Source organism: Macaca fascicularis, chromosome 4 (assembly GCF_037993035.2).
Source record: "Macaca fascicularis isolate 582-1 chromosome 4, T2T-MFA8v1.1".
Lineage (NCBI taxonomy): Eukaryota > Metazoa > Chordata > Mammalia > Primates > Cercopithecidae > Macaca > Macaca fascicularis.
This window is the reverse complement of record NC_088378.1, coordinates 139118463-139190551: the sequence shown is the minus strand read 5'-3', so window position 1 is coordinate 139190551 and position 72089 is coordinate 139118463. Positions and strand designations below refer to the sequence as shown.

The window sequence follows — 72089 nt, the reverse complement described above, 5'->3', positions numbered from 1 at the left end:
TGCAGAGAAATATCAGAGAGTTCCCACATCCCTTCTTCCCTAAAACAACCCTCTGCTCAATTTCTCCTATTACTAACATCCTGCATCAGTGTGGTACACTTGTTACCACTGATGAAGCAATACTGATACTTATTGTTAATTGAGGTCCATAGTTGAATTAGGGTTCATTCATATTACACAGTTCTATGGGTTTTGATAAATACATAACGTCATATATCCACCATTAAAGTAGAACTGACCCAAGAGTCCCATAGACAGTTTTTCTTTTAAATCTGCATTTAAATGGATACTTCTGGTCTTAAATTTGAAACTTATATTTGTTTTATCTAAGTTTCTTTCCAAAAAAGGATCCCCCAGGCCTCTCAAAAAGTATCAAAGAACGGGAACTCACCAGATCATCTCATCCAGACGAGACTCCAGGTTCCCCATTCATCATGATTGTTCCCTTACCCCTCCCTAGTTGCTGTTTTCCCATACATAGTTACATTTCTTCCCTGCTATATAAACCCCTAATTTTAGTCAGTCACAGAGATGGATTTGACACTGGTCTCCCATCTTCTCAGATTCAGCCCTAATTAAATATTAAAGCCTTCTTCGTTGGCAATACTCATTGTCATCTCAGTGATTGGCTTTCTGTGTGGTGAGCAGCAAGATCCAGATGAAGGCCCTTGTGTGCAAGACCTAGACTATACCCATGGTGTTTCAGTAACAAAAGTATCCGCGAAGTTGTTTTGCTGACCTAAAATTGTCCCAGGCTCCACCTACTCTTACATTCCTCTTCCTTCTGAACCCCTGGAAACCACTATTTACTGTCTCTGTATTTTTGCCTTTTCCAGAATGTTATATAGTTGTAATCATATGGGACATAGTTCTTTTTAGACTGGCTTCTTTCACTTAACAATGTGCATACAGATTTTCTCCATGTCTGTTCATAGCTTGATAGCTTATTTTTCTTTAATTTTAAATAATAACCCATGATATGGATATACCACAATTTGTTTATCCACTCACTTACTGGAGGACATCTTGGTTGCTTTGAATTTTGGGCAATTATGAATAAAGCTGCTATAAACATTCGTGTGCACTTGTTTGTGTGGACAGAATTTTCCACACATTTGGGTATTACTTAGGATTGCAATTGTTGAATTTTATGGTGGAGTATGTTTAGGTTTGTAATAAACAGCTGGAGTGTCTGTCAGGTGTGGTGGCTCATGCCTGTAATCCTAACACTTTAGGATGCCAAGTTGGGCAGACCACGAGGTCAAGAGATCGAGACAATCCAGGCCAACATGGTGAAACCCCATCTCTATAAAAATTAGCTGGGGGTGGTGGTGTGCGCCTGTAATCTCAACTACTTGGGAAATTGAGGCAGGAGAATCGCTTGAACGGGGGAGGTGGATGGTGCAGTGACCTGAGATCAGGGCACTGCACTCCAGCCTGGCAGCAGTGCAAGACTCCATCTCAAAAGGAGCTAGACAAATCCACGGTGTTTCAGTAACAAAAGCATCATACAAAGTAATTTCCCTAACTATGCCAGGGGCTCAACCTATTCACCCATCTCTCTTCCTCTTGAACCCCTGGATTACTTCCTCTCTGTATTTTTGCCTTTTCCACAGTGTCATATAGTTGTGATTTTACAGTATAGAGCTTTTTCAGGCTGGCTTTTTCCACTTAGCAATATGTTTATAAGTTTCCTCCATGTGTTTTCATGCTTGATAGCTTATTTCTCTTTACTGTTGAACAATACCCCATGGTATGGATATATCACAATTTCTTTATCCACTCACCTATTGAGGACATCTTGGGGGCTCCGAGTTTTTGGCAATTATGAATAAAACTGCTATAAACATCCATGTACAGATATTCGTGTGGACATAAGTTTTCCATTCATTTGCTCAGAGATGCCATTGCTGGATTGTATGGTAAGAGTATGATAGCTGTGTAACAAACAGCCAGAGAGTCTGTCAAAGTGACTGTACTGTGTTGCATTCCCACCAGCAATGACTCAGAGTCCTAATTTTTCTAAATCCTTGCCAGCATTTGGTCCTGTGAGAGTTTTGGATTTCGGCCAGAAAATAAAAAACGCTTTTTAAAAACGTTTTACTTTGAAATAATCATAGAGTCACAGGAAATTGCAAAGACAGAACAGAGAACATATGTGTACCCTTTCACCCAGATTTTCTGAATGTTTGTATTTTAAGTAGCTCTGGTGAGAGGTGAAGCTGGTTGGGCTTCTGGGTCAGGTGGAGTCCTGGGTAGAAGTTGTTAGTTGAGCTCATTTGGGGTTCCATTTGTAAGACCATCTGTAGCTTCATGGTCTCGATTTTAGAGGAAACAAATTTGACAAGGAGGTTAAAAATACAGGGCCTGAAGGCAAGTAATAGCAAGATGGCTGCCACGGGACCTAGAAAGGGGAGAAGCCATGTTGCCCAACTCCAGAGGTTGGTATAAGAGTTTGAAAGGCGTTGTCTGATTTTAGAAGCCTTTTCCTGTAGGAGGGCTTAAGGCTGGAGCTTGAGTTTGTTCCTTCCAATGCCCAGACTTCAGGGTTGATTCCCTCCTCATTCAGGGGACAATACATGGGTAAATTTTTCCCCATATTCATGCAGATAATAGCTCCAGCTTTGACTAATATGTCCCTCCCTAATAAGGATATGGGATTTTCAGGCATAACAAGAAAGTCATGTGAAAAGAGCAAAGTCTCCCAATTACAACTGAGGAAGTGGGAGAAATACCTAGTTACAGTCTGTCCCGGGATTCTTTGGATAGTAACAGACCTTGAGGATAGCTGTCCAGGACAGGAGATAAACACTGAGAAAGCTGCACCAGTGTCCAGAAGGAAGTCAATTTCCTGGCCCTCAATGGTTATACATACCCAGGGCTCAGTGAGAGTGATGACACGAGCTGGTGCTTGCCCCAGGCATCCTCAGCCCTGTTGTTGGATCATCTGGTTAGGGGCTTCTGACTCAGAGAACCTTTGCCCTCTGGGGCAGTGCACCTTCCAGTGATTGCCTCGGCATAGTGGACATGGGTGAGTGGGCAGCTTGTTTCTCATTGGACAGTCTTTTTTTAAAGTGTCCTTGTAAACCACACTGATAACAAGCCCTACCAGGTGATTGGCCTACTCCATTTTCTGTCCTCTCTGAACCACCAAGGTCTATTTGTCTGAGGGCCAGGAATAGATTTATTTAGGCCTGCTAGTTTGAGGAGGGATCCTAAAATTCCAGATAGTCCCCTCCTCGATGGGGCTTTGGGCAAAAATTATGTCTTTCTGATTGGTGAACCCAGATGCCTAAAGAAGGGAATAGAGTCCTGAAGTTTATACTAGAAATCATTCTTATAGGAGAAACTAGAAAAGCACCAGAGACAAGGAGTGGTTTTTACAAGCAGGACTAGCCTCGGAGAAGAGAGGTGAGAGGAAATTTGTATGACAGGCGTTAGGACCCAGGAGGCAAGGGTCAGGATAGATAGGACACATAGGCAAGTCTCGCTTGGGCGACATTACTTTGAGAGTACCACTCACGGCCGCTGGGTCAACCAACTTGTTGTTGGGACAGTGGAGCTGAATGGCTTTCCTCTTTGTCGACCTTCGGCTCAGCCCGGAAGTACAGGAAAAGTGGAAGCTGGTTCCAGGCAAACCAATGCTCCCAACCTCGAAAAGTTGGTTTGTTAAAGAGCCCTTTCCCAGAAAGCCTGACACCAGTGTCTTTAATCCAGCAGCTACACTAGTTGCTTTTAACTGGCTGACAGGTGCCCAGAATTTAGCCCCTGAATTCCAAGGAAAAATAGGACAGAATGGCAAGCAGAAGGGGTTTGATGGTATGATGGTACTCACCATTTGGTGATAGTTGATGATCCCATCTGGGTCGCCAAATGTGTCCCTTCATGGTTGTCAAAATGTGTCTGGAATTGGTTCCTTCTGGTGGGTTCTTGGTCTTGCTGACTTCAAGAATGAAGCTGTGGACCCTCATGGTGAGTATTACAGTTCCTAAAGATGGTGTGTCCAGAGTTTGTTCCTTCCCGATGTTTAGATGTGTCCAGGGTTTCTTCCTTCTGGTGGGTTCGTGGTCTCACTGACTTCAGGAGTGAAGCCACACACCTTCGCAGTGAGTGTTACAGTTCTTAAAGGTGGTGCATCCGGAGTTCTTTATTCCTCTTGGTGAGTTCGTGATCTCACTGACTTCAGGAATGAAGCCACAGACCCTTGTGGTGACGGTTACAGCTCACAAAGGTAATGTGGACCCAAAGTGTGAACAGCAGCAAGATTTATTGTGAAGAGCTAAAGAATAAAGCTTCCACACCATGGAAGGGGACCTGAGTGGGTTGCTGCTGCTGGCTTGGGTGGCTCGGGGTGGCCAGCTTTTATTCCCTTCTTTAAGCACCCAGATGCACCAATCAGCACTCTGTAAAAACACACCAATCAGCGCTCTGTGTCTAGCTAAAGATTTGCAAATGCAGCAATCAGCACTCTGTAAAAACGCACCAATCAGCACTTGGTGTCTAGCTAAATGTTTGTAAATACACCAATCAGCACTCTGTAAAAATGGACCAATCAGCACTCTATAAAATGGACCAATCAGTGCTCTGTAAAATGGACCAATCAGCAGGGTGTGGGTGGGGCCAAATAAGGGAATAAAATCTAGCTACCGAGTCAGCAGCGGCAACCCACTGGGGTCCCCTTCCACTCTGTGGGAGCTTTGTTCTTTCACTCTTCACAATAAATCTTGCTGCTGCTCACTCTTTGGGTCCGCACTACCTTTATGAGCTGTAACACTCACCGTGAGGGTCTGTAGCTTCATTCCTGAAGTCAGCGAGACCACAAACCCAGTGGGAAGAACAAACAACTCTGGACACGCCACCTTTAAGAGCTGTAACACTCACTGCAAAGGTCTGCGGCTTCACTCCTGAAGTCAGCAAGACCACGAATCCACCAGAAGGAAGAAACTCTGGACGTATCTGAACATTGGGAAGGAACAAACTCTGGACACACCATCTTTAAGAACTGTAACATTCACCGCGGCAGTCCGTGGCTTTATTTTTGAAGTCAGTGAAACCAAGAACCCACTGGGAGAAACCCATTCCAGACACACTAGCACAGTAGCAAAACCAGGAAACTGACTTTTGTATAATATGTGTACATAGTTCTATGCCTGTGTCTTATCATATTTGCAGATTTGTGTAACCACTACACAATCCAATGGAGAGCTATTCCATCCCACAGAAATCTCCCACCATGCTGCCCTTTAGGGTCACGCCCTACTCCTTACACATTATCACCCTGACAACTGACAACCACTAATCTCTTCTCCACCAATCTCTAGAATAGTGTCATTTTGAAAATGTTACATAAATAGAATCACAAAGTATGTGATTTTTGTGACTGGCATTTTCCCTTCAGCATAATGTCCTTGAGATGCATCCAAGCTGTTGCATGTATCAACAGTTTGCTCTTTTTTATTGCTAAGGTATACTTCATTAGATGGAGCCACTGCAGTTTAACTATTTGCCTTTTGAGGGACATTTTGGCTATTTCTAGTTTTGGGGCTATTATAAATAAAGCTGTTGTGAACATTTGTGTAAGATTGTTGTGTGAATATGTATTTTTATTTATCTGATATAAATGTCCCAGAATGTAGTTCCTGGCTCACATGGCAAATATATGTCTAGTTCTTCTTCAAGACACCACCAAACTATTTTCTAGAAAGACTGTGTTATTTTGCATTCTTACCATCAATGTATGTGAAATCCAGTTTTTCTGCATTCTCACTAGCATTTACTATTGTTGTTTTTTAAAAAAAATTTAGCTGTATTAAGAGGTGTACGGGCCGGGGGTGGTGGCTCACGCTTTAATCCCAGCACTTTGGGAGGCTGAGGCGGGCAGATCACAAGGTCAGAACATGGAGATCATCCTGACTAACACAGTGAAATCCCACCTCTATTAAAAATACAAAAAATCAACTGGGCGTGGTGGTGGGTGCCTGTAGTACGAGCTACTGGGGAGGCTGAGGCAGGAGAATGGCGTGAACCCAGGAGGCAGAGCTTGCAGTGGGCTAAGATCGTGTCACTGCACTCCAGCCTGGGCGACAGAGGGAGACTCTGTCTCAAAAAAAAAGGTGTGTAGCACTATTGCATCAAGTTCTTAATTTGCATTTCCCTGATGGCTAGTGATTTGCATGTCATTCATTGTGCTTATTTGCCATGTATATATATCTTCTGTGATAAAATGTGTCTTCATATCTTTTGCCCATTTTGTAATTAAATTTCATAGTCTGCACTCTATAGTTTTATAGTAGAACTTTTATAGTTGACTATATATTCTAGATAATATATTTTGGTAATATATGTGGTTTTAAATATTTTCTCCATATCTCTAGCTTACTTTTCATTTCTTAGCAGGGTACCTCACAGAACAACAGTTTTAAATTTTGGTAAAGCCCCATCTATTGATTTTGTTTGTTTTCTTTTGTGTTTGTGTTTTTTGTTTCCGAGACTAAGTCTTACTCTGTTGCCCAGGCTGGAATGCAGTGGCGTGATCTCGGCTCACTGCAAGCTCCGCCTCCCGGGTTCACACCTTTCTCCTGCCTCAGCCTCCAGAGTAGCTGGGACTACAGGCGCCTGCAACTACGCCTGGCTAATTTTTTGCACAGCCTGTGTTTTTGTTTTTTACACATAGCGCTTTTGGCGTCATGTCTACGAACTCAGAACTCAGACACCAGGCCCTAGCTCCTGACGATTTTCTCATGTTTTTTCTAAACCTTTAACATGTAGACATGATTTAATTGGGGTTAAATGTTCTCAGAAGATGTGAGAATTTGTTAAGTTTCTTTCTTGCATCTTTTGCCTTTTGCTTCCTTTTTTATTTTGTTTGGTTTTGTTTTTGTCTATGGATTTCCACTTTCTCCTGGACCGTATTTTGAAAAGACTATAGACTATATTACCTCCATTGAATTATTATCATTCTTTGTCAAAATGAGTTGGCATAGGTGTTTCCCTATGTTGGTCAGGTTGGTCTGGAACTCCCAACCTCAGGTGATCTGCCTGCCTTGACCTCCCAAAATGCTGGAATTACAGATGTGAGCCCCAGAGTTCTGCCCTCATATTCTTTTTTTTTTTTTCCTTCTTGCTTTAGGTTACTTTGGACTACTTTTTTAGATTCTTGAGGTGGGAACTGAGATTATTGATTTCTGACCTTTTTTTTCTGCGTGTACATTTTATACTATAAATAGTTTTTCAAAGCACTGCTTTAGCGATATACCAAAGATTTTGATGTGTTACATTTTCATTTTCACTTAGTTGAATATTTTTTTTTATTTTCCTTAAGACATCTTTTTTGATCCACAGGTAATTTAAAAGTATGTTATTTAGTTTCCATGTGTTTGGAGTTGTACTGATTTTCTTCACGTTATTGATTTCTGGTTCAACTCCATTGCTTCTAGATAACACAGTCTGTGTGATTTCAATTCTTTCACATTTGTTGAGGTTTTTTTTAATGGTCCAGGGTATGATCTACATTGGTAAATATTCCATGGACAGTAAAAAATGTGTATTCTTCTGTTTGGTGTGGTGGTCTGTAAATGTCTATTAGATCTTATTGGTGAATAGTTTTGTTGGGTTTCATTATCTGGCTGAGTTTTTGTACAGTTGTTTTATTAGTATTTCAGAGATGGTTTGTGAAGTCTCAAAGTTTAACTTTGTATTTGTCTATTTCTCCTTCCAGTTCTGACCATTTTTGCTCAACTTATTTGTAACTCAGTTTTTTGATGCACACACATTTCGAATTGCTATAACTTCGGTCTGAATTAACACTTTTATCTTTATTTAGGGTTTCTGTTTGTCTCTTAGAATATTCATTGCTCTGGGTATTTTATGGTATCTGATATTACAGTCATTTCTGCTTTCTTTGACGGATGTTTGTATGGTTTTTTTTTTTTTCATTCTTCTGTTTCAACCTTCCACTCTTGTAATATTTGCAGTAAGTTTCTAATAGTGAGAGGTGAAGCCAGCTTGACTTCTGGGTCTGGTGGGGACTTGAAGAACTTTTCTGTGGCCAGCTATAGGTTTGTAAAAACGCTCTGTAAAAACTCTGTAAAAACGCACCAATCAGTGCTCTGTGGCTAGCTAGAGGTTTATAAAATGGACCAATCATCAGGACATGGGCGGGGACAAGTAAGGGAATAAAAACTGGCCACCCCCCACCCCCCCCACCCCCGCCCCCAGCCAGCAACAGAAAGCTCTTGGGGTGCCTTCCCACACTGTAGAAGCATTGTTCTTTTGCTCTTCACAGTAAATCTCGCTGCTGCTCACTCTTTGGGTCTGTGCCAACTTTATGAGCTGTAACACTCGCCATGAAGGTCCGTGGCTTCATTCTTGAAGTCAGTGAGACCACAAACTCCATTGTTGAAGTCAGTGAGACCACGGACCACCAGAAGGAACAAACTGTGGACACAATAGGTAGTATATCTATGATTCATTATTTTTCACTCTGACATTTGCCTTTTCAGACAATTTAAATATAATGCAATTATTAATATGTGAGTTCTTATGACTGTCTTTTGCTTTTTGTTTTCTTTTTTGTTTCCTTTGGTTTTAGCTTCTCTGTTTGCTTTTCCTGTGTTTTGATGTGTTCCTTAAGCAATTTTTAGTATTCCCTTTTTTAATCAATCATTTTTTGGTGTATCTCATTGTATAGTTTTTGTGATTTATCTACTAACATAACTTATCATAGTCTACTGGTGCTGACATTTTGTCAATTTGACTAAAGTGTAGAAACTTTACCTCATTTATATCCCTTTCTATTCCTACATTTATAATATACATTTTTTATTTTCTCTACTTGCATCAAAAACCACGTCTGACCATGTTGTAATTTTTGCCTCAACCATCAAATTAATTTACAAAACTGAAGAAGAGAAGTCTGTTGTTTCAACCCATGTTTTTAATCATTCTATTGTTTATTTTTTTCCTGATCATCCAGGAGTTCTTCCATTATCATTTATATTCCAGTTCAAGCACTTCCTTTAGCTCTTGTTTTAGGATAAGTCTGCGAGCATCAAATTCTCTTGATTTTCCTTCCTCTAAGAATGCCATGGTCGGGCATGGTGGCTCACGCCTGTAATCCCAGCACTTTGAGAGGCCAAGGCATGTGGATACACTGAGCTCAGCAGTTTGAGACCAGCCTCGGCTACATGAGCAAACCCTGTCTCGCCTGAAAATACAAAAATTAGCCAGGCGTGGTGGTTCATGTCTGTAATCCCAGCTACTCAGGAGGCTGAGGTGTGAGGATCACACGAGCCTGGGAGGCAGAGGCTGCAGTGAGCTGTGGTCACGTCACTGCCCTCAAGCCTGGATGAAAGAGCAAGACTCCATCTAAATAACAAACAAAACAAAAACAAAGAATGTCATGATAGAACCTTCATTTTATACTAATATTTTTCTGGTTATACATTCTGGGTTAACATTACTTTCAGCCATTAAAATAACGTGTGCCACTTCTGACTGGCATGCATGATTTCTAATGAGCAATCCACTGTTATTTAATTTATTTTCTTCTATGCATGAGGTGTCATTTCTCTCTTGTTGCTTTCAAGAGTTTTTTGGGGGAAACTGAGGCAGGAGAATGGCGTGAGCCCAGGAGGCGGAGCTTGCAGTGAGCCGAGATCGCGCCACTGCACTCCAGCCTTGGCGACAGAGCGAGACTCTGTCTCAAAATAATAATAATAGTGATAATAATAAAAAGAGTTTTTTTGGTCTAAATTTCTTTGGTTTTATCTTCGTTTGGGTTTGCACAGATTCTTGAGTTTTTGCATTTAAGTCTTTGTCCAAATTTGGAAAATAGTCAGTCTTCCTTCAAATACTTTTTGGACATCACCAATTTGTCATCTCTCTCTAAGATTCCAGTGACACAAATTTCGTATCTTTTGTTATAGTCTTACAGATTTATCAGCATGAAATAATAGTAATATGAACAACTTTACAAAATAAATTTGCATGTAATGAATAAATTACTCAAAATGTACAATGTACTGAAGCAGACAAATACCATAAATTATGAAGAGTTCCACATCTTACAGAGAAAGTAAGCCCATTCCGTAAAGCTTTCCCAAGACAAAGCCGCAGGTTCATCCAGTTTCAGTAACTATTTTAAACTATTTAAGGAACAAACAACACTAACTTTATGCAAACTTCAAACATATTTGAAAAAAGGAAAAATACTTGCAGTTATGTTTAATGAGATCTGTGTAAACTTTAAGACCTGAAAAGAACTCTACAACAAGTAGGAATTTATGGAACAATAACACTTACGAGCCAAGTTCTTAAGAAAATATTAGCCAACTGAATTCAGTGATATAAAAGATGGCTACTACCTCATGACCAAGTGGAGTTCATTCCAGAAATTCAAGGTTGTTGGAACATTTGAGACTCAATTAGTGTGATTCACTACATTAGCTGAAGGAAGGAGAAAAGACATGCAACCACCTTGATAGAGTCTTAAAATATTATTTAACAGAATTTGGCACTTGGCCTTAATTTTCAAAAAATCTGGCTGTGTGTGATGGCTCATGCCTGTAATCCCAGCACTTTGGGCAGCTGAGTTGGGTGGATCACCTGAGGTCGGGAGTTCGAGACCAGCCTGACCAAAAGGAGAAACCTTGTCTCTACTAAATATACAAAATTAGCCGGGCATGGTGGCACGTGCCTGTCGTCCTAGGTACTCGGGAGGCTGAGGCAAGAGAATCGCTTGAACCTGGGAGGCAGATGTTGCAGTGAGCTGAGATCACGCCACTGAACTCCATTCTGGGCAACAAGAGCAAAGCTGCGTCTCAATAAATAAATAAATAAATAAAAACAAAAATCTGTTTGCAAACTTGTATTTAAAAGGTATTTCTTCAATCTAAGAAACGATTGCTAACCTATTGCACACATTAGTCCCAGCAGTGAAATATATGTAAAACTGTCTCTTTCATATCTGGAGTAGTAGTCAGACAATGAAAATGGCAAGAAAATTATACGAAAGAGATAATAACTGCATCCAGGTAAAATTGTCGTTATTTACTCTTGATCTAATCAGATACTTAGAAAATAAAAATAATAGACAAATTCATAGATTTAATAAGTAAATTTAAATAATGTTGCTGGATACAAAGTCACTATACATTAAACCAATTATGTTACTGATATAGTTTGGATGTTTGTCCCTTCCAAATCTCATGTTGAAATGTAACCTCCAATGTTGTATCCTTTTATAATCAAGCATTTAAAACAATATTTTTTTCTAAGGACTGCCTTGGTTGCATAACAAAAATTTTTAAATATTCATTTTAGTACTATTTTATTTACAATTATCTTCTAATTTTCCTTCCGATTTTATTTGACAAGCCATAGATTATTTAGAAACGTATTATTTTACTTCCAAAAATTTGGGCAATGTTCTTCATCTTATTTGTAATTTGATAAGACTGTGTTCAGATAATATACTCTGTATGATTTCATTCTTGCGAAAGTAATTGAGACTACTTTTATCGTCACAGTATTTGTTCTATTTCATGGATAATCTTTGTGCAATGTAAATAAATAAACATTCTGTAGTTCTCAGATGTCAGTATATATGTCCAGTATATATGTCAATTATAAATGCCAGCTCAGTCAAGGTGATTGAAAGCATTGTTTCTATCTTGATTTCTTTCCTGATCTTTGTTTGCACGAAGCTACAGAGATGTTTGTTGTCTTCTTCTACCTCCCTAGTTCCCACACCACCAGCATGAAGTCAGAAAACGTTCTGGAGGAGACTCAGCTGGCAGGGTAAAGTAGATATATGTTATTCAGGGGGCCTCTATAGACTGTAATGCAGCACACAAGCCTACAGGGCTGTTTACAACTCAGCTGCTTTGTCCTCAGTCCCTCACAATCTCCCTTTCTCAGCCAGGCTCAATCTTCTCCCCCGTTAAGATTCCGTAGAGGGATCAAATAATAAGAGTGGACATTCGTCCCTACTCACCTAAGTGGAATTTGTTCATCTCCGGAATTTGGAATTTTTATACTTTTTGATCTATAGCTCATTAAAATTTTAAAAATAAGATTATTTTCCAGTTTATCCATTTAGCCTAGTCTATATCTTTTTTTGTTCTTATAGTAACAGTGACAGTTCTTGTAATTTTCTACTTCCTAATTGGCATTATGTTTTATGATTTTTTTTCCAATTCATGTTGATAGTCCTACATAATTTACTTAAAGCCCTGTATATTATTCCTTTCTATGTCTATACCACAATTCACTTTTCTTCTAAATATTGAGAATGTTTCTTTTCTCTCCTGTTACATTTTTTATATGTCATCATGGACGTACAAGGAAAAATGTACCGAGACTGTAAAAACCTAGAGTGGAAATACTGTATTATCCAAATGACTCAGGGTTACACCAATCTATGCTCACAGTGCCCCACACGACACCAAACGTCATCCTGCAGTGTGCTGTCACTTCACATGCTGCATAGTTTTTAGGATGTACAAAATTTTTATAATCAAAACAAATGGATCAGTCTTTCTTTTAGAATTTCAAAATGTTTTTTTATTGCAAACCATGGCTCAAAACGACCAATTTTATATTTCTTTGGGCTCATATAGGATTGTTTCCTGAAGACAGATGTTTAGAATGGGATTTTTGTTGTTTTCATCAAGCATCTAACAATTGCATTTTGAGTTTTAATAGCACACTGCCATCCACTCACAATCCTAATAATATAGCAGAATCTATTCCCATAGAATCTTCTAAATCCTTGATTTTAAAACAAGCTATTGTATTTTCCAGTTTTTTGGGGGAGAAATTGCTGTTTGAATTTGGATTTTTCTGTTCGTTGGTGAGTTTGAGCAAATATTTATTGACTATTGGAATATTCTCTTCTATAGTCAGTCTATATCCTTTGCCCAATTTTCCGTGGCATTTCCATTAATTAACTTATTGATTAGTTAACAATTTTTCATAAGGAAGTTAGCCCATTGTCTGTCTTATGTGATCAAAATTTTTTCTGAGCTTCATATACTTCTTTTAATTTTGATATTTTCTTCATGCAAAGAAGTCAGTAATTTTCTTCAAATATTTTTTCATTTGTGTCTTCTGGATTTTGTCTTGCTTACAAAGTCTTATTTTTAAAAAAATTATTTTAACAGGATTCCTAAGGCTTCATTTACCTACTATGAGATTCATTCATTCCATATGTAAAATTTAATGTTTTTAGTAAATCAGTACATTTGTGCAATTATCACAACCATCCAGTTTTTTTTAACATTTCTGTTATGTCCAAAATTTCTCTATTTACAGTTAATTCCCACCGATACCCCAAGCCCTAGGCACCCAATGATCTGCTTTTTGTGTCAATCAATTTACCTGTTCTACATATTTCAAGTAAATGAAATCATACATTATGTAACCTTTTGTGTTCAGTTTCCTTCACTTAGTTAACATTATTGAAGTTCATCAGTTTTGTAGTATGTATCATCATTTTGTCCCTTTTCACTTATTTTTATTTATTTTCTCTTTTTTCATTTGTGTAAATTTATAAGGTCCAAGTGTAGTTTTGTTACCTGTGTAGATTGTGTAGTGGTGAAGTCAGTGTTCCACAGTATCCATCACCCCAATCACATGCATTGTACCCATTAAGTCATCGCTCATCACCCGGAGTGTAAGGGTTGAAACTTGCCTTGGGAAAACTACCCTCATGTTCATGGTATCTCCCCTGCCAGATAAGTCTGGTTTTGTTCCCTTTTATTGTTGAATGATATTGCCTTGCGTGGATGTAGTTTATCCATTTTGTTAATCCATTTACTAGTTGAAGGATATCTGGATTGTTTTCAGTTTGGGCCTACTATGGCTACTGCTATTATGAACTCTTAAACATGTATCTTCATGAGGACATACGTTTTTATGTCTCTTAGGTAGATTTCAAGGAGTGAAATTGCTGGGTCATATGGCAAACATATGTTAAACTTTTAAAGAAATTGTCAAATTTCCAGGTATTTGTAAAATCGTACACTCCCATCAGCAACACATAAGGGTTTAGAAAGTCTGTTTGTCTTCAAACATAATCATAATGATGATGATAGCATTAGAAATAACATCTGTCTTGTGAATTTTATATTTTCTCTTTATGTTTCAATTTTTATTCATCCAGGATCCATTTGGTGAAAGAAATGACTTTGGAATACAACTTACCACAAACTGAAACTAAATCTCAACTCTTTCTGGTTCTAATTCTAGACTCTGTTTTACTGGCATATTTAATAAAAAATAAAGAATCAGTAACAAATTTGGTTTTTTTTTTTTTTTTTTTTTTGAGACGGTCTCTGTCACCCAGGCTGGGGTGCAGTGGCGTGATCTTGGCTCACTACAAGCTCCAACTCCTGGGTTCATGCCATTCTCCCACCTCAATCTCCGGAGTAGCTGGGACTACAGGTGCCTGCCACCATGCCTGGCTAATTTTGTTTTTTGTATTTTTAGTAGAGATGTGGTTTCACCGTGTTAGCCAGAATGGTCTTGATCTGCTGACCTCATGGTCCGCCCGCCTCGGCCTCCCAAAGTGCTGGGATCACAGGCATGAGCCACCACACCCAGCCAACAAATGTATTTTTTGAAATAAATGTATAGTATGTTTTAGCACCTTATAGAGCTAGTCGTTCCTATTCTACTTTTTCTCAAAAATTTCCCTGTAAAAACAACATGTCAGCATACTGAATTGAGTTCTCATATCAATCCTTTTTCCTTGCTTTTCTGTTTTATTCTAATTGAGTTCATGGCAGACATTTAATGCTCAATACATATGTATTAAAAAAGATCCAAAACGCTGAATGGAGGATGCCTATCAGGAATCTCTAGGCCTTCATGTTTAATTTAACTACAAATACTAACAACCTAAGAGTACCACAATCTATCATTTCTGTACCCTGAAATCAACCTCTCCTACTCTAGCCGCCATTTCTTTACTTTTAAAAATGTATGATTTTGCTCCTTTTCTCCCCATGTGCATCAGGCCCACTCTACAAAGGTTGAATCCTGGCCTGTCTGAGCCCGTGTGATCCCACGGTCATTCCAATGAGAAAGTGGGTACTGGGAATACTCTGGAAACAGTGTAGTTGCTCCTTATAAGGGCACACAGGAAAAAGTGCTATCCTTTTCCTTTCTCTGGAAGCTGTTGTAAAAGAGTAAGAAACCTAAAGCTGCTGCAGGGGTCCTCCTATCATCGCAGGAAAGCTGACGTGCTGTGTGTGACAGAGAGATGAGGTATGAAGTGCCAGGGTCGCTGGTGATGCCACTGGCCTGCTGAGTTGTGCAACCCTGGAGACGCCCAGCCTTGCATCTATCACCTATGTGAGATCATGGGTCAAAGAAAAATAAAGCCCACTAGGTGGGATTTTCAGCTATTCGCAGCAGAAGCATCTTCATTCAAATATTCATCCCACATATTTTAGTTCCACGCCACAAGACTCATATAAAATGAGACAAATCATCTCCTCAACTCAGGGAACAAGGCCTATTTGTTGCAACTCTGGAATCAAACAGAACAGACATAATTATCAGCTTAATATATTCCTATAGGATTTATGTTCTTACAGGATTTATATGTACTTGTACTGATGTGTATGTACAAGTAAAGTATAACTAAAAATAAAATATGCATAAAATAAACATTGAATTTGATTGAAAACAAATTGTCTCTGACAGTAGAGAAATTATGCTCAAATGATTATTATTTTGAAATAGACTTCTGCATTGTGTACTTTTTAGATTTGACATATTTGATACTGACTCTCAGAACACAATGGAGAACCCTCCATCTTCTAAATTTGTCTTTCTCTGAAATCTGTACAAGTCCTTTGGTAATACTATATTATTGAAGACTCTGGAATGAAAAACCATATACTAATTTACAGTAATAGATACACAATACGGTAGATGGGATTAAGAAAGAGCTCTGGGCCGGGCGCAGTGGCTCATGCCTGTAATCCCAGCACTTTGGGAGGCCAAGGCGGGTGGATCATGAGGTCAGGAGACCAAGACCATCCTGGCTAACACGGTGAAATCCCGTCTTTACTAAAAATCCAAAATAATTAGCCGGGCGTGGTGGTGGGCGCCTGCAGTTCCAGCTACTCAAGAGGCTGAGGCAGAATGGTGTGAACCTGGGAGGCGGAGCTTGCAGTGAGCCGAGATTGCGCCACTGCACTCCAGTCTGGGTGACAGAGTGAGACTCAGTCTCAAAAAAAAAAACAAAAACGAAAAAACAAAAAAAGGAAAGAAAGAGTTCTGATGTACTTGCTAGCTGGTTTCTCATCTCATGTTGGCCAAGTTTCTTTCAGTTGTTACAGTGTCTTCTCAGTTTTTATGCATTGCCTTTGTAAACGTTAGGTTTACTTTTTTAACTGACAAGTACAAATTTTATAGTGTATTTAGGTTGTAGAGTCAAAGTTTTGATATATGCCTATAGTGTGGAAAGTCTAAATCAAGCTATTAAACATATGCATTACCTCACATACTCATGACATATACATGAAAACCATTATTCTATTGGGAAATAATCTTCCCTTTTTCTTTTCTTTTTCTTTTTTGTCCTTGGAGCCAAATGGACCAGATGATTTTTTTCCACCTTCTTTATTATTATTATTATTATGATTATACCTTAAGTTCTGGGCTACATGTGCAGAATGTGCAGGTTTGTTACATAGGTATACATGTGCCATGGTGATTTGCTGCACCCATCACCCAATAATCTACATTAGGTATTTCTACTAATGCAATCCCTCCCCTAGCCCCCCACCCACAGACAAGCCCCAGTGTGTGATGTTCCCCTCCCTGTGTCCATGTGTTCTCATTGTTCAACTCCCAGTTATAACATGCAGTGTGTGGTTTTCTGTCCTTGTGTTAGTTTGCTGAGAATGATGGTTTCCAGCTTCATCCACATCCCTAAAAAGGACATGAATTCATCCTTTTTTATGCTGCATAGTATTCCATGGTGTATATGTGCCACATTTTCCTTATCCAGTCTATTATTGATGGGCATTTGGGTTGGTTCCAAGCCTTTGCTATTGCGAATAGTGCCACAATAAACATACGTGTGCATGTGTATTTATAGTAGAATGATTTATAATCTTTTGGGTATATACCCAATAATGGGATCGCTGGGTCAAATGGTATTTCTAGCTCTAGATCCTTGAGGAATCGCCACACTGTCTTCCACAATGGTTGAACTAATTTACATTCCCACTAACGGTGTAAAAACTTTCCTATTTCTCCACATCCTCTCTAGAATCTGTTGTTTCCTGACTTTTTAATGATCGCCATTCTAACTGGTGTGAAATGGTATTTCATTGTGGTTTTGATTTGCATTTCTCTAATGACCAGTGATGATGAGCTTTTTTTAATATGTTTGCTGGCTGCATAAATGTCTTCTTTTGAGAAGTGTCTATTCATATCATTTACCCACTTTTTGATGGGGTTGTTTTTTTCTTGTAAATGTGTTTATTTGCAGATTCTGGATATTAGCCCTGTGTCAAATGGATAGATTGCAAAAATTTTCTCCCATTCTGTAGGTTGCCTGTTCACTCTGATGATACTTTCTTTTGCTATTCAGAAGCTCTTTAGCTTGTACAGGGAGAAGAAAAACAAGTTGCTAAGTCTCCCTGAGCCAATACTACTGCAGAGCACTGGCCTTTTATTTTTTATTTATTCATTTTATTAGAAGGACTTTCACTCTTGTTGCTCAGGCTGGACTGCAGTGTCGTGCTTACCACATCCTCTGCCTCCCAGCTTCAAACCATTCTCCTATCTCAGCCTCCAGACTAGCTGGAATTACAAGCATGCACCACCAAGCACAGCTAATTTTTTTGTATTTTTAGTAGAGATGAGGTTTCTCCTTGTTGGTCAGGCTGGTCTCAAACTCCTGACCTCAGGTGATCCACCCACCTTGACCTGCCAAAGTGGTGGGATTATAGGCGTAAGTCACTGCGCCTGACCGAGTACAGGCCTTTTCTAAGTGGAGAGGAGGAGTTTTGGTGTAAATTGTCCAATCAGAAATTTGGAGCCAAAGTCTTTCCTATTATTTCTGTCTCATACTTCTTCACCTCTGCCATCATTCTAGGAAAGCGAATCTGTTTCTAAAAGAGAATGAAAAGGTATTACCTGTTGGCCGAATTCCAGAGTGTCCTGGGGAAAATGGGAAAAGATATACACTTAAAAGATATGGAAGCAGGCCAGGTGCAGTGGCTTATGCCTGTAATCCCAGCACTTTGAGAGGCTGAGTCAGGTGGATCACAAAGTCAAGAGATCGAGACCATCCTGGCCAACATGGTGAAACCCTATCTCTATTAAAAATACAAAAACTAGCTGGGTGTGGTGGCAGGTGCCTGTAGTCCCTGCTACTCGGGAGGCTGAGGCAGGAGAATCACTTGAACCTGGGAGGAGGAGGTTGCAGTGAGCCGAGATTGTGCCACTGCACTCCAATCTGGTGACAGAATGAGACTCCGTCGCAAGGAAAAAAAAAAAAAAAAAGTTATGGAAGCAAATCTGTCCTCCAACATAATATCCCAGCCCGAGATCTCCCTCCTGAGATTTCTCTAACACCACAACCTACATGAACCAGGGCAGAGAGGAGAAGAAACTCACCATGCGACCCGTGAAGCGTGAAGTGTCTGTCACAGGATTCAGTGTAATTGCATTAGCCTTAGTGGCTCTGCCTTAATTTGCTCCAGCATCTCCAACCGAAGGATCCCTACTTGTTAGCCCTTTTTTTTTTTTTTTAAATCTCTGCGGGCCACAGGCTATTAAGCTTTGTGGTAGTAACCATGCACTGATGATTTCCAGATTAGCGAGACACTGGAGGTCATTTGGGGAAAAAAAGGCTTTATCCAGGGCCACTCATATACTGAGAACTAACCTCAGCAAAGCCATAGTTCCTCCTCCAGAACAGTCTATGGAGACAGCCAGCTACCAAAAGCTCCTCACCTTTCTGATTCCTGAAGTAGATGAACAGCCCGGCCCCAACGAAGAGCAGGCCCAGCACAAAGCCCCCAGTTCCTCTCAGCATCTTGCTCTGTGCAGATTCAGACCGTGCTCCTGAGAGAGGAAACCAGGATTAGTGATTTTTATCCCAAATTGAACCTTTTTAATTGAGATCTTGAGATTCAGAGCTTTGAAAATGGGAAAGAAGGTTGCCCTGCAAGAACTGAAATAACTAGCTATTCCTGGGGAAAAAAAGGTTTTCAAATCACAGTGAACAGTTACAAGGTTAGACCTCAAACTCATTCAAATATTACAACTTGAGGTAAGGCATGACTTCAACATCTGATCCACAGAAAGCCTGAGACTCAAAGAGGTTAAGTAGTTTGTCTAGAGTGACAGAGCTAGTAAAAGGCAGAGCTGGGATTGGACTCCCCTCATGCCAGGAAGGCCACTACACGTCTCCTCTTCTCAGATCACAACAAACAACTCCAGCAACAGCACAGAACAGAAATATAGTCTCAGACCCAGAGGCAGGGCCTGGAACCCAGGGAGAGTGGGTGACCCTGACCTATGCCATTATGGAGGGTTTAAAAGAGGGACAGCCTCTCCTGCCTGGCAGGCATGACTGCTTTCCCGGGGTACAGGTGTTTTTAGAAACGATTACAGGGCTATCCACAGTGACATGTGCTGATGGAGATGAGAACATGGAGCAAATGAAAATGGGATGTGGGAGAGGAGAAACCTGACACTCTGGGATTAGCAAAGTCCTCTACTTACCAGGTGAGAAATGTATGAAGTCAGAAAGCTGCTTGCTCCATTCCACTGTGAGAGGGCTGGTCACGCTTGGGTGCTCCACTTGGCAGGTGTAAACCTCTCCACTCCGAGGAACTGTTTCCAGCATCACCAGGGTCTGGAAGGTCCAGTCTCCATTCTGGATCAGGCCTGTGGACACCACCCCAGCCTTCTCTTCCTGGCCGTTCCGGAACCACCTGACTTCAATGCTGCCTGGATAGAAACCGTTCAGAGCAGACCAGGAGGTTGTGGTGCTGCAGAGGCTGGGTCTTTGCAGGATACACAGTCACTTAGGATGGGCTGGGAGAAAAAATGTAGAGGGAATGAGTCAGGAAGACAGAGTAAGTCTCCTTGTTTGACTGTTTTGTTTGTCTGCTTCTCTGCAAACCCAGGCTCTGGCCTTCACCAGGCTTCCAGCGCAGCTGGCCACATGGCCTCAGAATGTCATCAGCCTGGAATTTAATCTTTACAGTGGGGACCCATTAGATTTGAGAGATGTTGTGATACATTATGTTTGTTTCTTCATAGCTTGAAACGGCATGCATTGTCATGGTGTTTACAAATCTCTGAAAGTACACAGTGTCTTAATGAAAACTGATTTCCGAGCCAGGTTGCCGGGTTCACATCCAAGGGCTGCCTTTTACTCACTGATCCTGGAAGAGTTTTTCAATTCTTCTGTGTCTCAACTTTCTCATCTATAATGGAGGATAATTATATTAATTTACCTCTTGAGATTACGTGAGGATTAATGCACGTACAATATATAAAACAATGACTTAAGATAGTATTCCTTTTATGAGGTCAGAAGCTTCTCACTCCATTCCACTGTGAGAGGGCTCATCACACTTGGGTGATCCATTTGGCACCTACTTATCATCCTTGTACACCTTGAGAGAAGAATATGATTTAAAGCAATGTGGATAGATAAAGGGGCAGAGTAGGGCCCAGCGTGGTGGCTCACACCTGTAATCCCAGCACTTTCGGAGGCCGAGGTGGGAGGAACACAAGGTCAGGAGATCGAGACCATCCTGGCTAACACAGCGAAACCCCGTCTCTACTAAAAATATAAAAAATTAGCCAGGCGTGGTGGTGGGCGCCTGTAGTCCCAGTTACTCGGGAGGCTGAGGCAGGAGAATGGCGTGAACCCGGGAGGTGGAGCTTGCAGTGAGCCAAGATCGCACCACTGCACTCCAGCCTGGGGGACAGAGTGACTCCATCTCAGAAATAAATAAATAAATAAATAAGAGCATTTTACTTTGTACTCAGAATTGTACTAAGGGCTTTCTATACTTCATGTTTTTATTTAACTCTCACGTCAGCTCGGTAAAATAAACACCTTTCTCATGCTTACAGGTGGAGAGAATAAAACGATGGAGATAAAACAACTTGTGCAGAGATACAAGCTAGTAAATGGTACACTATAGTTAAACCAAATTACATACCCCTCAGGCTCAGTCACTATATCATATTCCTTCACATTCCATTTCTGAGAATAATGTCCTTTGTATTAAAACTATTTATATCCCTGTAATTTATGGATGTGCATAGCAGTAAGACTATTTCTTTTAATGAACAGCAGCAGTATACAATTTGAGGAAGATATTGTGTAGCAACTCTAGTTCCTTCAAAAGATTCCCCTCATCATCATTATCCTCCTCTGGAAATGACAAAATTTGCATTTGTCCTATGTGATGAGACCCATAGCTCCTGAGAAGTCTCCTTTTTATTAAAGGTAACAGGGGCCTCAAAATTCCTAAATAGAAACTATTGCTCAGAATTATCATTTCATATTTCTCATCATAAAGTAGTAAATTTGACCATCTCAAAATAAAAGAAAAAACTGTTTTATTTACTTTGGAAAAACACACCTCTATTAGTACAGAAAGTTAAAAATTTCTTGGGTAAAAGTGACTATTGTCCCTGGATTTGAGAATAGCTATGTCTGTATACTCCAATAATAATTCAATATTATTGGAAGTTGTCAGTTGCAACCAGAAGATCACATTTAATTTGGTCAACAGAAAATAATAATTTACTTAGAAACAATTTAGTCCCAGTAATCAGGAGGTGGGAAGATTTCTTGAACCTGGAAGGTCCATGCTGCAGTGACCCAGATCATGCCACTGCATTCCAGCCTGGGTGACAGGGGGAGATCCTGGCAAAAAAAAAAAAACAAAAACAAAAAAAGGCCGGACGTAGTGGCTCTCGCCTGTATCCCAGCATTTTGGGAGGCCAAGGAAGGTGGATCACCTGAGGTCAGGTGTTCAAGACCAGCCTTGCCAACATAGCAAAACTCAATAAAGTACAAAAATTAGCCAGGCGTGGTGGCAGGCGCCTGTAATCCCAGCCACTCTGGAGTCTGAGGCAGGAGAATCACTTGAACCCGGGAGGTGGAGGTTGCAGTGAGTGGAGATTGTGCCACTGCACTCCAGCCTGCGTGACAAGAGTGAGACTCTCTCAAAAAACAAAACTAAACTAAACAAAAAACAGAAAAGAAAAATAAAAGAAGAAATAAATTGTGAATAAAAGTAACTAATTGTGATGATGGTAATCTAGGAAAGCCGGCTAAGGTTCACCTTAGTATTTTAGGATAAAAGAGTGGTGATGGCGGCAGTGACAAGCTGTCCAGAGTGTCCCACTGCAGCGGGAAGTTGCAAGCAGTGGCGGCAGAAGTGGGACCCCTGTGCCCTATGTCCCCTGTGCCTTGTGTCCCTCAGGCAGCGCACTGTGCTGTCCCAACCCTTGAGCAGCCGGGGGACCCACTCCCAGGCCCGGAGCCTCCACCACTCCTGCCTTGCTGCTCTCACCCTGCAGCTGTGGGCAGCACATGGAGCTGGGACCAAGCTTCAGAGGCCCAGAATGGGAAGTGGGAGTGGCCCCGCTTTGGGGACCTGGCCAGTAGCAAGGCCACTGTCCCACCCTGTGAGGGTGCCCAGTTCCTACACCTCAGGAGGAGGCTCTGCCTGAGTCTGCCCAGGATTGTTTCCCCAGGGGTGGCCAGTGAGCCTGATACTCTCGATGGCCAGGCCCAGGTCGCAATCTGCTCCCCCAACTTGCCTCCCCCACCCCATCCAGGCAAGGGGGAGCCCTGGGTGAGAAGTGAAGCCAGCTGGGCTTCTGGGTAGGGTGGGGACTTGGAGAACTTTTCTGTGTCTAGCTAAAGGTTTGTAAATGCACCAATCAGCACTCTGTGGCTAGTTAAAGGTTTGCAAACGCACCAAGACCCACTCTGTAAAAACAGACCAATCAGCAGGACGTGGGTGGTGCCAAATAAGGAAATAAAAGCTGGCCACCTGAGCTAGCAGCAGCAACCTACTGGGGTTTCCTTCCACACTGTGTAATCTTTGTTCTTTCATTCTTCACCATAGATCTTGAAGCTGTTCACTCTTTGGGTCTGCACTACTTTTATGAGCTGTAACACTCACCGCAAGGGTCTGTGACTTCATTCCTGAAGTCAGCAAGACCACGAACCCACCAGGAGGAATAAACAACCCTGGATGCGCCAGTTTTAAGAGCTGTAGCACTCACTGTGAAGGTCTGTGGCTTCACTCCTGAAGTCAGTGAGACCACGAACCCACCGGAAGAAATAAGCTCTGAACACACCATCTTTAAGAACTGTAACACTCACCGTGAGGGTCTGTGGCTTCATTCTTGAAGTCAGTGAGACCAAAAACCCACCAGAAGGAACGAATTCTGGACACATGGGCACCCCTGAGTGCTAGGCGAAGAACTTGTAGACATCACTTTTGCACCAGATGCCAGCCTGGGCCGAGCGAGGGGAGCTGCCTACTCTAGGCTGCCAGAAGGTGTGTAACGGGCCACCTGCCAGCTCCACAGACTGGGTGTGAGCACCGCCTTCCTCCCAGGAGGATCCAGGCCTCTGCACTCCAGGCTCTGAATGCCAAGAAGGGCCTCCTGTCCCTGTTCGGGGGTGTCCGCTTCCACTGCCTGAACTTTCCCAGCTCTCAGGCGCTCACTGTGATCTCAGAGTGTAGTTGGGGGCAAGCCCCAGTGCTGTCACATCCTGGCCGAGAGTGTGCATGCTCAGGGCAGCATTGACAGACCAGCCTCTTGCCACCTCAGCCATAGGGAAGCCAAGGAAAACTGGGCGGAAGGCAACTGCTGCTGGCCTACAGGTGCCCCTTGGCATGAGCAGCCTGAGTGTCATGGATGGCGGTGGGAGGCAGACAGCCTCCTGGGCAGAAGGTGGCAGGTCTCTCATGAGGCCTTTCCTGCAGCCCAGGGAGGGCTTGAAAGCTGCTGGCTGGGTTGCCGCTCCTGCTGACAGGGTTAGGAACTTGTGCCTTTTCTGGACCTGCGCCATGGTGGTCCGTGGTGGACACTTCCTCCCCTCTGAGACATGTTAAAGTCTTGAGCTCAGGCAGACATGAGCAGAGGATGGAGAGAACAGAGAGAGAGGATGGGGAGATGAGGGATGACCTGCTGCAGACAGGAGTTGCTCTCCCCACGGTATCCTCTCAGTGGCAGAGTGGAGGTTCCCTCCCCAGGGTCTCCTCAGCTGCAGAGTGGAGCTGCCCTCCCAGGGTCTCCTCTCTGCTGAAAACTGAGGAGAGGACAGGACGATCAGCTGCAGAGTGGAGCTACTCTCTTTGCTGAGAGCTAAACAGGTGTGGGGACAACCTGGCTGTGGAGAGCAGCTGCCAACGGAGGATCTCTGAGCTCTTTGCATTGCTTAATAAAGCTCCTCTTGGTCCTGCCCACCCTCCACTTGTCTGCATACCTCATTCTTCCTGGACTCAGGGCAAGAACCCGGCATCTACTGAATGGTGAGGCTAAAAAAGCTGTAACACAAACACGGCTGAAACATGCCCCTTGCTCACCATGTCGTGAGCAAAGAGAAGAGAAGAGCTATGGCTGTTCAGGGAGCCCAAACCTGGGAGCTCACCAAGACAGGGATGTGATTCCCTTTTTGGGGCCTGTGGTTCCTGGGGTCCCCAATCTTCCAGGTGCCACCATGTTCCCCAGTGCCAGTTGTGGAAGCTGTTTGTGGTGGGCCTGGTCCAACTGCAGTCTCACAGGCAGCTGGCACCCATGCTGGCGCCTAGAGCTGCCCACCCTGCACAGCCAACATTCCTGGCTGTGCACAGTGTCCGGATCACACGCTCACTTGCTCACACATCCCTCGCCACCTGACTCACCCTTGGCAGGTGTGGGATCCAGGCCGGTAGAGTGAGCCGAGTACAGCCTGCCAGGCGAAGTGGGTGGAATGAGCTCAGCTGGCCCAAGCAAAACTCAGGCAAAGGCATTACCAGCCACAGGATTCTGGCAAGAAAACCAACACTGCAAATGATCCTGTAACAGTGACACGGTTAGGCTGGCTCTGTTTCCCCACCCAAATCTCATCTTGGATTACAATCCTCATAATCTCCACGTTTCCAGGGTGGCACCTGGTTGGAGGTTATTTGATCTGGGGGCCGTTTCCCCCATGCTGTTCTTGTGATAGTGAGTGAGTTCTCCCGAGATCTGATGGTTTTATAAGTGACATTTCCCCCTACCGGTGCATTCTCTCTCGCCTGCTGCCGTATAAGATGAGCCTCTTCCCCTTCTGCCATGATTGTAAGTTGCCATCCCATCCATACAGAACTGTGAGTCAATTAAACCTTTTTTCTTTATAAATTACCCAGTCTCGGGTATTTTCTTATGGCAATGTAAGAACAGACTATTACAGGTGGCAAAGAAAAGTAATTCTTAATCAGTAATATACTGAAATACGGTTAAAAGGAGCACTTTCAAAACTTGTTCCCAGCATTTTATTATCACTATGCAATGCTTCTGGAATATATTGCGTAGGATTCTTTCTCTACTGTAGAATTTTCCAAACATTCTATGGGGACATTCTCCATGTACTTTATTGCATCAAGTTTCTTCAAATAATGATTTTTCTGAATATACTACACTATTTTGATGGTTCTTTGGTGAATTTTCTGGTGTTTGAACTGGTTATTTGCAGTGATGGGAGTGGGAGGATTTGTGTGATCCCTTCATCCTGAAATGTGTGAAGGTCGAATGTATCAAATAAGCTCTGGAATTGTCAGAGTAGGCAGACAGCCAGAAATGAGCAGGCAAGGGAGCCCCTGGGAAAAGAAGTCTTGGAGTCACTGCCCACTGATCATCAGCACTGTGCACTAATAGCAAAAAGGACAATGGCCACACTGGCTACACCTGGCCTTGTTGTTGGTCCCTCCATCCCTGGAGGGAACTTACCAGGCCCTAGCCAGAAACAGCCATGGTAGGTACTCTCTCCACTGATGAAATGGTGCACTCCTCCAATAACTTCCCGTAGAATAGCCTGTTGCTCATTATAACAATAAAAACCACAGCGCTGGGTGGAGATTTTAAATACTGAGACATTCAACATGTGTAGTAATATGTACAACCCCAGAGCATACGCACCCGAGGAGTCCTCCCGAAACATGTTTGCAAGTGACACCCCCTCAGGCCCCTTCATGAATAATCATGTGAGATTCTCATAAAGAGTCCTTCAGCACTGGCTGCTTCTGGCTCCCTCTTTTGAGCAGCCCACTCTGTCTCCTCTTTCAGAGCGTACTGTCTCTTTAAATAAACACTACTACTACTATTTTTACAGCTGGAACAGCCCAGAACTGTTTTCCACTCCTCCCTAGGAATTCATTTTATTTTCCTTCAATAATCTGTGCTACTCAACCTTTGCTGTGCATCTCTTGGCTGAATTCTTTCTTCCAAGTTAGACAAGAATGGAAGATTCGTACACTTCTTAGTAACAGAATTAATCAGAAATATCCAGGCTCATTGGGTTGGTCTCTTTCTGAGCATGTGCAGGCAACTCTGTGTTCTCCTCTTGTGGAGGAAAACGCTAAAGCAGGGTTTTTTGTTGTTGTTGTTGTTAAGAGATCTCTACTGGGCAATGGGCTCAGAATCAGTTTTTGGGTCTTGAGCCTGCAAGTCAATGACATGCATGTATCCTTAGTAGAGTAAATCTGAAATCCCAGGGTTTGGCCTCTGAGGATGGTTGAAACAGATGGAGAGGAGGAGATGGGCGTAGACTGGGGAGTAGAATGAGAAGACCTACAAATATGACAAGATTTACATATCAGCATTGCTCATTCCAAACTTAATGAGGACTGAGATCAGACACTGAATATTGACATTGGCTGTTCTTTCTTTTTTTTTTTTTTTATTATTATACTTTGAGTTCTAGGGTACATGTGCATAACGTGCAGGTTTGTTACATATGTATACTTGTGCCATGTTGCTGTGCTGCACCCATCAACTCGTCATTTACATCAGGTATAATTTCCAATGCAATCCCTCCCCCCTCCCCCCTCCCCATGATAGGCCCCGGTGTGTGATGTTCCCCTTCCCGAGTCCAAGTGATCTCATTGTTCAGTTCCCACCTATGAGTGAGAACATGCGGTGTTTGGTTTTCTGTTCTTGTGATAGTTTGCTAAGAATGATGGTTTCCAGCTGCATCCATGTCCCTACAAAGGACACAAACTCATCCTTTTTTATGGCTGCATAGTATTCCATGGTGTATATGTGCCACATTTTCTTAATCCAGTCTGTCACTGATGGACATTTGGGTTGATTCCAAGTCTTTGCTATTGTGAATAGTGCCGCAATAAACATACGTGTGCATGTGTCTTTATAGCAGCATGATTTATAATCCTTTGGGTATATACCAAGTAATGGGATAGCTGGGTCATATGGTACATCTAGTTCTAGATCCTTGAGGAATCGCCGTACTGTTTTCCATAATGGTTGAACTAGTTTACAATCCCACCAACAGTGTAAAAGCGTTCCTATTTCTCCACATCCTCTCCAGCACCTGTTGTTTCCTGACTTTTTAATGATCGCCATTCTAACTGGTGTGAGATGGTATCTCACTGTGGTTTTGATTTGCATTTCTCTGATGACCAGTGATGATGAGCATTTTTTCATGTGTCTGTTGGCTGTATGCATGTCTTCTTTTGAGAAATGTCTGTTCATATCCTTTGCCCACTTTTTGATGGGGTTGTTTGTTTTTTTCTTGTAAATTTGTTTGAGTTCTCTGTAGGTTCTGGAAATTAGCCCTTTGTCAGATGAGTAGATTGCAAAAATTTTCTCCCATTCTGTAGGTTGCCTGTTTACTCTGATGGTAGTTTCTTTTGCTGTGCAGAAGCTCTTTAGTTTAATTAGATCCCATTTGTCAATTTTGGCTTTTGCTGCCATTGCTTTTGGTGTTTTAGACATGAAGTCTTTGCCCATGCCTATGTCCTGAATGGTACTACCTAGGTTTTCCTCTAGGATTTTTATGGTATTAGGTCTAACATTTAAGTCTCTAATCCATCTTGAATTAATTTTCGTATAAGGAGTAAGGAAAGGATCCAGTTTCAGCTTTCTACTTATGGCTAGCCAATTTTCCCAGCACCATTTATTAAATAGGGAATCCTTTCCCCATTTCTTGTTTCGCTCAGGTTTGTCAAAGATCAGATGGCTGTAGATGTGTGGTATTATTTCTGAGGACTCTGTTCTGTTCCATTGGTCTATATCTCTGTTTTGGTACCAGTACCATGCTGTTTTGGTTACTGTAGCCTTGTAGTATAGTTTGAAGTCAGGTAGCGTGATGCCTCCAGCTTTGTTCTTTTGACTTAGGATTGTCTTGGAGATGCGGGCTCTTTTTTGGTTCCATATGAACTTTAAAGCAGTTTTTTCCAATTCTGTGAAGAAACTCATTGGTCACTTGATGGGGATGGCATTGAATCTATAAATAACCTTGGGCAGTATGGCCATTTTCACGATATTGATTCTTCCTATCCATGAGCATGGTATGTTCTTCCATTTGTTTGTGTCCTCTTTTATTTCACTGAGCAGTGGTTTGTAGTTTTCCTTGAAGAGGTCCTTTACATCCCTTGTAAGTTGGATTCCTAGGTATTTTATTCTCTTTGAAGCAATTGTGAATGGAAGTTCATTCATGATTTGGCTCTCTGTTTGTCTGTTACTGGTGTATAAGAATGCTTGTGATTTTTGCACATTAATTTTGTATCCTGAGACTTTGCTGAAGTTGCTTATCAGCTTAAGGAGATTTTGGGCTGAGACGATGGGGTTTTCTAAATATACAATCATGTCATCTGCAAAGAGGGACAATTTGACTTCTTCTTTTCCTAACTGAATACCCTTGATTTCTTTCTCTTGCCTGATTGCCCTAGCCAGAACTTCCAACACTATATTGAATAGGAGTGGTGAGAGAGGGCATCCCTGTCTTGTGCCAGTTTTCAAAGGGAATTTTTCCAGTTTTTGCCCATTCAGGATGATATTGGCTGTGGGTTTGTCATTAATAGCTCTTATTATTTTGAGGTACGTTCCATCAATACCGAATTTATTGAGCGTTTTTAGCATGAAGGGCTGTTGAATTTTGTCAAAGGCCTTTTCTGCATCTATTGAGATAATCATGTGGTTCTTGTTTTTGGTTCTGTTTATATGCTGGATTATGTTTATTGATTTGCAAATGTTGAACCAGCCTTGCATCCCAGGGATGAAGCCCACTTGATCATGGTGGATAAGCTTTTTGATGTGTTGCTGAATCCGGTTTGCCAGTATTTTATTGAGGATTTTTGCATCAATGTTCATCAGGGATATTGGTCTAAAATTCTCTTTTTTTGTTGTGTCTCTGCCAGGCTTTGGTATCAGGATGATGTTGGCCTCATAAAATGAGTTAGGGAGGATTCCCTCTTTTTCTATTGATTGGAATAGTTTCAGAAGGAATGGTACCAGCTCCTCCTTGTACCTCTGGTAGAATTCGGCTGTGAATCCATCTGGTCCTGGACGTTTTTTGGTTGGTAGGCTATTAATTATTGCCTCAATTTCAGAGCCTGCTATTGGTCTATTCAGGGATTCAACTTCTTCCTGGTTTAGTCTCGGAAGAGTGTAAGTGTCCAGGAAATTATCCATTTCTTCTAGATTTTCCAGTTTATTTGCATAGAGGTGTTTATAGTATTCTCTGATGGTAGTTTGTATTTCTGTGGGGTCGGTGGTGATATCCCCTTTATCATTTTTTATTGCGTCAATTTGATTCTTCTCTCTTTTCTTCTTTATTAGTCTTGCTAGCGGTCTGTCAATTTTGTTGATCTTTTCAAAAAACCAACTCCTGGATTCATTGATTTTTTGGAGGGTTTTTTGTGTCTCTATCTCCTTCAGTTCTGCTCTGATCTTAGTTATTTCTTGCCTTCTGCTAGCTTTCGAATGTGTTTGCTCTTGCTTCTCTAGTTCTTTTAATTGCGATGTTAGAGTGTCCATTTTAGATCTTTCCTGCTTTCTCTTGTGGGCATTTAGTGCTATAAATTTCCCTCTACACACTGCTTTAAATGTGTCCCAGAGATTCTGGTATGTTGTATCTTTGTTCTCATTGGTTTCAAAGAACATCTTTATTTCTGCCTTCATTTCGTTATGTACGCAGTAGTCATTCAGGAGCAGGTTGTTCAGTTTCCATGTAGTTGAGCGGTTTTGATTGAGTTTCTTAGTCCTGAGTTCTAGTTTGATTGCACTGTGGTCTGAGAGACAGTTTGTTATAATTTCTGTTCTTGTACATTTGCTGAGGAGCGCTTTACTTCCAATTATGTGGTCAATTTTGGAGTAAGTGAGATGTGGTGCTGAGAAGAATGTATATTCTGTTGATTTGGGGTGGAGAGTTCTATAGATGTCTATTAGGTCTGCTTGCTGCAGAGATGAGTTCAATTCCTGGATATCCTTGTTAATTTTCTGTCTCGTTGATCTGTCTAATGTTGACAGTGGAGTGTTGAAGTCTCCCATTACTATTGTATGGGAGTCTATGTCTCTTTGTAAGTCTCTAAGGACTTGCTTTATGAATCTGGGTGCTCCTGTATTGGGTGCATATATATTTAGGATAGTTAGCTCTTCCTGTTGAATTGATCCCTTTACCATTATGTAATGGCCTTCTTTGTCTCTTTTGATCTTTGATGGTTTAAAGTCTGTTTTATCAGAGACTAGTATTGCAACCCCTGCTTTTTTTTGTTCTCCATTTGCTTGGTAAATCTTCCTCCATCCCTTTATTTTGAGCCTATGTATGTCTCTGCATGTGAGATGGGTCTCCTGACTACAGCAGACTGATGGGTCTTGACTCTTTATCCAGTTTGCCAGTCTGTGTCTTTTAATTGGAGCATTTAGTCCATTTACATTTAAGGTTAATATTGTTATGTGTGAACTTGATCCTGCCATTATGATATTAACTGGTTATTTTGCTCATTAGTTGATGCAGTTTCTTCCTAGCCTTGATGGTCTTTAGATTTTGGCATGTTTTTGCAATAGCTGGTACCGGTTGTTCGCTTCCATGTTTAGTGCTTCCTTCAGGGTCTCTTGTAAGGCAGGCCTAGTGGTGACAAAATCTCTAAGCATTTGCTTATCTGTAAAGGATTTTATTTCTCCTTCACTTATGAAACTTAGTTTGGCTGGATATGAAATTCTGGGTTGAAAATTCTTTTCTTTAAGAATGTTGAATATTGGCCCCCACTCTCTTCTGGCTTGTAGAGTTTCTGTCGAGAGATCTGCTGTTAGTCTGATGGGCTTCCCTTTGTGGGTAACCCGACCTTTCTCTCTGGCTGTCCTTAAGATTTTTTCCTTCATTTCAACTTTGGTGAATCTGGCAATTATGTGTCTTGGAGTTGCTCTTCTCGAGGAGTATCTTTGTAGCGTTCTCTGTATTTCCTGGATTTGAATGTTGGCCTGCCCTACTAGGTTGTGGAAGTTCTCCTGGATGATATCCTGAAGAGTGTTTTCCAACTTGGTTCCATTTTCCCCCTCACTTTCAGGCACCCCAGTCAGACGTAGATTTGGTCTTTTTACATAATCCCATACTTCTTGCAGGCTTTGTTCATTTCTTTTTCTTCTTTTTTCTTTTGGTTCCTCTTCTAGCTTCATTTAATTCATTTGATCCTCAATCACTGATACTCTTTCTTCCAGTTGATCGAGTCAGTTACTGAAGCTTGTGCATTTGTCACGTATTTCTCGTGTCATGGTTTTCATCTCTTTCATTTCATTTATGACCTTCTCTGCATTAATTACTCTAGCCATCAATTCTTCCACTTTTTTTTCAAGATTTTTAGTTTCTTTGTGCTGGGTATGTAATTCTTCCTTTAGCTCTGAGAAGTTTGATGGACTGAAGCCTTCTTCTCTCATCTTGTCAAAGTCATTCTCCGTCCAGCTTTGATCCATTGCTGGCGATGAGCTGCGCTCCTTTGCCGGGGGAGATGTGCTCTTATTTTTTGAATTTCCAGCTTTTCTGCCCTGCTTTTTCCCCATCTTTGTGGTTTTATCTGCCTCTGGTCTTTGATGATGGTGACGTACTGATGGGGTTTTGGTGTAGGTGTCCTTCCTGTTTGATAGTTTTCCTTCTAACAGTCAGGACCCTCAGCTGTAGGTCTGTTGGAGATTGCTTGAGGTCCACTCCAGACTCTCTTTGCCTGGGTATCAGCAGCAGAGGCTGCAGAAGGTAGAATATTGCTGAACAGCGAGTGTACCTGTCTGATTCTTGCTTTGGAAGCTTCCTCTCAGGGGGGTACTCCACCCTGTGAGGTGTGGGGTGTCAGACTGCCCCAGGTGGGAGATGTCTCCCAGTTAAGCTACTCAGGGGTCAGGGACCCACTTGAGCAGGCAGTCTGTCCCTTCTCAGATCTCAACCTCTGTGTTGGGAGATCCACTGCTCTCTTCAAAGCTGTCAGACAGAGTCGTTTGCGTCTGCAGCGGTTTCTGCTGCATTTGTTATTGTTTACTGTGCCCTGTCCCCAGAGGTGGAGTCTACAGAGACAGGCAGGTTTCCTTGAGCTGCTGTGAGCTCCACCCAGTTCAAGCTTCCCAGCGGCTTTGTTTACCTACTTAAGCCTCAGCAATGGCGGGCACCCCTCCCCCAGCCTCGCTGCTGCCTTGCCGGTCGATCACAGACTGCTGTGCTAGCAATGAGGGAGGCTCCATGGGCGTGGGACCCTCCCGGCCAGGTGTGGGATATAATCTCCTGGTGTGCCCGTTTCCTTAAAGCGCAGTATTGGGGTGGGAGTTACCCAATTTTCCAGGTGTTGTGTGTCTCAGTTCCCCTGGCTAGGAAAAGTAATTCCCTTCCCCCTTGTGCTTCGCAGGTGAGGCGATGCCTTGCCCTGCTTCAGCTCTCGCTGGTCGGGCTGCAGCAGCTGACCAGCACCGATTGTCCGGCACTCCCTAGTGAGATGAACCCAGTACCTCAGTTGAAAATGCAGAAATCACTGGTCTTCTGTGTTGCTCGCGCTGGGAGTTGGAGACTGGAGCTGTTCCTATTCGGCCATCTTGCTCCGCCCACCCAGGGTATTTTAAGTAAATGAAATCATACAACATGTAATCTTTTGTGTCCAGTTTCCTTCACTTAGTTAACATTATTGAAGTTCACCAGTTTTGTAGAATGTATCATCATTTTGTTTCCTTTCTTTTCATTCCTTTTTATTCATGTTGTCTTTTTTCATTTGTGTAAATATATAAGGTACAAGTATAGTTTTGTTACCTGCATCGATTGCATAGTGGTGAAGTTGGTGTTTCTACAGTATCCATCACCCCAATCACAGGCATTGTACCCGTTAAGTAATGTCTCATCATCCGGAGTGTAAGTGTTGAAACTTGCCTTGGGAAAACTACCCTCGTGTTCATGGTATCGCCCCTGCCAGATAAGTCTGTTTTTCTTCCCTTTTATTGTTGAATGATATTGCTTTGCATGGATGTAGTACCATTTTGTTTATCCATCTACTAGTTGAAGAATATCTGGATTGTTTTCAGTTTTGGCCTGCTGTGGCTAACACTGTTCTTGAACACACATCTTTGTGAGGACATATGTTTTTATGTCTCTTAGGTAGATTCCAAGGAGTGAAATTGATGGGTCATATGGCAAAGTATGTTAAACTTTTTAGGAAATTGCCAAATTTCCAGGTATTTGTAAAATTATACATTCCCACCAGCACCACATAAGAGTTTAAAAGTCTATTTATCTTCAAACATAATTATAATGTTGATGATACTATTAGAAATAACATCTGTCAGACAAACGCGGTGGTTCATGCCTGTAGTCCCAGCACTTTGGGAGGCCGAGGCAGGCAGATCACGAGGTCAGGAGTTCGAGACCAGCCTGCCCAACATAGAGAAACTCTCTCTCTACTAAAAATGTAAAAATTAGCCGGACATGGTGGCGCGCACCTGTAACCCCAGCTACTCGGCAGGGCCAGGCAGGAGAATCACTTGAACCCAGGCGTTGAAGGTTGTGGGGAGCCGGGATTGCACCACTGCACTTCAGCCTGGGCAACAGAGCAAGACCCAGTCTCAAAAAAGAAAAATAAATAAATAAATAACATCTGTCTTGTTAATTTTGTATTTTCTCTTTATGTTTCAATTTTTATTTATCCAGGATCTATTTAGTGAAAGAAATGAGTTTGGAATACAACTTACCAAAAACTGAAACAAAATCTCAATTCTTTCTAATTCTAGACTCTGTTTTACTAGCATATTTAATGAAAAAAAATCAGTAACAAATGCTTTTCAAAAAATAAATGTATAGTGTGTTTTAAAATAGCACCTTGTAGAGCTAGTCATTCCTTATTCTGATTTTTTTCAAAAATTTCCCTAGAAAATATATTTACTTCATAAAATAACATGTCAGCATACTTAATTGAGTTCTAAAAACAATCCTTTTTGCTTGCTTTTTTTATTGTAATTGAGTTAATGGCTGACATTTAATACTCAATGTATGCATATTTTATATATATATATTTTTTATGCTTTTAAAATATATATATTTTTAAATACATGTATAATAAATATTTATGTATTTAAAAAGACCCAAAAACTCTGAATTAAGGATGCCTATCAGGAATCTCTAGGCCTCCATGTGGAAATTAACTACAAATACTAACAACCTAATAGTACCATAATCTTTCCTTTCCCTACTCTGAAATCAATCTCTCCTACTCCATCCACCATTTCTTTATTTTTAAAAATACATGATTTTACTCCATTTCTTCCCATGTGCATCAGGCCCACTCTGCAAAGGTTGAATCCTGGCTTGTCTGAGCCTCTGTGATCCCACGGTCTTTCCAATGTGTGAGAAAGTGGGTACTGGGAACCCTCTAGAAACAGTTTAGTTGATCCTTATGAAGACACACAGGAAAAAGTCATATCCTTTTCCTGCCTTTGGGAGTTGTTGTGAAACAATAAGAAACCTAAAGCTGCTGCGGGGGTCCTCCTACCACCTCAGGAAAGCTGACGTGCTGTGTGTGACAGAGACGAGCTATGAAGTTCCAGGATCACTGCTGATGCCCGTGGCCTCCTGAGTTGAGGAACCCCGGAGATACCCAGCGTTGGATCTATTAGCAATGTGAGATAATGGGTTAAAGGAAAGAAAAGTCCACTAGATGGGATTTCCTGCTATTCGCAACAGAAGTATCTTCATTCAAATATTCATCCCACACACTTTAGTTCTACCTTAGAATTCCACACCACAAGTCTCATATAAAATGAGACAAATCATTTCCTAAACTTAGGGAATAAAGCAAATTTGTTGTAACTCTGGGATCAAGCAGAATAGACATAATTATCAGCTTAATATATTCCTATAAGATTTATATTCTTATAGGATTTATACATACATGCACTACCGTGTATGTACAATAACATATAACTAAAAACAAAATATGCATAAACATTTAATTTGATTGAAAATAACAGTTGTCTCTGACAGTACAGAAATTATGCTCAAATGATTATTACTTTGAAGTAAACTTTTGAATTGATTATGTACTTTCAGATTTGACATACTTGATGTTGACTCTCAGATAGAAGACAATGGAGAACCCTCCGTCTTCTAAATTTGCCTTTCTCTGATATCTGTACAAGTCCTTTGATAATACTATATTATTGAAGTCTCTGGAATGGAATGAAAAACTATATACTAATTTAAAGGTATAGATTCAGAATATTGTAGGCAGGGTTAAGAAAAGTTCTGATTGACTTGCTGGCTTGTTTCTCACCTCATGTTTGCTGAGTTTGTTTCAGTTGTTATAGTCTGTTCTCAGTTTTTATGCACTGCCTTCTTGAATGTTAGGTTTACTTTTTTAATTGACAAATAAAAATTGTATAGTGTATTTATGTTGCACAGTATGAAGTTTTGATACATGCCTATAGTGTGGAATGTCTAAATCCAAGCTATTTAACATGTGCATTTACCTCACCTGCTTATTATATACACATGAAAACCATTATTCTATTGGGAAATAATCTTCCCTTTTTCTTATTTCCAGTCCTTTCAGCCAAATGGACCAGATGATTTTTAACTCCATGTTTGAGAAACATTTAATAATGTAATGTATTTGTGGCACAGGGGGAGTACAGATGCACGGGAGGCAGGAAAGTTTAGTTAAAGGGAAGCACAAAAGTTGAATATGAGGCACTGTCATCAAGGCTGTGGGGCTTCAGGCCAAGAACAGGAGCTGAGGAAGCCACGAGGGAGGACATTTTCTACAGAGTCGCTGAACCAGTAGCAACCTGGTCCTGAGAAAGCTCTTGTGGAAGAATAAGACAGGTTCAAAAGAAGGACAGCCTCTCCTGCCTCGCAGGCGTGACTGCTTCTCCAGGAGGTACCAGTGTTTCTAGAAGCTATTACAGGGCTACCCCCAGTGAATCATGCTGATGGAGATGAGAACATGGAGCAAATGAAAATAGGATGTGGGAGAGGAGAAACCTGACACTCAGGGATTAGCACAGTCCCCTTCTTGGTGGGTGAGAAATATATGAAGTCAGAAAGCTGTTCACTCCATTGCACTGTGAGAGGGCTGGTCACGCTTGGGTGCTCCACTTGGCAGGTGTAAACCTCTCCACTCCGAGGAACTGTTTCCAGCATCACCAGGGTCTGGAAGGTCCAGTCTCCATTCTGGATCAGGCCTGTGGACACCACCCCAGCCTTCTCTTCCTGGCCGTTCCGGAACCACCTGACTTCAATGCTGCCTGGATAGAAACCACTCACAGAGCAGACCAGGAGGGTGTGGTGCTGCAGGGGCTGGGTCTTTGCAGGATACACAGTCACCTTAGGTTGGACTAGGAGAAAAAAAAAGGTCGAGAGAATGAATCAGGAAGTTAGAGTCTCCTTGTTTGACTGTTTGCTTCTCTGTAAACCCAGATTCTGACCTTGACCAGGCCTCCAGCACAGCTGGCCATGTGACCTCATAGCATCATCAGTCTGGAGTTTAATCTTGATAGTGTGGACCTATTTGATTTGAGAGATGTTACAAAAATTGTATTTGTTTCTTCTAGCTTGAAATTGGCATGCATTGTCAAAGTGTTTACAAATCTTTGAAAGTACAGCATATAGTAATTAAAATTGATTTCTGAGCCAGGTTGCCTGGTTCAAATCCACTGGTTGATCCTGGAAGAGTTTTTTGATTCTTTTGGGTCTCATCTTTCCCACGTATAATGTAGGATAATTATACTAATTTACCTCTTGGGGTTATATGAGGATTAATTTACATAAAATATATAAAACAATGACTGAAGATAGCCATTAATTTATGAGGTCAGAAGCTTCTCACTCCATTCCACTGTGAGAGGGCCCATCACACTTGGGTGCTCCACTTGGCACCTATTTATCATCTTCTTACACCTTGAGAGAAGAATATGCTTTAAAACAATGTAGATAGATAAAGGGACAGAGTTGGGTACATGAGGAAACCGAGTGTGAATTTTTAGGAACACTAACGCCATGCACTCACACCTTAGAACACCACAGAAATGGTTCTGACCCGGGAACGTGGGACAGACAGAAATGATTCTCCAAATCTTTATATTCCTAGAAAATCCTGAGATTTAGGAATTAAGGAACGTCATTTTAGTTTTGAAAGTTCTTATATTTACATCTAGGTGATATTTGCATCTCCTGTGCAAAACAAGCAGAAATGATTCTCCAATTCTTTTTTTTTTTTTTTGAGATGGAGTCTTGCTCTGTCGCCCAGGCTGGAATGCAGTAGTGCCATCTTGGCTCACTGCAACCTCCGCCTCCCGATTCAAGTGATTCTCCTGCTGCGGCCTCCGGAGTAGCTGGAACTACAGGCGCGTGCCACCATGCCTGGCTAATTTTTTGTTTTTAGTAGAGATGGGGTTTCACTGTGTTAGACAGGATAGTCTCCATCTCCTGACTTCGTCGTCCACTCTCCTCGGCCTCCCAAAGTGCTGGGATTACAGGCGTGAGCCACAGCGCCCGGCCGATTCTTCAAATCTTTCTCCTAGAAAGGCATGAGTCCTAAAGCAGCGAGAAGGATTAAGGAAAGCCACTTTAATTTTGAAAGTTCTTATATTTACACTTAGCTGATCAATGAATCTCCCGTGCAAACAAACATAACTATTATTAGACCTATCATTGTAAACTGATTTTTTTTCCAGAAGGACGTTTGGATCGAGGCAGGGTCTGGGACTTGTTACTTGGGGTGCTTATGCCCAGGAAAATCCCTGACACTAGCAGACTCTCAACGATACAATTTTTTGTGAGAAGGAAAGAGAAACCTGGAGACAACAATACCACAAAATGGTAGATTTAAGATTGATTGTAAATCATTAATAAAAATTTGCAATATATTTTATTAAATAAAAAGGTTCAGGCCGGGTGCAGTGGCTCAAGCCTGTAATCCCAGCACTTTGGGAGGCCGAGGTCAGGAGTTTGGTCTGAGAACAGCCTGACGAACATGGTGAAACCCTGTCTCTACTAAAAACAGAAAAATTAGTCGAGCGTGGTGGTGCGTGTCTGTAATCCCAGCTACTCAGGAGGCAGAGGCAGGAGAATAGCTTGAACCCAGGAGGTGGAGGTTGCAGTGAGCCGAGATCGTGCCACTGCACGATCACTGGGCAACAGAGTAAGATTCTGTCTCAAGAAAACAAAAAACAAAAAACAAAACCCGAAAACAAACAAACAAACAAAAAACATTCAAATCCTTAACATGGAAAAGAATTTTCAAAATCAACATACAAACCACAAACTGGAGAAAATACTGAATAAAATATCAAGAAAGTGTTAATAATCTTACAGTACAAAGAATCCACAAAGTCACCAAGAAAAATGCTAAGCCCTAGAGATAATAGACAATAGATAATTGTCCATTACCTACCAAATACAATAGGGAATTCTTAGAGCAGTAATTATAACCGGCACGCAAATAGGTTAAAATTATTTAAAAGAATTACAAAATCAAAAAATATAAATTAAAAATTAACCAGAAACATACATTTTCAGCTTTTGGAGAATGTCATAATAAAGGTCAACAAAAGAGAAAGTGAGGTAAGTTGTGTCACAACTATTACATATAAAATAATAATACGTAACTACTAGAAAACTATTAGCATTATAATAAAATAATAACAATGTGTTAAAACTTTAATTCAAGAAGTTAGTTTCACAATCATTTCAGCTATGTAAAAATATACACACTAAGAAAACAACAAAAAAAGAAATTTAGATCTAAAGAAGCTTCAGAATTGCCTCAGAGGTCTCCTCAGTTCCCCTAGAAGTTAATCTAATGCTTTTGCAAACAAACACCGTGCACTTTTATTTCAGAGATTACATGACGGGTGTGTGCCAGGGACAGTCTGGAACTGGCCCCCTCACCTTATCCCGAACCTTCCATACCCCTCAGCTCTCCTCCCCTAAACTTTCACCCCCAACCACATACACCTTACACTTCCCTTCCCTGCATCTCTAAGGATCCAGGACAATCAAGGTCTCCTCTCTCTCCAGTCCCCTGCACCCACCTCCCATGTCACCTCCCCACAGAGGCCTCCAAGGATAAGAAGAAGTCCCCTCCTGCCTCCCCTCCCACAACAGACACACAGACAAATCCACACTCTACACACACACCTATGCTCTCAGAACTGCTTGCTCAGGATTGAGAGGGGACTCTAAATGGTCACAGATGGCTCTCTCTCTCTCTCTCTCTCTCTCACACACACACACACACACACACTCACACACACACACACTCTCAGATTCCCAGCTCACAGGGACTCAGGCCCTGCACCCAGCCGCTCTCACCTCATCGCTGCTCTGTGAAGGTCTCAAAAACCCCGTAATTGTAACTCTGTGACAGGCCACCCCAGTTCCATCACCGCCTGGAACTCCCCCAGGTCGCTGTAGAAACGCAGGTTCTCCTCCCGTTTATGGATGTATCTGTTCAGGTACTGCACCGGCTCAGTCCCATTGAAGATATGACACTCACACTTAGCCTGCTCCAAGAAACCTGCTGTGGGGACACGAACGATCCAGTCACAGGGATGGCCTCCGAGGAAGACACTGACAGCGACGCCGCCATCCAGGGCTCTCTGGGCGGGGCGCGGGCCCTGGGAACCTTGATCCGCCCCACCTGCAACCCTGACCACGCACACCCCAGGGGCTCATCCTCCGTCTTTCCGAGGCGTACAGGGGTTTGGGGGACCAGGCGGGAAAACTACCACTGATTCCAAGGCTTTTGGGATCCCCTCCCTGCCTCCAGCCTGTTCTGGAGACCTCCAAGCAGGAGCGGGAGGAGGATCTGTCAAGCACCGCAGACCGCGCAACCTCCTCCTGGGAGCCTCCACCCCAAAGACACTCTCTGCTCCTTCTCTCATCACACAGGCTTTACCCCTCCTTAAACAGCACCCACCGCCTTCACCCTATGAACACTTCTTTAGTGCTGACCTTGTGCCTGGCCTGCCCTGCCTCTAGGAATCCAAACAAGGGAAAACAGACCTCTCCACTCTGCTGGGGGAGCTTAAAGAGCAGTGAAAGCAATGGCCAAAAACCAAACACACAAGAGCTTAGACAGGAATGAGAAATGTCAGAAGTGGGGAGTTCTAGAGCAGAGAATAATAGGATGATCTCAATTACATTAGGGTGCCACAGAAGGACCCTCTGAAGAGTGACAGTTCAGATGGGACTTGACAGGTTAAGCAAGTGTGAGCCAGGGGGCGGAGTGGAGCCTGTGTGTCTGTTTGGACAAAACGGGGGAGACACATTTCAGGTTTAGGAAATCCCATGTACAAAAACTTGAATGGATGAACTTCTTCAAGAAACTAGAACAAAGTTCACTAAAGCAGAGAGGCTGAGAGAAAAGATGAGCCTGGAGAAATCACAAGAAGCCAGGTATTAAGAGTCTCGTGGATGGCGTTAGGATTTTCGATTTATACTAAAGACAATGGGAAAGTATCAAAGAGTTTTAAGGAGAATAAAACCATGATCCCTGTAAATGTTTACAAACCTTCCTTTGCATTTCTAAATCCACATAGCTCAGAAATTCAGTTAAAAGAAATTTGTTCCCAAAACTCATTTGTCAAATCTCATCTGATAAGGGTAAGTGGTCAAAGGTGTCTCCGAGCTCTTATTGGTGACATGTGCTTCTGTAGTTTCAATACATATAAACATACATACATATATGTGTGGAAATATACACATATGTAAAACACTTTGTATATACGCTTGATGTTTTGTCTTTATGTTATATTGAAGTGTGAAAATGACAAAAATCACTTAAAAATAATCCTGTGGGTAAAAGTGAAATGAATAAATAGGAGCATTTTACATTGTGAATAATATCTAAAGTAGAGTCACTACAGAAATCTGAGACATGTTAGTGAAAAATAACTACAGCAGCATCACTATTTGTGACTTACAAGGGCAAACTGTTGAAAGTTAATAGAGATAGTGATGACCAACAACTCATGAAAATGTTGAAAAATATTGCATAAGGCAAAAAATAAATATGAAGGTATTGATCTTGCATTGACTAAATTGCCATGGTCCCTGTTGGACTGAACCAAGGAGGATAAACAGGGGAATAAAGACAAAAGACAGAAGAGTATATTTGGAAGAAGGGGTCAGGGGGCACCTTGCTCTTAGTGAACAAGGACCCTGAGGTTTGAGGTCCCTTCATATTTACTGAAAAGAGATAGCGAGAAGGGGGTGTGTCAGTCTGCTGCTTGATCCAGAGCAGGCTTGCAAGACTGCATTCCTCGAGCAATAGGCTCTAGATGTCCCAGCACATAACCTCAAGGAACCTGGCACCAGGGAGTGATTGCCCTCAGCAAACCTTCTGGCACCAGCACAGAAGCAAGTTTGCCCACTTCTGTATTCATGATAAACAGTTTGCTGTTTGACCATATAGCCTCTCGGGAATGCTGAGTTGGTCATGATTCTCCAGCCTCCAGCTCTCTACATTTCCCTCTTTCTGTTCATGTATTAATTGAAAGAATGTAAGGCCAGGTTGGGCAGCTCTCATTTTCCGATTGGTGGTCCATCCAGTTTTACAGACTATGAACAGAAGACAGAGACAAAACAACATTATTCCCAGAATTACATGTGAGATGTTAAGGTAGTGTTTTAGGTAGGTCCAAGGATTGAGGCTCTCCAGGCCTTGCTGGAATTCAGTCCAGGCTTATAAAGAAAGCTGAAATTCTTGAGTTTGCTTACTTAAGTCAAGAATTTTGTTTTGTAATTCACCAATATCAAAGGTGATGTCGGATGTGAAAGCTCCCTGCAAATGGACTTTCACAAGGTCCCATGGATACTCACTTTGGTTATATTCTAAGTTGGTTACACAAATATGAGTGTCATTAAAATGACAATGCAATTGCTACTGCAACTGTAAGCTTTGTACTTGTTCTCCTAACCATAAAACCGTGGATTTCAACATTACCACTTCAGTTTGTAACTCAATGTTAATTTTATTCTGAAGTAGCCACGCTTGATCAGCCATATGCTTCCAGTTCTCCATGTAATAAGCTGTTTGAATAGAACTGTGCAAAGCTACAGAGGACATCACAACAGAAGTTATTAGTGTGACCAAGGAAACAAGAGCAGAACTTATCATGCCTAAGGCTCTACAGGCATGATGAGTCAGCTGAGTTAGAAAAAGTTTCACATAATGCAAAGCAAGTGTGGCAGTCCAAGGCTTGGACAGACTAACAGGAGTCCATAGTCAAGGGACATGACCCAAAATTATCAAGGTAGAGATATTATGTGTTTGCAAAGTGCTATGATTAATGCAGTGATATAACTGGCAAGATTTACAGGTGAAAACACAAACCGTACATTGAGTAGTGATATTCCCTGCAAATGTAACATTAAAACTGTGTCGCTTACTATTGCTGTTATTGGATAGAATCCCAACCCAGATGCTGCCGTTCATAAATGGGAGTGCTGCCTTCCATAACATCTCTTGGATTGGTCCTTTCCTCCCTAGATAATGCCCCTGAGGAAGAGGCAGGCTAAAGGCTGCTCCATGCCAAGCAATCTGGGCAGCAGAATGGGATTGGATTCTGGTGTGGTACAAAGAAGAAGGATTATGAGCTTGCCACCAATGCCAGCGAAGTTTGTGCCATGATTTCTGATTATTAGCTTTTCCGTCTAGTTGACCTTTAGGTCCCCAATCCACAATATCTCCAGTTAACATAGATTTTTTTAGCCAGTGGGCCAAGACACTGGGTCCACAGAGGGGGATAGGAACTGTTGAAGGGAATCCATTCCATAAGGTCAGCACAATTAGGGTGACTGGCCCGGGAATGGTTAGTTAGCACAGCAGTTACATTAATAGAACCAAGACTTAACAAGTACATGATTTTTCCATAGTGACTCAACCATGTTTGAGCTTGAATTGCAAGATAGCTATGACTGAGCAACGTCTTTGCAGTGATACACAAAGGGGTCCTTCCAGTGGAGAGGTATAATTGATGACATTGTTCTGAGAGTCTAACTGTTCTATGTCAGGGGGAGTTAGGGGTCCTGGAGTCCACACTCCCTGATCATGATAGATCTCAGGGGGAGTGTCACTCCAGAGTATAGGCCGTACTGCTGGGGGATTGGGAATATATGCCTAATATATTTTTGCCTCTGCACAAGGAAAGCATACCACACAAGACATTATGGTTATCATAGCCAAGAACGTGGAATCAGGGGTTTTTGCCTGTCCCTGACGCTCCAGTAGTTTCTTAACTTCCTGCATGGTTTTCCTGAGTTGCCCCCAGTTTATGGGGGTTGATGTCATTGTGACTCTGATCAGCCTTCTCTCTGTCTTCGCACTCAGTCTCAGCTGGCTCATGGCTCATAATGGAGGAACTGGGCCCATTGTTGGCCGCTCTGGGCTCCTCCAGTCTCCTGTTCCACGGTCGCACGCACCTTTAAGGCACCCACACAGTTTGTCCATCTCCTGTAAAAGCACAAGCATACCCTCGTCCCCATGTCAGTAAATCCACCAGACTTTTCCATTTTCCTTTTTCTGGGGATTTCCATAACACTTTAGGAAAACCTCTCCTCTTTTTCTCTAACAGTGGCCAATGTCTTTCTGCTGTAGTCTTACCATCCATACCAGCAGTCAAAAAGTTTAAAGTAAAAAAGGCTAAATGTAACTTTGATTGCAGTGGTAACTTGTCTCCTACTCCTCCTTTTTGTCTTTCCAATATGCATTGCAATGTTTGATGTGCCCGCTCTATAGTGTTTTGTCCTCTAGGATTATAAGGAATTCCTGTTTTATGGGTTGTAGCCCAAAGCTGTAGGAAATTTTGAAAAGCATGACTAGTATAAGCAGGTCCATTGTCAGTTTTTAATTGTTTAGGTATCCCCATATGAGCAAAGGACGACAGACAATGTTGCCGCACATGACCAGCTGTCTCACCTGTTTGACATGTAGCACGCAGCATATGTGAATAAGTGTCTATAGGCACATGAAGCTTACCAAAGGCTGCTATGTGTGTAATATCCATTTGCCAAATTTCATTTGGAGCCAAGCCTTGTGGATTACATCCTTCTACAGGTGTGGCTCCAGAGACATGCTGGCAAGTAGGACAGGCTTCTATTATAGACCTACCTTGGCTGTGAGACAAGCGAAACATATGAGTAAGGGCAGAGGTGTTTTGATGTAGTAATACATGAGAGGGTTGAGCTTGCTGAAACACAGAACCAGTCAATGTATCTGCTCTATCGTTACCTAGAGATAGTGCTCCAGGTAGTCGTGTGTGAGAGCAAGTATGAGAAATACAAAAAGGAGCTGCACGAGAGTGAATAGTTTGTTGAAGTCTTAGGAATGAATTAAGTAGTTCTGGTTCTAGAGTACTTTTAATTATAGCAGTTTCTATATGACTGGCTACATGTACAACATAAGATGAATCACAGCCAATGTTGATAAGATCTGAAGCTGTGAGCTATAAAACGTGAATGACTGCAATCAACTCTGAGCATTGAGCTGAAACCCCAGAGGTCATTATTGTTTGAGTATGCTTGGGTCCATAAACAGCTGCACGACCTTGGGAAGAGCCATCAGTAAAATAGGTTTGTCCACATGCAATAGGCTCGTGATGAGTAATCGCAGGAAGAATGAAAGAATAGACTTTTTAAAATTTTGTCTGAGGGACAGTGAAAGCAAAGGTTTTTGTGGCTGTAGCCAGGAGGCACGTTGTTGCTGAAACATCTGTTCTACAAGCTGTAACTCAGTTTCTGCCTCTTTGATCAGTTGCCACGGGGAATTTAATGAAGAATCTCCCTGTAGGGTTTGATAAAGATGCGTAAGTTGATAAGTGGCAATACCTGGCATCCGGTGCAGCCAATTAATATCCCCTAACAACTGTTGAAAATCATTTAAAGTCTGTGACCTGTCTTTATGGAGAACTACTGTTTGAGGCCGTACGCTGCTTTCAGGAACAATATTGTCTAAGTAATGGTATGGTGAAGTTGTTTGTACTTTTTCTGGAGCTATTTTGAGATTCCATCTAGTTAAAGCCTGCTTTGTTTCTCAGAATAACTGATGTAAGATTTGATCTGTAGGAGCAGCCAAAAGAATGTCATCCATAAAATGAATGATGTAAGCAGTAGGAAACATATTTCAAGGCTCCTTTAATGTCTGTCCTACAAAATGCTGACATAGCGTAGGACTGTTAAGCATGCCTTGGGGTGAAACTCTCCATTGATAGCAAGAAACAGGTTCTCTTTGATTAATAGAAGGCACAGAGAAGGCATATCGAGACTTATCCTTCTCTTGTAATGGTATAGTGAAGAAACAATCCTTAAGATCTATTGCTGCAAGAGGCCAGTCTCTAGCAATGACCACTGGAGTTGGCACACCTTGCTGTAACGGACTCATTCGTTTAATTTTTGCATTAACAGCTCTCCAATCATGCAGCAGTTGCCATCTTCCAGACTTTTTTGGAATAACAAACACTGGTGAATTCCAGGGGTTAACTGAATTCTCTATAGTCCTGTGTCCAATTGTTCTTATACTAGTTGCTAAAGTTGTGTCAGCTTCTCCTGAGATAGGAGCCGTTGATCCACCCGTATGGGTTTGTCACTGGCCATTCTAATGATAAGGCAGAGGGTGGAGGAGAAATATCAATGACCCCCATCAGAAATCCTGACGTGCTGGCCCTTTTCTATCCAGTTTTTCCAGTTATTTATATCGGGTTAGGTTTTCCTCGTAGGAATTTCCCTAAACCTTTCCCACTCTGATATCCCATGTCCTTCAACATTTTAAATCCTGGGTTATCAAACTTTTCATTTGTAAGTCTCACATTCCATGTTGTAAATAAGTCTCGATCCCATACATTGATTGCTATATTTGCAACACAAGGCTGAAAAGAACATGACTATCCGGACCAAGACAAGGTAAAATCTCAGCACTCTGTTGAACACTTTTAGCTATTCCTAATCCCAGTAGGGATGTGGAGGTTAGTCTGAGAGACCATACTGGGGGCCAGTCCTTAGTGCATATTACTGACACATCGGCTTCTCTATCCATAAGCCCATAAAATTTCTTTCCTTTAATTTGTATTACATAGGTGGGTGTATTAGAGGCTATGGGCTGGGATAGATAGATTTCCCATGTAATTGTGCTCCCAAACCCTTTATCTCCTCATTTCTCCTTTCGTGGAGAAGGATGTAATTTGCAGGGAATAAGCAACATTTGAGCAATATATTCTCCCAGTTCAAAAACCCAAAGATCTTTTGACATTAAAACTACTTGAATTTCTGCTTCATAATCAGAGTCAGCTACTCCAGGGACTACAGTGATGCCTCGCAAATTAAGGGGGCTTTTGCCTAAAATTAGTCCCATGTATTCTGCTGGTAAAGGTCCCCAAATGCCAGTGGGAGCTTTGGCAGGTTTGTCTCCTCCAACGAATGTAGTTTTTTCTCTGGCAGGGAGATCGAATCCTGCGCTTCCTGGTGTTCCTGGAGTGAGGAACACCAGGAATCAATGTTTCTCCTGAGACCCATCCCTGAAGTGGGACTGTGGTCTGAACTGGAAATGCCCTCATTGTTTGAGGGGCCTGGGTCCAGGCCCCCTTCTAGTTTCCTGACAGGGGGGTGCTGTTTTGATGAAATTTTGAGCGGCACTGATTAGCCCAGTGATTTCCTTGGTTACAGCGGGGACAAAGTCCTGGTGTTTTTTTCCGCTGGGTGAGGCACTGCATTGTAAGGTCCTTTCTGTCCTGAGATCTGGCGGCATTCCTTTTTAAAATACCCAGTTTTTCTATAATTATAATATTTTCCTATTTTAGGGTTTGAGCCTTGGCTCCTTTTAGATTTGTCAACTACTAAATTAGCCATTGCCTGAGCTAATATTGTAGAGCGATGAAGCTCAGTTCCCACATCTTGACAAGCTCCGAGAAGATTTCCTAAGTTTTTTGTACACCTCACAGGTGCCAATGCACATTTACAATCTGCATTTGCATTCTCAAAAGCTAGAGTTAAGGTTAGCATTTCTGCAGCAGTGGTGTGAGGAATCTGATGCTTCATTGCCTCTTGTAATTGTGCAAGAAATTGTGCATAAGGTTCCTACAACCTTTGCATGATGTGTAAAAAGGATTGTACTGGGACTCCCTCTTCTGGAATTGTGGCCCAGTCGCATTTAACAGCCTGTGCACACTGCTGGTGTTTGGGAGTGTCGTTTGATGTTCCGGGTCTGAATAAAGGCCATTACTTAACAGCATGTCCTGTGTAATGTCTCTGTGTCCAGCCACACGATTCTGTCTAGCCTGGTGTGCACACATTTCTTGTCAATTTAAATTCCATGTCAGGTATGCACTAGGAGACAAACAAGAGTGAGCCAAATGCTTTATATCGAAGAGTAGAAGGCACATAGCACCAAATACAGATTCTAGCAATCCTGAAGTGAATGGGCTCGGTACACCATTGTTTACCACACTCGTTTTAATTCCTTCAACAACTTAAACTCTAGTGGAGTGTGTTCATGAATAAGTTGCTATGGATTATTTGGATCAGGCCTTACAGAAATAGGAAAAGTGTAAGGTCCTAAGGGCTCTCTAGCTATGGCAGCAGAGTGTAAAATTCTCTGTATTGGGGTCTCTATTTCTGCTACTACTGAAGGAAGCAGTACAGATGTTTCTGCTATTGGAGGAGGTGGTATAGGCCAATTTTTATCCTCCCTCTCCTGTTTTTTATTTTCGATTGAAGCTGTGGGTGGGACAACAGATTCTTTCAGATTTTTAGACTCAGAGCATCACTCCTGCTGTCCAGCAAAATCAGAAGGAGATAATGGCAGAAGGACAGTACGGACTAAACTCCAAGTGGAGAAAACAGAAGGATCAACTTTGAGACATTTCTGTGGAGCCCATTTTAATCCTTCTGCTCTGTCCCAATTTTCCATATCAAGAGTGCCTGTCTATGGGAACTATGGGTTAAGCATAATAACCTCCTGCAGCAACTTAGTTAATGTCTAGATCTAACCTGAGCACCAGATTGTTTCAACAAAACTTTAAGCAACTGCACATAATGTTTTTCTTCAATAGACAAATTCTGCCCCATGTTACCCTAATTGAGAAAACTTCCTGTTCCCAGTACTTCTTTAAAGCACTGCTACCAGTACCTCTTTAGGGCACTCATCAGTACCTCTTTAGGGCACTGACCTTATATCTCCTGCCAGCAGACTCATCCCGGGGTCCCCATTTGTCTTATCAATTTCAGTTCCTCTGCCCCAGCAGACCTTCTTTGTTCACATTCTCATGTCCCTGTGTTTGGAAACCACTATGGTGTTGCCCTGTCGCTGTTTGAATGCCACTATGCTGTGGACCCTGTTGGACTGCACAAAGGAGGATGAATGCGGGAATAAAGACAAAAGACAGAAGAGTATATTTGGAAGAAGGGGTCAGGGGGCACCTTGTTCTTAGTGAACAAGGAACCTGACCTTTCAGTTCCCTTCGTATTTATTGAAAAGAGATAGCGAGAAGGGGGTGTGTGTCAGTCTGCTGCTTGATCCAGAGCAGGCTTGCAAGACTGCATTCCTTGAACAACAAGCTCTAGATGTCCCAGTAGATAACCTCAAGGAGCCCCTCGCCATGGAGTGATTGCCCTCAGCAAACCTTCTGGCAGCTGGCACAGAGGAGAGTTTGCCCCTATTCTGTATTCATGATAAACAGTTTGCTGTTTGATCATATAGCCTCAGTGGAATGCTGGCTTGGTCGCAATTCTCCAGCCTCCGGCTCTCCACACTAAATGGATTCAATAAGAAAGTGGTTGAATGTTTGCAACTGTCTAGTTTTTTACAATGAAACAAGCAAAAGTGAAGCATAAAGAAGTGAATTGGGTGCTGAGTGTATAAAAGATGTAAGTCTAGAATTTTCAGAAGGAGCACAGTGTGAACCAGTGCTCTCAGCCTCAGCACTATTGACATTTTGGACCAGATAATTCATTGTTGGTGATGGAAGCTGTTGTGAACATTGTAGGTTCTCTAGCAGTGTTTCTGGCTTCTACTCATTAAATATCAGAAGAAATCCCTGTTGTGATCACCAAAAATTCCTTCAAACATTGCCACACGTTCCCCAAGGGAGATGGGAGGGAGGAGAGGGGTGGTGAACTATCACTGGGCAAGAACCATGGGTGTGAATCATCTGAAAAAATCTGTGTTGAACAAGCCACTATTAGTTATGGAGCAACTGAGAATTACTTTGAAAAATACCCGTTGAAACTCTCGGTCCTACATAAAATCAAAGTGTTGTAGAATTCTGGTCCCAATACAGTGCTATGTTTCCAGAAAATGAACTTGTTGAGAACCAAGATTTACTGATTCCCTTGCCTTACCAATCAATCACCAAATCATATCATTTATCTTTCATAGCACCTTCTTTCTTAATTTCTGTGCCACTGGTCCACTAATTATCTGTAGTAGTGAATCACAACCACAGCTATTTTATTCCCATTAAATGCCCCAACTAACTCATGTTTTTCAGTCTCCTACTCCTAACAATACTGGCAGGCACCAAATTTCCAGCCTTGGCCAGAGGGAGAACTCTCAATTTTGTAGTCAAGTTGCCTCAGAAAGGGAGAAACCAAAAAAACGACATTCTTATACAGACAGTTTACAAAACATGAGCAGGTCCCCAGACTTTGAGTACGACCTTCACAAAGCTTCCTTTGCCCTTTAGAAATGATGCAGAGAGGTGTGCACCCTGGATCAAAAATATCTGTCTTTTTATTCTTAAATTATCTAAGCACTTTCTTTACAGAGGGAAAGTTAACAAATAAACATGTGTGAAGTCGCTGTCACTGTGGCTTGCATGATTAACACTGTAATCCATGCTCATGTGTCCCAGTAGGATTGAAAGGTTTAGCAAATAAAACCAGAGGATGCTCACTTTAATTTGGATTTCCAATAAATTACAGTGTGTATCTGAAATTCAGATTTAACTAGGAACCTGTATTTTATTTGGCAACCCCAGGTCAACTTCCTAGTCAACCCTCAGAACAGGGAGTGATTTAATACTTCCTTGTGTTCTTCAACACATGCCCAGGATAGACATATAGAACTTTTAAAATGATAAATGCAAAATGAACGAAATTTCCTCCTATACATTGGAACTAGCAGCCCTTGCATTTCTGCTCCCGCTTTAATAAACAACCTAGTACATATGAATATCAGAGATTTTTTCAGTAATTCAGGCACAAACTGGTCACTACTCACTAATGATGGACAAACTCTCAATCTCTAGAATCAGAAAATCTGAATGGCAACATGACCTCTTCTACTTGGGTCAATTTTTACCAACCATAAGCCTTTTTGTAATTAGTCAAATGCATTTAATAATAGCATCATCCTCACAGGATTATTTTTTAAGCGTAAAATTAAATAATGACTCTTGTTAGCACAGAGCACATAATAAACACTCAAATATATTTCCATTTTAATTTTTATGATCCCTTTAACTGAAGCTCACATTATTTTTCCTGCTCCTTGATTCTAAAGCAATTAGTATCTTCATCATGATTTTGCAATTGTTTTCTGTTCTTCTATTAGTTTCATGAAGAATTGTCATTGTGAAAACATAGGGCAGAAACACTGGTTTATGTCTAATAAAGCAGTATACCCAAACCTCACACAAAAGGCTTCTGCTGACATAGGAGAAAGGGACTTTCTACATGCTCAGATTTAAACTGCAATCTCATTTCCAGCACTACATTTGGGATATTGGGTTTTACTTGTATCTTCTCAATTTTAGATTCCAGAGATGTATATATTTTTAAACACCACAGATACAACAGGATCCTTATTGAAATCGCCTACTGAAAATCAAAGGCCTGGTACACAGTCACTGCAAAATATTACATGGCATATATCGATGGAGACCAGATTCATTTCAATCATCACTCCATTCTCACGACCTAGAGTAATAACTAGTATATTCTACCTCACAAATAAATATGGTCTGTATGAAATACTGGCCATGTGACATTTTGCATGAGCAGTCACCACTGCACACAGGGACTCTCTCGTATTTCCTTGCCACTAACGACTGAGCATCTCTGGTTCACAGGTCCTCCTCCTTCTCTTCAGCCTCTTTAGCACTTTCCTTTAGATCCAGCTGACTCCCTGAACCCACAGCACAGACCTTCCCTGAAGCTCTCTACTCAAAACAGTCAACCTTAACCTCATCCTCACTTCTTCTACATGCTCTTCAAATGGTCCAATCCATTTTCCATCCTGGATACTCCATTGACTGCAAGTATCAACTCCAGCAAACCCAGCACTTGCTCCTCTCTCACATTCTCACTTCACCCACTTAGTGATCCTCACTGACTTCTCCCCTCTTCTTGAAAAAGATCTATTTTCCTTGACTTACATACATTATGTTCTCTTGGTTTTTCTCCAGCATCCCTGGGGCTACCCCTCTGTCCCCTTTGCTGGCCTGTGCCTTTTTCTTTTTTCTACACACATGCTATTACCCTATGTAATCTCTTCCACTCCCTGGAATTTAACAGAGTACACGTATTGATGCCGTCAACATAAATACCTCCAGCCCTGGACTCACCGTCTCTTAAATTCCATTGACCTTCTGATTGTTCCACATAAATGTCAATAAATCATTTCCAACCACCCACTTCAAATAATTTCCTCCCACAATTTTCCCTATCTCAATAAACACCACCACCATCCACTTATTTGTCAAGACAAAATCCTTAGGAATAAGCTTGATTGTTCTATCCCCTTTACAGTAATCAATTAACAAGCTGAGCAAAACGCATGCCAAGTCTGTCCACTTCGTGTTTTTCACTGTCTTTATCACTAATGCACACCAGGAAGCCATGAGCCTGTTTTCCCTGAGGATTCCCTGCTGTGCTCCTAAATAGGCTTCCTGACCACCTGTGAACCCCAGCAATCCAACCCCCCACAGAGTAGCTAGAATTAGTTTTAAAAATTGAATATAAATTGACTCTCCTTGTAACCATCCAGTAGCTTCCCATATCTGTTTAAATAAAATTAAAATTTCTTACTATGAACATCAGGGCCTAATATGATGAGGCTCTTGACTTCCTCTCTGCATCCTACCTCATCTTCTGCCTCTCCATTTCCTTGCTTCCTCTATGTCAGCCCCTCTAGCCTTCTTTCTGTCCCTGCACATAAATTCTGACATCAGGGTTTTCCCCCCATTGTGTCTCCCTGGAACATTCGACCCTTAGATCTTCACATGGCTGCCTACTTATTTTGTTGTCTCAGCTGAATGTCACTTTCTCAGGTAGACTGCCTAAGCATATGAACCAAAGTTGGGTGAATCCAATTCTCTCTTTCCATAAACCTGATGTCTTTTCTTCTGTGCACGATGACTCTCTGAAATTTTCTTCATTGTTAAATGATTATTGCATTATTGTCTATCTCCTCTATGATTGTGTAAACTTCCATGTGTAAGGACCAACCCACTCTATCTTACTCAGATAGAATGATTTGAACCAGAAGGGAGCCCAGAATACAGTAGCTACTGATAAAAATAACTGTGGTTCATATGAATAAACCAGAGTTCTGGGAGCTGACCACTGTGTGGATCCTGGAAAGCAAGAAGGGGCTCAAGCTCCAGCACTCTTTCATTCTGAGGTCACATTAGACCCCTTCTCTTCCCTGTGAGAAACATAGGCAACCTTCTTCTTTCTCCTCCTTCTAGTTGGAAGAAGAATTCACACATAAGGAAACAGTAATTTTTTATTTTTTTTCTTTATTTTTTTTTATTTTTTGGGACGGAGTCTAGCTTTGTTGCCAGGCGGGAGTGCAGTGGCATGATCTGGGCTCACTGCGACCTCCGCCTCCCGAATTCAAGCGACTCTCTTGCCTCAGCCTCCCGAGTAGCTGGGATTACAGGTACCCACCATGACGCCCAGCTAGTTTTTGTATTTTTAGTAAAGATGGGTTTCACCATGTTGGCCAGGATGGTCTCGATCTCCTGGCCTCGTGATCCGCCCACCTCAGCCTCTGAAAGTGCTGGGATTACAGGCATGAGCTACTGCACCCGGCCAAGGAAACAGTAATTTTAAGAAAAAAGAATTTTTTTTTGTTAAGATTCAACTCTTTCTGGCTGGGCATGGTGGCTCACATCTATAATGCTAGCATGTTGGGAGGCAGGAGGATCACTTGAGCCCAGGAGTTTAAGACCAGCCTGGGTAATATGGTAAAATGCAGTCTCTATCAAAATGACAATAATTAGTTGGGTATGGTTGCCTGCCTGTAGTCCCAGCTACTCTGGAGGCTGAAGAAGGAGGATCACTTGAGCTTTGGCGGCAGAGGTTGCAGTGAGCCTCTACCACATCACTGCACTACTGTCTGGGTGACACAGCCAGGCCCTGTCTCAAAAAAAGAAGAAATTATCTCTTGTGATGAACCTCATAGTGCTCTGGGTCTTTGTAAGCTTTAAGGATTTCAGGAAATAATGACAACATAGTTGGGGAAAAATAGAGAGAAACTGGAGGAAGAGGTACGCAGACATGGCTAATTAAGAAAAGCCGAGGGCATGATGGGTGAACCTATAAAATTTAGGACAAGACCCGAGTAAGACAATATATTTCCAAGACTTGCTCATTGACTTTCAGCCCTATGAGGTGTGAACAATGTCCACATTGTCTCGCTAACTCCACTCAGAGTATATAGTTTGAACCTTAGCAAATTTCTGATATTTGACTATTTTTGACTTACAAAACAGAATTTCATATAATTTATCCTACATTCATTGAATCTCTTCTTGTGGAGTCTAGTTAAAGCATGTAGGAGATGTAGGAGAAGCCAGTATAGAAAGGTTAAAAAAGGTTCATAATAAACACTAACCTGGGCCAGGTTTTCAGAGGATGCCTTAAGTTCTTTAGGCACCAAAGAATACCTCATAGATATTCTTTGTCTGTAGGGTGACTCCAAGTACTAAAAATCTCGGCTTCAGTTCCGGGGATTTTTCTCCATAAGAAAGAAAGAGCACTAAGTATGACTTTTGTCAAAAAACCTACATATGCTACAGGGAAACAGGCTTTATAAACATTGGAGTTCAGAAAGAAAAGAAAGGAAGTAATGGGGAGGCCACTGGGTCCATCCTCACATATGAGGAAGAGGCGCCAACACCACAGGTCCTGTGGAGGACATAACCCAGGATCATCTAGGAGAGACCCTTTGAATTCCCTTGACTCCCACAAAATTTTCAGAAAAAACCTCCTTTTGTCTGACATAAGTCAACATAATAAAGGGAAGTGCTGTATGAGGAATTTATTTTAGCATCCTTATTTCTAAATCCTCTAAAGACCCTGAGGACATGGGATGCGAAAGTTTTATTGGCAGAGATTTGAGAAGAAATGGCCTGTACAAAGGCCCCTTACACAGTCTCATGGAGAGGGCAAGTAGTCAAGCTCCTTTTGTGGTGGAAATAATTTGGGATCCATATGATAAAGATGGGAAATCCCTGTTGAAAACATCACAAATTCTTAAGGGACATGGCCTGGGCACAGTGACAAATTTAGCACCCTACTTTACCCACCTTATGGTAGCTCAGCACCCACAATGTGCATTTATGTTGGATGTCCCCAGTCAAAGCCAGTGGGGAGCTCAGCACCATCAGTGTCACAGTCAGTGCTGCCATGCAGGAGCCTCCAGGGAGCCTCAGACACACCATGCTGGAGAACAGGACAGGATGAGGTGCCAGGGTAGCAGACAAGTCTCACATTCACGGAGAACTATGACCTCCCTCTACTCACATCCCAAACATAGGGAGGAAGTTACTAATTTCTTTGCTCCTGACTTGGGTAATCTTGTGCTGGAGAACCGATCAGCATCTGAGTTCAATAGCATCATCAGTTGTTGCTCAGAAATGCTGTATGAAGGTCCTCTTCTGAAACAATTTCCTTCTTTAAATGATTGTTTTAATTTAGTACTTGGAAGGTTTGACCCAGTTGCATGTAAAACACTTTAATTGGGTCTTTATTGTGAGCCAGCTCTGTGCTGGTCAGTGATGTGTTCACAGGTTGGAGCCTTGTAAGAGCATTCATTTCCCACTTGACAATATAAGTGTTTGCAGCAGTGACTATGTTTAGGAGTAAATGAGATGGAGGAAACATGGTTGAAAATCAGGACACCTTTCATCTGGTCCTCACTGCACCATATCTTAACGTCGTAGATTTGGGAAAATTACTTTATGTCTCACAGTTGGTATGAAGGCACTGTGATCTTTCAGGTCTTTCAATACTGGAAAATGCTGTGTTTCTGTGGACACCTCAAGTAGCAACAGCCCCTGGGTACCTGATGATATGACAGAATGACAGCTGTTGACTGGAGAGTGTAATCTGTTTCCTATTCCCAGGTAGGGATGTCTTTAATGAGTTAAAAGGAATGGAAAGTTTGTTAATAATTTAATCTGAGTAAAAAGGTTTTTTTCATGTGTGTCTCCTGAGGCTGCCCCCAAGTTTAGTGGCACCTCCAGAACACACACAGGCAAGGGGTTTGCAGGGGCCACCTATGTGCAATGGAGGGTCTGAAGGTGCCTTTGTATAGCACTTACCCTAACAATGTGATAAGGTCAACTGTGCAATCCAAGTATTCAGGGGGCTGAGAGATCGATCAAGGACTCAAAGTCAGCTGTTGACAGAACAACTCTGTTTTAAAATAATTAATATTTGATGTGAAGAGTGTTCAATCCCTCATTCCTGGTTCCCATTAGGATTTCCTCGTTTGATTGAGGCTATAGCCCTTTACTATTACGCTTCTTTTGTTTTATCATAAGGGAAGACATAAGAAGAATTTGCTAACTAATATGTACAGAATGTTCAGGAAAGAGAACCCTAGGGAAAATCTATGAAGCATATCAGTTGATGTAATCTTGTAATTTTAAACATGTAATTGTACATTTAGATAATTATTATGCTTTATATTAATATAAATGTGACATCTAAGATTCAGAATGGACTTCAAAGTACAACTATACGTATGAAGCTCTGCATTAATCCACACTGTGCCACAGTTCTGATAGGCACCCATTCCTTACGTGCCTTAGTGTTTCCAGAAGCAGGATTCTCACCACACTGCAATAAAAACCAGCATTTTACTTTGTACTCAGAATTGTACTAAAAGCTTTCTATACTTCATATTCATATTTAATTCTCACAACAGCTCAGTAAAATAAACACCCTTTTCATGCTTACAGGTGGAGAGACTAAAACGATGGAGATAACACAACTTTTGCAAAGATACTCTAGTAAATGGTACACTACAGATAGAACTAAATTATATAACCCTCAGGCTCAGCCACTAGATCATACTCCTTCAGAAAGAAGAAGAAAAGAAAGAGAAAAAGAAAAAAAGAAACAAATTGTGAAAAAAAGAAACTAATTGTGATGATAGTAATCCAGGAAAGCCAGCTAAGGTTCACGTTAGTATTTCAGGATAAAAGGGTGGTGATGTTGGCAGTGGCGAGCTGTCCAGAGTGGCCGGCTGCAGAGGGAAGTTGCAAGCAGTGGCAGCAGGATCCACTGCGGAAGCAGTGGCCATGGTGGGACCCTTGTGCCCCATGTCCCCTGTGCCTCGCGTCACTGAGGCAGCGGACTGCACTGCCCCGACCCTTGAGCAGCTGGCGAGACCGCCCCCAGGCCCAGAGCCTTCACCACTCCTGCGTTGCTGCCTTGTGGGGAGGGCATGGAGCTGGGGCCACCCTTCAGTGGCCCGGGGTGGGACGTGGGAGTGGCCTCACTTTGAGGACCCGGCCAGCGGCAAGGCCACTGTCCCACCCTGCCGAGGGCGCACAGTTCCCGCACCTCGAGAAGAGGCTCTGCCTGAGGCCGCCCAGGGTTTTGTCCCCGCGGGTGGCCACCAAGCCTGATGCTCCTGACAGCCAGACCCCGGCTGTGATCTGTTCCCCAAGGTGCCTTCTCCGCCCCATCCAGGCGAAAGGGAGCCCCAGGCACCCTGAGTGCTAGGAAAATAACTTGCAGAGACATCACCCTTGCCCCACATGCAGGCCTGGGCCCAGCGAGGGGAGCTGCCCACCCCAGACTGCCAGAAGGTGTGACAGGCGCTACCTGCAGGCTCCAAGGAATGGGTTGGAAGCCCCGCCCTCCCGACCCTCCCCGCAGGCAGCAGGATCCAGGCCTCTCTACACTCCACGCCCTCAAGGCTGAGAAGGTCCCCCTGTCCGTGCAGGCTTGGGGGTGTCTGCTCCCACTTTCTGGCCTCTCCCTTGGCCTCACCTGGGTCCCGTGTACCCACTCTGACCTCAGAGTGGAGTTGGGGCAAAGCCCCAGTGCTGTCACAGACTGGCTGGGTGTGTGCACGCTGAGGGCAGTGTTGACACACCAGCCTTTTGCCACCTCAGTCACAGGGAAGCCAAGATGGGCATGTAATATTCGCAGTAAGTTTCTTATAGGGAACATGTCGAAGAGTCATTATGTTTCACTCTGACACTTGTCTTTTTACACCCTTTACATGTAATGCAATTGTTAATACGTGAGTTCTCATGATGCCATCTGCTTTTGGTTTTCTTTTTTGTTTCCTTTGGTTTTTTCTTCTCTGGTTTCTTTTCCTATTTTCCAAAGTGTTCCTTAAGCAATTTTTAGAATTCCAATTTTAAATCAGTCTTTTTTAGGTGGATCTCATTGTAGAATTTTTGTGATTTATCTATTAACATAACTTCTCATAGTCTACTGGTGCTGACATTTTACCAATTTGACTAAAGTGGAGAAACTTTCCCTCCTTTGTATCCCTTTCCACTTCTGCATGTGTAATGTATATTTTTCATTTTCTCTACTTGCATCAAAAACCACATCTGTTGTAATTTTTGCCTCAACCATCAAATTAATTTACAAAACTGAAGAAGTCTGTTGTATCTAACCATATTTCTACTCATTTACAACCATCAAATTAATTTACAAAACTGAAGAAGTCTGTTGTATCTAACCATATTTCTACTCATTTATTGTTTACTTTTTCCCGATTGTCCAAGATTTCTTCCATTATCATTTCTATTCCAGTTCAAGCATTTGCTTTAGCCCTTGTTTTAGCCTAAGTCTGCTAGCATGAAATTCTCTTGATTTTCCTTCTTGCAAGTATGTCATGGCCAGGCGTGGTGGCAGGCGGATCCCATGAGCTCAGGGATTTGAGACCAGCCTCGGCAACATGGCAAAACCCTGTCTCTGCCAAAAATACAAAAAGTAGCCAGGCGTGGTGGTGTGTCTGTAATCCCAGCTACTCAGGAGGCTGAGGTGTGAGGATCATATGAACCCGGGAGGCAGAGGCTGCAGTGAGCCGTGACATTGCCCTGTCATGACACTGCCCTGCCTGGGTGACATAGCAAGCCTCCATCTAAAAAAAAAAAAAAAAAAGAAGAAGAAGTAAAAAGAAGAATGCCATGATAGAACACTTTATAATAATATTTTTACTGGATATACATTCTAGGTTAACATTCCTTTCAGACAATAAAATATCTTGTGCCACTCCTGTCTGGTCTGCATGATTTCTAATGAGCCATCCCCTGTCATTTATTTATTTTCTCCTGTGCATGAGATGTCATTTCTCTCTTGTTGCTTTCGATATTTTTTTTTTGTCTAAATTTCTTTGGATTTATCTTCATTTGGGTTTGCACAGATTCTTGAATTTTTACATTTAAGTCTTTGTCCAAATTTGGAAAATAGTCAATCTTCCTTCAGACACACTTTGGGCATTACCCTTTGTCATCTCCCTCTATGACTCCAGTGACACAAATTTCATACCTTTTGTTATAGTCCTACAGATTTATCAGCATGAAATAATACTAAATATTATGAACAACTTTAGAAAAATAAATATGCATGTAATAAATAAAATATTCAAATATACAATGTACGATGCATGAATGAATAAATTATTCAGAACGTACAATGTACTGAAGCCGACAAAGAACATAAAATAGGAAGAGTTCCACATCTCATAGAGAAGGTAAGCGCATTCTGTGAAGCTTTCCCAAGACAAAACCCCAGGTTCATCCAGCTTCAGTAACTATTTTAACATATTTAAGGAGCAAACACCACTAACTTTATACAAACTTCAAACGTATTTGAAAAAAGGAAAAGCACTTGCAGTTATGTTTGATGAGATCTGTGTAAACTTTACTTCAAGATCTGAAGGGAACTCTACAACAAATAGGAATTAAGAGACCAGTAACTCTTATAAGCCAAGTTCTTAAGAAAATATTAGCCAGGTGAATTCAGTGATATAAAAGATGGCTACAACCTCATGACCAAGTGGAGTTTATTCCAGAAATGCAAGGTTGTGTGAGCATTTGAGAATCCATTAGTGTGATTCACTACATGAACTGAAGGAAGAACACACATGCAACCACCTGGATAGAGTCGTGAAATGTGATTTGACAGAATCCAGCACTTGGCCTTAATTTTTTAAAAACCTGCTTTCATACTTGTATTAAAAATATATTTCTTAAATCTGGGAAATGATAGCTACCCAGTTGCGCACATTAGTCTCATCAGTGACATAGTTAAAGCTGTCTCCTTCATGTCTGGAGTACTAGAGGAGTTAGGCAATGATAATGGCAAGAAAAATATATCAAAGAGACAATAATTGCATCCATGTAAAATGGTCATTATTTACTCTTGACATAATGAGGTACTTAGAAAATAAAAACAATAGACAAGTTTCACTGATTTAATAAGTAAATTTAAATAATATTGCTGATTATAAAGTCAGTATACATTAAACCAATCACATTATTGATAGAGTTTGGATGTTTGTCCCCTCCAAATCTCATGTTAAAATGTAACCTCCATTGTTGGAGGTGAGGCCTAGTGAGAGGTATTTTGGTCGAGGGGGCAGATCCTTCATCAATGGCTTGTTGCCATCCTAGCTGTAATTCGTGACTTGTCACTCAGTTCACACAAGATCTGCTTGTTTAAAGGAGCTGGACTCTTTCCCACTTTCTCTGTGCTCCTGCTCCCACCATGTGATACCCGGGCTCCCCTTTCCTTCCCCCAAGTTTGTTAGCTTCCTGAGGCCCTCACCAGAAGCAATTGTCAGCACCACACCTCCTACACAGCCTGCAGAACCCTGAGTCAGTTAAATCTCTTTTCTTTATGAATTACCCAGCCTCAGGTATTTCTTTCTGGCAATGTAAGAATGGACTAACATAATTACACTCTATCATAAACAAATAGAAAACAAAACCAAGAAAATAATGTTATCGATTTCCTCACCTCTTTGCTTTTTTCCTCTACTTTTTTCAACTTAAATTTGCTTTTTTATTATTAAGTTAAAAGTTTACACCTTTGATTTTTACATATTTATCCTTTTAAAATACAGGTATTTAAAACTAAATATTTTTCTCTAAGGACTACCTTGGTTACATCTCGAAAGGTTTTAAAATTCATTCAGTATTATTTTATTTAAAATTATTTTCTAATATCCTTCTGATTTCCTCTTTGACAAGCCACAGATTATTTAGAAATGTATTATTTTAATTCCAAAAATTTGGGCAGTTTTCTCAATCTTACTAATTTGTGATTTGGTAAGATCGTGTTTAGAGAATATACTCTGTATGATTTTATTCTTGTAAAAGTACTTGATACTAGTTTTATAGTCATAGTATTTGTTCTAGTACATGGATTATCTTTGTGCAATGTAAATAAATAAATATTCTGTAGTTATCAGATGTTGTCAATTTATGTCAATTACAAATGACAGCTAAGTCAAGATGGTTGAAAGCATCGTTCCTATCTTGATTTCCTTCCTGATCTTTGTTTGTATGAAGCTACAGAGATGTTTGTTGTCTTCTATCTACCTCCCTAGTTCCCACACCACCAGCATGAAGTCAGAAAAAGTTCTGGAAGGAGACTCAGCTGGCAGGGTAAAGTAGATATGTATTATTCAGGGAGCCTCTATAGATTGTAATGCAGCACACAAGCCCACAGGGCTATTTACAACTCAGCTGCTTTGTCCTCACTCCCTCACAATCTCCCTTTCCCAGCCAGGCTCAATCTTCCACCCATGTTAAGATTCAGTAGATGAGCAAAGAATAAGAGTGGACACTAGTCTCTGCTCACCTAAGTGGAATTCGTTCATCTCTGGAATTTGGAATTTTTATACTTTTTGATGCATGGCTGGTTAAAATTTTAAAAGTAAGATTATTTTCCAGTTTATCCACTTAGTTTAGTCTATGTATCTTTTTGCTCTTAGAGTAACAGTGACAATTCTTGTAATTTTCCACCTCCTAACTGGCATTATGGGTTATGATTTTTTTCCACTCCATGTTGATAGTCCTACATAATTTACTTAAAGGCCTGAATTTACTTGAAGTCCTTTCTATGAGTATTCCACAGTTTATCTTTCTTCTCTTTAAATGTAGACAATGTTTCTTTTCTCTCCTGTTACATTTTTTATATGTCTTCATGGACATATGAAGAAAAATTTACCGAGACTGTAACAACCTAGAGTGGAAATACTGTATTATCCAAACTACTCACAGGGTTACACCAGTCTATGCTCACAGTGCCCCACACAGCACCAAATGTCATCCTGCAGTGTGCTGTCACTTCACATACTGCATAGATTTTAGGATGTACAAAATCAAGACAAAGTAATCAGTTTTTTCTTTTTGAATTTGGAAATGTTTTTGTTATTCCAAATCGTGGCTCAGCAAAAGACCAATTTTATGTCTTCTTGGGCTCATGTCGGATTGTTCTTTAAGACAGATGTTTAGAATGGGATTTTTGCTGTTTTCATCAGCATGTAACAATTGTATTTTGAGTTTTAATAGATATTACTACACTGCCATAACTCAAAATCCTAATAATATGAGAGAGCCTATTCCCTTAGAATCTTCTAAATCCCTGATTTTAAAACAAACTATTGTACTTGCCAATTTTGGAGTGAGAGAAATAGTTTATTACATTGCTGTTTGAATTTGGATTTTTCTGTTCATTGGTGAGTTTGAGAAAATATTTATATTTATCAACTATGAGAATATTCTCTTCTATAGTGAGTCTGTATCCTTTGCCCAATTATTTATCGCATTTCCAAGAATTTATTTATTGATTAGTTAACAATTTTTCATAAGGAAGTTAGCCATTGTCTGCCTTATGTGATCAAAATTTTTCCTCTGCATCATATACTTCTTTTAATTTTGTTATTTTCTTCATGCAAAGAAACCAGTAATTTTCTTCAAATATTTTTTTTTTGTGTCTTCTGGATTTTGTCTTGCCTACGAAGCCTTACTTTTTAAAAAAGAATTATTTTAACAGGTTTACTAAAGCATAATTTCCATACTACAAAATTCGCTCATTGTATATGTAAAATGTAATGATTTGAGTAAATTAATCGATTTGTGCAATTATCACAACAATCCAGTTTTAGAACATTTCTGTCCTGTCCAAAATTTCCCTATTTATAGAAAGGTTCCACACTCAATGATCTGCTTTTTGTGTCTATAAATTTACCTTTTCTAGATATTTCAAGTAAATGAAATCATACAACATGTAATCTTTATGTCCAATTTCCTTCACTTAGTTAACATTATTGAAGTTCACAAGTTTTGCAGTATTTCATCATTTTGTTTGTTTTCATTTCTTCTTGTCTTTTTTCATTTGTGTAAATTTAAGTATATAAGGTACAAGTGTAACTTTGTTACCTGCATCAATTGCATAGTGGTGAAGTCGGTGTTCCACAGTATCCATCACTCCAATTACACGCATTGTACCCACTAAGTAATGTCTCATCATCCAGAGTGCAAGGGTTGAAATTTGCCTTGTGAAAACTACCCTGATGTTCATGGTAGCTCCCCTGCCAGATAAGTTTACTTTTGTCCCCTTTTATTGTTGAATGATATTGCCTTGCCTGGATGTAGTAGAATTTTGTTTATTCATTTACTAGTTGAAAGATATTTGGATTTTCAGTTTCGGCCTACTGAGGCTAAGGCTGTTCTGAACCCTTGAATATATTTTTGTGAGGACATATGTTTTTATGTCTCTTAGGAAGATTCCAAAGAATGAGACTGGTGGGTCATAGGGCAAACATACGTTAAACTTTTTAAGAAATTGCCCAATTACCAGGTATTTGTAAAATCATTCACTCCCACCAGCAACACATAAGGGTTTAAAAAGTCTGTTTGTCTTCAAACATAATTATAATGATGATGATAGTATTAGAAATAACATCTGTTGTGCTCGCTTTGGCAGCACATATACTAAAATTGGAACAATACAGAGAAGATTAGCATGGCTTCTGCACAAAGATGACACGCAAATTTGTGAAGCGTTCCATATTTTTTTTTATAAGAAAAAAACAAACAACCCCATCAAAAAGTGGGCAAAGGATATGAACAGACACTTCTCAAAAGAAGACATTTATGCAGCCAACAGACACATGAAAAAATGCTCATCATCACTAGCCATCAGAGAAATGCAAATCAAAACCACAATGAGATACCATCTCACACCAGTTAGAATGGCAATCATTAAAAAGTCAGGAAACAACAGGTGCTGGAGAGGATGTGGAGAAAGAGGAACACTTTTACACTGTTGGTGGGACTGTAAACTAGTTCAACCATTGTGGAAGACAGTGTGGCGATTCCTCAAGGATCTAGAACTAGAAATACCATTTGACCCAGTCATCCCATTACTGGGAATATACCCAAAGGATTATAAATCATGCTGCTATAAAGACACACACACACGTATGTTTATTGCAGCACTATTCACAATAGCAAAGACTTGGAACCAACCCAAATGTCCATCAATGACAAACTGGATTAAGAAAATGTGGTACATATACACCATGGAATACTATGCGGCCATAAAAAAGGATGAGTTCATGTCCTTTGTAGGGACATGGATGCAGCTGGAAACCATCATTCTCAGCAAAATATCGCAAGAACAGAAAACCAAACACCGCACTCATAGGTGGGAATTAAACAATGAGAACAATTGGACACTGCAAGGGGAACATCATACACCCCGGCCTGTTGTGGGGTCGGTGGAGGGGGAAGGGATAGCATTAGGAGATACACCTAATGTAAATGATGAGTTAATGGGTGCAGCACACCAACATGGCACATGTATACATATGAAACAAACCTGCACATTGTGCACATGTACCCTAGAACATAAAGTATAATAATAAAAAAAAATAACATCTGTCTTGGTAATTTTATATTTCCTCTTTATATTTCAAGTTTATTTATTCAGGATCTATTTAGTGAAAGAAATGAGTTTGGAATAGAACTTACCAAAAACTGAAACTAAATCTCAACTCTTTCTGTTTCTATTTCTAGACTCTGTTTTACTAGCATATTTAATAAAAAAGAACAGTAACAAATGCATTTTTAAAAGTAAATGTATAGTATGTTTTAGCACCTTACAGAGCTAGTCACTCCTTATTCTACTTTTTTTCAATAATTTCCCTGGAAAACATATTTACCTCATAAAATAACATGTCAGCATACTTAATTGAGTTCTAAAAACAATCTTGTTTGCTTACTTTTTTGTTTTATTGTAATTGAGTTAATGGCTGACATTTAATACATTCTATATGTGTGTGTGTATATATATGTGTATATATGTGTGCATATATACACATATATACATATATATATATATAGAGAGAGAGAGAGAGATTCAAAACTCTGAATTGAGGGTGCCTATCAGAAATCTATAAGCCTTCGTGTGGAAGTTAACTCAAATACTTACAACCTGATAGTACCACATTCTATCATTTCCCCACCCTGAAATCAGTCTCTCCTACTCCATCCACCAGTTCTTTATTTTTAAAAATATATGATTTTGCTCCTTTTCTTCCCATGTGCATCAGGCTCACTCTGCAAAGGTTGAATCCTGGCTTGTGTGAGCCTGTGTGATCCCATGGTCATTCCAATGTGTGAGAAAGTGGGTACTGGGAACACCCTGGAAATAGTTGCTCCTTATAAAGGCACACAGGAGAAAGGAGTATCCTTTTCTTCCCTTTGGGAGTTGTTGTGAAAGAATAACAAACCTAAAGGTCACCCTACCATCTCAGGAAAGCTGACGTGCCGTGTGTGACAGAGAGACGAGCTACGAAGTTCCAGGATCGCTGGTGATGCCCCTAGCCTGCTAAGTTGAGCAATCCTGGAGATGCCCAGCCTTGGATCTATCGGCTATGTGAGATAATGGGTTAAAGAAAAATAAAGCCCACTACATGTAATTTCCTGCTATTAGCAGCAGCACGCATCTTCAATGAAATATTCATTCCACTCATTTTGGTTCTACTTTGTAATTCCACCCCCCAAGTCTCATATAAAATGAGAAAATCATGTCCTCAACTTAGGAATCCTGAGGCCTACTTGTTGCAACTCTGTGATCAAACAGAACAGACATAATTATAAGCTTAATATACTGCTATAGGATTTATACTCTTACAGGATATATATGTACCTGTACTGCTACGTTATATACAAGTAACATGCAACTAAAAATAAGATATGCATAGAAACAACTTTTAATTTGATTGAAAATAAAATAACAGTCATCTCTGACAGTGGAGAAATTATGCTCAAATGATTATTACTTTGAAATAGACCTCTGAATTATGTACTTTTAGATTTGACATTTCATACTGACTCTCAGATAGAACATAATGGAGAACCCTCCGTCTTCTAAAACTGTCTTTCTCTGAAATCTGTACAAGTCCTTTGATGACACTATATTATTGAAGTCTCTGGAGTGAAACACTGTACACTAATTTACAGTTATAAATGCAAAATATTGTAGACGGGGTGAAGAAAGAGTTCTGATTGCCTTGCTGGCTGGTTTCTCATCTCATGTTGGCCGAGTTTGTTTCAGTTGTTATAGCCTGTTCTCAGTTTTTATGCATTGCTTTTTTAACCATCAGGTTTACTTTTTTAATTGACAAGTAAAAATTGTATAGTATATTTATGTTATATTATACAGCGTGAGGTTTTGATATATGCCTGTAGTGTGGAATGTCTAAATCATGCTATTTAACATATGCATTACCTCACATACCCATGACATATACATGAAAATCTTTACTCTATTGGGAAATAATCCTCCCTTTTTCTTTTCACTTTTTGTCTTTGGAGCCAAATGGACCAGATGATATTTAACTCCATCTTTGAGAAACATTTAATAATGTCATGTGTTTGTGGTACAGGGTGAGTATACAGATGCACAGGAGGCCATAGGGTTTAAGTAAAGGGGAACACAAAAGTTGAGGTGCTGCCATCATTACTGGACTTCAGGCCAAGGGCAGGAGCTGAGGAAGCCACAAGAGAGGACATTTCCTGCAGTTGCTGAACCAGTGGCAACCAGGTCCTGAGAAAGCCCTCTCTTGTGGAAGAATAACGGTCAGGTGCGAAAGCTTTTCATCCTGCAAAGCTGGGGCAGAAGGTTCTTCCTTGAATGTGGTCACCTGCACTTCAGCTCAGGAGTCCTGCAAAAGACAGAGGAGAGTGTTGTTTTCAACCTGGCTCTACCAACAGTTTCTTTTCCTGTCTTTCCGGGACTCCGAGGAGAGCACCGCAGGAAAAAGAAAAACAAGTTCCTGAGTCTCGCAGAGCCAACAGTCCCGCAGAGCACAGGCCTCTTCTAAGTGTAGAGGAGGAGTTTTGGTGTAAATTGCCTGATCAGAAATTTGGATCCAAAGTATTTCCTATTATTTCTGTCTCATGCCTTATCACCTCTATCATCATTCTAGTGTGTCCGGAGTTTGTTCCTCCAGGTGGGTTTGTGGTCTCACTGACTTCTAGAATGAAGCCACGGACCTTCGTGGTGAGTGTTACAGCTCTTAAAGGTGGCACCAACCCAGAGTGACCAGCAGCAAGATTTATGGTCAAGAGCAAAAACACAAAGCTTCCACACCACGGAAGGAGACCTGAGCAGTCTGCCACTGCTGGCTGGGGTGACCAGCTTTTATTCCCTTATTTGACCCCGCCCATGTCCTGCTGATTGGTCCATTTTAAAGAGTGTCGATTGGTCCATTTTAAAAAGTGCTGATTGGTCCATTTTACAGAGTGTGGATTGTTCCATTTTACAGAGTGATGTTTGGTCCATTTTACAAACATCTAGCTAGCCACAGAACACCGATTGGTGTGTTTTTACAGAGCATTGATTGGTGCATTTTAAAAACCTCTTGTAAGAGAATTCTCCAAGTCCCCACCCGACCCAGAAGTCCACCTGGCTTTACCTCTCCTTAGGGAAACCGGATCTGTTTGTAAAAGAGGATTAAAAGGTATTACCTGTTGGCTGAAGTCCAGCATGTCCTGGGAAAAAGAGGAAAAGATATACGCTTAAAAGATATGGAAGCAAATCTGTCCTCCAACACAGATTTCTCTAACACCACAACCCACACCAACCAGGGCAGAAAGGAGCAGAAACAGACCGTGTGACCCATGAAGCGTGACATGTCTGTCACAGGATCCAGTGTAATTGCATTAGCCTTAGTGGCTCTTCCTTAATTTGCTCCAGGATCTCAAACCAAAGGACCCCTACTTGTTAACCTTCCTCTTGTCTCTGCAGGCCACAGCGATTATGCCTTGACATAGTAACCATGCACTGATGATTTCTGGATTAGCAGGACATTCGAGCCGTTTGGGGAAAGAAAATCTTTGTTCAAGGCCATTCATATACTGAGAACTAACCTCAGCAAAGCCATAGTTCCTCCTCCAGAAAAGCCTATGGAGAGAGCCAGTTACCAAAGGCTTCTCACCTTTCTGATTCCTGAAGTAGATGAACAGCCCGGCCCCAAGGAAGAGCAGGCCCAGCACAAAGCCCCCGACTCCACTCAGCATCTTGCTCTGTGCAGATTCAGACCGTGCTCCTGAGAGAGGAAGCCAGCTTTAGTGATGTTTATTCCAAACTGAACCTCTTTAATTGAGACTCTAAGATTCAGAGCTTTGAAAATGGGGAAGAAGGCTGCCCCACAAGAACTAAAATAACCAGCCATTTCTGGAGGAAAACAAAGGATTGTAAATCACACTGAACAGTTACAAGGTTCAGACATCAAACTCATTCAAATATTACAGCCTTGATGTAAGGCATGACTTCAACATCTGATCCACAGAAAGCCTGAGACTCAATGAGGCTAAGTAGTTTGTCTAGAGTGACAGAGCTAATAAAAGGCAGAGCTGAGATTGGACTCCCCTCATGTCAGGAAGGCCCCTACACTTCTCCTCTTCCCAGATCACAATAAATAACTCAGAACAACAGCATCAGAAACTCAGTCTCAGACCCAGAGACAGGGCCTGGAGCCTGGGGAGAGCGGGTGACCCTGACCTGTGATATCATGGGGAGGTTCAAAACAGGGACAGCCTCTCCTGCCTCGCAGGCATGACTGATTCCGCAGGGGGTACAGGTGTTTCTAGAAATGATTACAGGGCTATCCCCAGTGACCTGTGCTGATGGAGATGAGAACATGGAGCAAATGAAAATAGGATGTGGGAGAGGAGAAACCTGACACTCAGGGATTAGCAGAGTCCCCTTCTTGGTGGGTGAGAAATGTATGAAGTCAGAAAGCTGCTCACTCCATTCCACTGTGAGAGGGCTTGTCACGCTTGGGTGCTCCACTTGGCAGGTGTAAACCTCTCCACTCCGAGGAACTGTTTCCAGCATCACCAGGGTCTGGAAGGTCCAGTCTCCATTCTGGATCAGGCCTGTGGACACCACCCCAGCCTTCTCTTCCTGGTCGTTCCGGAACCACCTGACTTCAATGCTGCCTGGATAGAAACCGTTCACAGAGCAGACCAGGAGGGTGTGGTGCTGCAGGGGCTGGGTCTTTGCAGGATACACAGTCACCTTAGGTTGGACTAGGAGAAAAAATGGTAGAGAGAATGAGTCAGGAAGACAAAGTAAGTCTCCTTGTTTGGCTGTTTGTCTGCTTCTCTGCAAACCCAGGCTCTGACCTTGACCAGCCCTCAGCACAGCTGGCCATGTGGTCTCACAGTGTCATCAGCCTGGAATTTAATCTTGATAGTTAGTACCCATTAGATTTGAGAGATGTTGTGAAAAACTGTGTTTGTTTCTTCATAGCTTGAAATTGGGATGCATTATCAAAGTGTTTATAAATCTTCGAAAGTACAGAGTGTAGTAATTAATACTGATATCTGAGCCAGGTTGCCTGGTTCAAATCCAAGGTCTGCCTTTTACTGGTTGATCCTGGCAGAGTTTTTTTATTCTTCTGTGCTCAACTTTGTCACCTACAATGAAGGATAATTATACTAATTTACCTCTTGGAGTTATAGGAGGATTAATGCATATAAAATATATAAAACGACAACTGAAGATAGCCTTCAATTTATGAGGTCAGAAAGCTTCTCACTCCATTCCCCTGTGAGAGGGCTCATCACCTGTGGGTGCTCCACTTGGCACCTATTTTTCATCCTTGTACACCGTGATAGAAAAATATGATTTAAAGCAATGTGGATAGATAAAGGGACAGAGTTGGGTACATGAGGAGACCGAGTGTGAATTTTTAGGAATACTACCGCCATGCACTCACACCTTAGAACACCACAGAAATGGTTCTGCCCCTGGGAAGGTGGGACACACAGAAATGATTCTCCAAATTTTTACATTCCTAGAAAAGCATGAGTCCTAAAGCAGAGAGAAGGATTAAGGAACATCATTTTGGTTTTGAAAGTTCTTAGATTTACATTTAGCTGATCAATGAATCTCCCATGTAAAACAAGCGTTATTATTTTCAGGCCTATCATTGTAAAATGATTTTTCTTTCCAGAATGACATTTGGATTAAGGCAGGGTCTGAGACTCATTACTTGGGGTGCTTATGCCCAGGAAAAAATCCCTGACACTAGCACACTCTCAATACGTACAACTATTTCTTTTTTTAGAAGTAAGGAGAAACCTAGAGACAACAATACCATAAAATGGTAGATTTAAGATGGGTTATAAATCATTAATAAAAATTTTGCAATGTATTTTATCAAATAAAAATGTTCAAATTCTTAACATGGAAAAGAATTTTCAAAATCAACATACAAACCACAAACTGGAGCAAATGCTGAATCAAATATCAATAAAGTGTTAATAATCTTACAGTACAAAGAACCCACAAAATCACTGAGAAAAATACTAAGCCTTGAGATATTAGACAGTAGATCATTGTCCGTTCCCTACCAAATAAAATAGGGAATTCTTAGAGCGGTAAGTATAATTGGTCAATAAATAGGTCAAAATCATTCAAAAGAATTACAAATGAAAAAATATAAATTAAGAATTAACCAGAAACATACATTTTCAACTTTTGGAGAATGTCATACTAGTAGAGGAGAAAGTGAGGTGAGTTGTGTCACAACTATTACATATGAAAGAATAATATGTAACTACTAGAAAACTATTAGCATTATAACAAAATAGTAACTGTGTGAAAACTTTAATTCAAAAAGTTAGTTTCACAGTCATTTCTACTATGTAAAAAGATATACTAAAAACAAAAACAAAAAACTAGGAAGAAATTTAGACCTAAAGAAGCTTCAGAGATGCCTCAGAGGTCTCCTCAGTTCCCCTAGAAATTAATCTAATGCTTTTACAAACAAACACCACACGCTTTTATTTCAGAGATTACATGAAGGGTGTGTGCCAGGGACAGTCTGGAACTGGCCTCCTCACGTTACCCCAAACCTTCCAGACCCCTCAGCTCTCCTCCCCCAAACCTTCACCCCAACCACATACACCTTACATTTCCCTTCCCCGCATCTCTAAGGACCCAGGACAATCAAGGTCTCCTCTCTCTCCAGTCCCCTGCACCCAACTCCCATGTCACCTCCCCACAGAGGCCTCCAAGGATAAGAAGCAGCCCCCTCCTGCTTCCCCTCCCACAACAGACACACAGACAAATCCACACTCTACACACACACCTGTGCCCTCAGAACTGCTTGCTCGGGATTGAGAGGATACTGAATGCTCACAGATGGCTCTCTCTCTCTCTCTCTCTCTCTCTCTCTCTCTCTCTCTCTCTCTCTCACACACACACACACACACACTCAGATTCCCAGCTCACAGGGACCCAGGCCCCGCCCCCGCCGCGCTCACCTCGCCGCTGCACTGTGAAGCTCTCACCAACCCCGTAGTTGTGTCTGCACACGGTGTCCACCTGGGCCCGCCTGTCTTCCAGGAGGTCCTTCTGGCCGTTCCAGTACTCGGCGTCAGGCCTCCCCAGTTCCGTCACCGCCCGGTACTCCCCCACGTCGCTGTCGAAGCGCACGAACTCCTCCTGGTTATAGAAGTGTCTCTCCAGGAACCGCACCCGCTCCGTCCCATTGAAGAAGTGACACTCACACTTAGCCTGCTCCAAGAAACGTGCTGTGGGGACACGAAGGATCCGGTCACACGGGCGGCCTCCTGAGAAGACACTGACAGCGACGCCGCCATCCGGGGCTCCCTGGGCGGGGTGCGGGCACTGGGAACCTTAACCGGCCCCACCCGCACCGCCCACCAGCAGCAACCCAGGGGCTCATCCTCCGTCTTCCTGAGGCGAACGGGGGCCTGGGAGACCAGGCGGGAAAACCCCTTCTGATCCCCAGGCTTTTGGAAACCCCTCC

General features: G+C 41.6%; 2 protein-coding genes and 1 non-coding gene across 3 annotated transcripts in view; 1 reads left to right on the top strand and 2 right to left on the bottom strand.

The window, feature by feature from the left end:
- Positions 1–16634: 16634 nt before the first annotated feature.
- LOC135970471 (HLA class II histocompatibility antigen, DRB1 beta chain) lies at positions 16635–40115 on the bottom strand. Its single transcript, XM_065543113.2, has 3 exons — positions 40023–40115; positions 36580–36874; positions 16635–19095 (listed from the first exon to the last, which is right to left on the bottom strand). Exons 1-3 carry the CDS (start codon positions 40113–40115, stop codon positions 18884–18886), a joined length of 600 nt encoding a protein of 199 aa, XP_065399185.1. The 3' UTR covers positions 16635–18883.
- Positions 40116–63702: 23587 nt separating this feature from the next.
- On the top strand, positions 63703–63809 carry LOC135970727 (U6 spliceosomal RNA). The gene has a single exon (XR_010586585.1). It is a non-coding gene; the product is annotated as a U6 spliceosomal RNA (small nuclear RNA).
- Positions 63810–65995: 2186 nt separating this feature from the next.
- Positions 65996–72089, bottom strand: part of LOC123572910 (HLA class II histocompatibility antigen, DRB1 beta chain) — a 13688-nt gene continuing 7594 nt past the window's right edge. Inside the window, exons 2-6 of the mRNA XM_065544194.2 lie at positions 71581–71850; positions 69055–69336; positions 68241–68351; positions 67771–67794; positions 65996–66965 (exon numbers count right to left, since the gene is read on the bottom strand). Of these exons, the coding sequence (XP_065400266.1) occupies positions 66952–66965; positions 67771–67794; positions 68241–68351; positions 69055–69336; positions 71581–71850 (701 nt within the window). The 3' untranslated portion in view covers positions 65996–66951. The remainder of the gene's footprint in view (positions 66966–67770; positions 67795–68240; positions 68352–69054; positions 69337–71580; positions 71851–72089) is intronic.

Excerpts from the sequence above, each read along its gene's own strand:
- LOC135970471 (XM_065543113.2), bottom strand. The coding sequence starts at position 40,115 with ATGGCGGCGTCGCTGTCAGTGTCTTCCTCGGAGGCCATCCCTGTGACT. Across the intron at positions 36,875-40,022 it reads TTTCTTGGAGCAGGCTAAGT|TTTTTTCTCCTAGTCCAACC; the intron begins GTGAGTGTCATA and ends CTCTCGACCTTT. Across the intron at positions 19,096-36,579 it reads CCCTCTCACAGTGCAATGGA|GAGCACGGTCTGAATCTGCA; the intron begins GTGAACAGCTTT and ends TTCCTCTCTCAG.